The sequence below is a fragment of the Perca flavescens genome, chromosome 12, assembly GCF_004354835.1.
Source record: "Perca flavescens isolate YP-PL-M2 chromosome 12, PFLA_1.0, whole genome shotgun sequence".
Lineage (NCBI taxonomy): Eukaryota > Metazoa > Chordata > Actinopteri > Perciformes > Percidae > Perca > Perca flavescens.
Genome location: NC_041342.1, coordinates 29,025,844 through 29,080,649, shown reverse-complemented (window position 1 = coordinate 29,080,649; position 54,806 = coordinate 29,025,844). Strand labels below are relative to the sequence as shown.

General features: G+C 40.9%; 3 protein-coding genes across 3 annotated transcripts in view; 1 reads left to right on the top strand and 2 right to left on the bottom strand.

Moving 5' to 3' along the window:
* LOC114565432 (dnaJ homolog subfamily B member 6) overlaps nt 1-12,206 on the bottom strand; it is a 14,978-nt gene extending 2,772 nt beyond the window's left edge. The window contains exons 1-7 of the mRNA XM_028593480.1: nt 12,025-12,206; nt 7,682-7,788; nt 6,001-6,110; nt 5,233-5,298; nt 4,501-4,611; nt 4,160-4,306; nt 3,765-3,978 (exon numbers count right to left, since the gene is read on the bottom strand). Coding sequence (XP_028449281.1) covers nt 3,765-3,978; nt 4,160-4,306; nt 4,501-4,611; nt 5,233-5,298; nt 6,001-6,110; nt 7,682-7,746 — 713 coding nt within the window. The 5' untranslated portion in view covers nt 7,747-7,788; nt 12,025-12,206. The remainder of the gene's footprint in view (nt 1-3,764; nt 3,979-4,159; nt 4,307-4,500; nt 4,612-5,232; nt 5,299-6,000; nt 6,111-7,681; nt 7,789-12,024) is intronic.
* A 1,293-nt stretch (nt 12,207-13,499) lies between these two features.
* exoc3 (exocyst complex component 3) lies at nt 13,500-27,386 on the bottom strand. Its single transcript, XM_028594196.1, has 16 exons — nt 27,173-27,386; nt 25,935-26,140; nt 25,053-25,272; nt 24,704-24,876; nt 23,772-23,984; nt 22,844-23,022; nt 22,442-22,558; nt 21,903-22,020; nt 21,353-21,478; nt 20,212-20,312; nt 19,780-19,890; nt 18,201-18,342; nt 16,083-16,205; nt 15,137-15,298; nt 14,753-14,874; nt 13,500-13,912 (listed from the first exon to the last, which is right to left on the bottom strand). The coding sequence occupies exons 2-16, from the start codon at nt 26,076-26,078 to the stop codon at nt 13,708-13,710; spliced, it is 2,256 nt and encodes a 751-aa protein (XP_028449997.1). The 5' UTR covers nt 26,079-26,140; nt 27,173-27,386; the 3' UTR covers nt 13,500-13,707.
* Nucleotides 27,387-29,574: 2,188 nt separating this feature from the next.
* gad3 (glutamate decarboxylase 3) lies at nt 29,575-54,501 on the top strand. The gene is made up of 16 exons (XM_028592566.1): nt 29,575-29,791; nt 30,731-30,838; nt 31,344-31,450; nt 36,177-36,312; nt 38,287-38,377; nt 40,609-40,721; nt 44,121-44,236; nt 45,020-45,099; nt 45,455-45,509; nt 46,782-46,898; nt 48,906-48,970; nt 50,122-50,200; nt 52,669-52,818; nt 53,012-53,119; nt 53,791-53,880; nt 54,055-54,501. Exons 1-16 carry the CDS (start codon nt 29,770-29,772, stop codon nt 54,226-54,228), a joined length of 1,611 nt encoding a protein of 536 aa, XP_028448367.1. The 5' UTR covers nt 29,575-29,769; the 3' UTR covers nt 54,229-54,501.
* The last annotated feature ends 305 nt before the right edge of the window (nt 54,502-54,806 follow it).

Genomic DNA, 54,806 nt, shown 5'->3' with positions numbered 1-54,806 from the left:
CTATGCACTTCTTTTATCACTCATAAACACGGACGGTGTAACAGAGGGGCTGAAGTCGACCTATGCTTAATTACAGAAAATTTGCTACAGATGTTTGTTTTAGGGATTGCATGATTCTGATATTAGACAATTAGACCCGTCTTAAGGCCCATTTAGACCAGAGAAAAAGATTGGCCGCAGCGTTGTGCGGTGGTGGGAGTCTCACTTAAAATGATGAACAACACACAGCACAGCAACAGAATCGGGTATGGCTGCAGCCTGGAACCCAGGCGTGAGACGGGAGGTCTCCAGGCTGCAGCCATACACTCTTACAGCAACACAATCCCTTTTTTTCCTTTTGAGTCTGACCTTCTCAGTGCCACGTTTCCCTTTTCTTTTCTGGCTTTCCATCATTAGACACACACAGACACACAGACACGAATGAAAGTCAGAAACAAATCACACAAAGTGCAGATTGCTGAAATATAAAAAGAAATATGTGGCTTTGCCACACTTAGTAGTATTTCGATTATTTACTGTAATAAACATATGTAAACATGTGGATTGCACTTTTTAAACACGGTCTTTGAACTTTACTAGACAGTTAAATAAGTAAAAAAATAAAAAAACCCACACACACACACACACACACACACACACACACACACACACACACACACACACACACACACACACACACACACACACACACACACACACACACACACACACACACACACACACACACACACACACACACACACACACACACACACACACACACACACGTTACTAGTAGCATTCTGGTGGTCTTGCCGTGGGATTAACTGTACTAATAAAACGTCATTTACCAGTCTGGTTGTTACCCCTCCCCGCGGCAGTCTCCTCCGCTCCTTATCTTTATAACGGAGCTAACCCCTAATCAGAGCTAATCGTTGTTTGAATGACAGAAATCAGCTCAAGGTACGCCGTAGCGTTAGCGTGCTAAGTTGATGCTTTCTCTGCGGAGTGCAGACTGATTTGCTCTCGCGAGTCACGTGACCAAATCGCAGCCTTTACGATTAGGAAATCGCGTTTTAAGATGTCGCGAGATTATCGCAAATGCAATTAAAATTGTTCAGCCCTAGTTGAGACGGATTCAACTTTTGGAGAAACTCCACCTAATGTCAACGCTGCGGTTGCCAGTCATGTCACCAGCAATCAGACTTGTCAGTCCGTTTAGAGGCGGTGTGAGAGTCCCGTACAGGAAACAGGAAACCTCACTGCCTCTATCGCTGCCACAAGAACATTTTAAAACACAAGCACTGAACTGCCCAGGAGTTTGTGTTACAGCTGACTGTTTCATTTTGCTTTTTGCGACAAAAATAGAAGCTCTGCGTATCTGCTCCGAAAGGCTGCGGATCGCTGGTCCACAGTCAGTGGAAATACACACGTTGACTTGGAAAGCTAATGACTCTGCCGCTGTTTCGCAGTTGGTGGAAATTGGGGGTTACAGTAAGTTGAGGTGTACTGAGCTCTCTCAGCCAGCATGCGACATGGGAAAAATGCCTTCAACTACTGGGTGTTTCCTGGTTCATTAAACAGATTTTTAAACATTTTTAACACAGTTTTCTTTGTACACAATGGATGTCAATGCAACCTGTTGTAGGTTACATACTGTAATGTGACTGCCTTTAATTCAGACACGAGCTGCGTTGGAAGTGTTGCAAAAGTGTTACAGGTCTGACCTAGTTCAACACTACTTCACCACCACTGCTATACGTAAAAACCTGGACCAGTTATTTGTTAAAGCTCCTGCAAAATCTTTAGTCTAATGTTTGACTTTCATCTGAGCTTTGATTCCAAAAAAAAGACATTCAGTTGTTTTGCAGCTTATCCCGCTCAGGAGATTCTTAAAATCCCACAACCTAATGCTCTGAATGAGTGTAGAGACCAGCTGTTCTCACTTCCGTTTTAATCTGTGAAAGGCTGAAAAATAAAAAAGAGGTTTCACTGACTTGGATGTATCACAAAATGTTTATATAACAGTAATATATAAATATATTATTTAACAGAAGATGTACTCTAACTTACTGAGCAAAGCTGCTTTTTATTGATTTTTTTCACCTAATACATTTGTTTCCAGTTTAGTGAGTATTTCAGAAACAATGGATGGATTTTAGGTTTTCTAACGGTCAACAGAGGGCAACTGTAAATCTCTGTCTATCAGTGCAGGTCGTCTCATCTTTACTAAATTTCCCATGCATACTGCTGCAATGGGTAGAGAAAGTGCAAAAGCCTAAAAGCCACAACGCACTCCATTAGTGTTAGGGCCCTATTTTAACCGATCTAAGCCCACGGCGTGAAGCGCCTGGCACAGGTGCGTTTAGTGCGTGTACGAATCCCCTTTTGCTAGTTTAACGGTGGAAAAAAAAGGGTCTGTGCGCCAGGCGCATGGTTTAAAAGGGTTGTACTTAATGTCTTCATTAATCATAGGTGTGATATGGGCGTAACATGCAATAAACCAATCAGTGTCATCTCCCATTCCCTTTAAAAGCCAGGTGCGTTTGGACCTTGGCACATTGCTATTATGATGGAGGATTTGCTGAGCAGGAAGGAGAGATTTTCAAGAGAAGAAACTGATCTGCCTCGTGTGTGAAGTTAAAGCGCGCGAGCAGATCATAATACTGTTTTACATTGTAATATTTTTAATCTTTTGCATGTTTGTGTGCTGCTGCCCGTCCCTGTGTGTGTAACAAGCATAGTGTGCGCGCTGTGCACGAGCCTAGGCGCATTTCACTAATTTGTTGTTAAAATAACCATGAAATGTTGCCTCAAAATAGCAATACGCCAAGAATGCACCTGAACACGCCTCCCTGTAAGACCAGCACGCCCATGGGCGCAGGTACATTTGTTATTTAAACGACGCGGGTGCTGGACGGGAAATTGACAACTGCGTCGGTCTTAAACTAGCAAAGACACTTGCGTCGGGCTTTCCACTGCGCCGGGTGCAAGACAGGGCCCTTAGTGTCTAAAGGCAGATACCAGTTGCTGGGATAATCCAAGTTAGTCAGTATGTAGTCTGGTGCAACGGAAGTACCTGGATGTTAGGCTTTGCCCCGGCTTTGTTACCGTTCTCAAAATGCCTTCACTACGGGAAACAACCACAACCTCCGGGCGCAAAGCTACACGCAAGTTTTGAAGAAGATTTTGGATCGTACAACATGGCAGGCCTGCTTGCTTCTTTCAGTGAATGATTGTAAAGATTTACAAAGAATACGTTTACAGCATTTACTATCTAACAGTAACGTGCCAGCGTGTTTGCCCACCGGTTCTGGAGCTGGGCAGGATAAAGACACCGATGAAACAATTACTGCTGGTCAGTTCTCAATCCTTAAGGAACCAGAAACATTCGCTGGCAGCGATAGATGGAGAGCCAGCATTTCGGAACACTAACTGGGACGTTTTAGGGCCGATTAGTGGGATTGCTGTGGATGAAGTATGCACGGCGATACATTTAACCATGTATCCAGCTAATTTATATAGTTCGCGTTACTGTGTTGTGTGAAAAGTTAGCTTAATTTAATATTGGATGTGGCTTTTGCTTTTTTTCAGTTCACAAATGTTCCACCAAGACAAGTTCCTTCCCGAGACCATTTAGCAGAGCCACCGTCGCTGCGTCCGGAGCTTGGCGCCGCCCGAGACGATTGTGATTGGTTTAAAGAAATAAAAACAACCCAGAGCATTTTTTTTCCTTCTATCCCAGAATGTATGTGTGGTGTAGCCGGTCAGCAGTCAGTATGTACCTTTTAGTGGTGATCTTCCTGCCGTTGATGATCTTGGTGGAGGTGGACACAGAGCGGAAGTTGCCCATGCCTCCTCCACCGCCACCTCCTCCTCCCCCGAAGGAGGTGGAGGAAAAAGAGGTGAAGCCTCCACCTCCCAGACTGCCCATGGTTGTCATGTGACCCATGTGACCCATATGACCCATGGGGCTCATAGAGCCAAAAGAACCAAAGCCTGTGATAAACAGGACAGAGAGGGGGAGGGAGAGAGGGGGGGGGAGAGAGAGAGAGAGAGAGAGAGAGAGAGAGAGAGAGAGAGAGAGAGAGAGAGAGAGAGAGACTCATTTAAACTGGTGACAGTGGTTTGCAACCACTGTGTGACGTTTTGTTTGTGTATTCATTGCTGCATGTCTTACCTGGGTCAAAAGGTGAGAAGCCAGCGCCAAAGGGAGGAAAACCGACAAAGCCCCCGAAAAACGGGCTGGCTGTCCGGCTGCGATTTGCTCGACTATGGTGCCGCCGGCCACTGCCGAAAAATGGATCATCACTAAATGGATCTGCACCTGAGAGAACAGGACAGAAAACGAGCGGAATGGGAGTGGAAAAGTATATTAAAACTGGTGCAGGAGATGAGAAAGACTAGGACTATGATACAGACTATGACATTTTTCAAATCTGCATTTGGTAAAAACTCAACTAAAGCAGCGGCAGACCTAACGACGTACCGACTTCTTCACGCTGAACTAGCGCGACTTACCAAAAAAGTCTGCAAATGGGTCTCTGCCTCCGAAGAATTCCCTGAAGACGTCGTCTGGGTTGCGGAATGTGAATGGTTCGTGGAAATGATCTCCGTTGTGGAAATGGCCTCCTGAAATGTCAGTGAAAACTGTCAAAACCAAACAGTACAATTCCAGCCATCTCCATCTGTTCCATTCAACATCAAACTGTGCTTCTGTTGAATTACCCAGCAGCCAACTCTGCTGTGACTGACACACACTGTCTCCACTGATGGGTCATTGGAACCACACCGTCATTGGACGTTTTTAGAATGCATCTCAAGCTGTATTACTAATCACTATAATCATATTTAAAAGCCCACATTAAACAACAATTAGCTTCAGTTTGCTAATTTGAACCCTCCGGTTGCCAAACAAATCCCCACAAACTGAGTAAGTGCCATTTTACAAACAGGTTATTGTCTGAATTAAGAGCCGTATTTATTTTGCGTGGTAACCATCAACAAAACATGGCTAAGCTGTAGTGAAGTGGATAGGAGTCATAATTTAGATTCATACTTGAAAAAACACACACACACACACAAACACACAAACACACACACACACACACACACACACACACACACACACACACACACACACACACACACACACACACACACACACACACACACACACACACACACACACACACACACACACACACACACACACACACACACACGTTAAAGTTTTGAGCTTATCTTTCTTACCCCTTCCTCCGTTGCTCCCTGTCAGTCCCTCTTTGCCATAGCGATCATATGTGCTCCTCTTGTTGGCTGGAAGAGGAAAGTGAAAAATCTCAAAAAAGTAGAATCACAACAGCACCAGGACCGAAAGGAGGAACTCGTCTACACCCCTCAGACCCTGTCTTGTCGGTATTCCAAATCCAAATTTATTTACAAAGCACATTAAAAAAAACAACAACCAAAAGTGCTGTACAATCAGAGAGAACACATACATAGAAAGAACACAGGGAACACAATTGATAACAACAAACCGTTTAACAGCAAAATGACAAGATTATAGAAAGGATAAAAAACTATTCTAGTGTGTTAAAAACCTAAGAATAAGCATATTTTTTATTTGAAAACAGGTGGTGTAGGGGCCAGCCCAATAATAATAATAATAATAATAATAATAATAATAATAATAATAATAACTTATTTATATAGCTCCTTTCAAGGAGACTTGACAGAATTACTGTGGCTAAGCTAAGGGAGGTTGTAGGCCGTGGTGAACAGGTGGTGTTTTAGGGATGTAGTATTTCGGATATCTGCAGGGAGGTGTGCTCCAGAGGGATGGGGCTGCAACACTAAAGTCTCCAAAGGTACAGAGCCTGGTGTCTCATATGAAGGGGCAACTCATTTGAGAGTTTTGGGGGGCTACTGCTATATACTTCACTCCATTAACTACCGTGCAGTGCTTCACTGGTTCCTGGTGTTTGTGTGCTGACTTGTACAGAGAGTTGGGACACAAACCATCTGACAGGACTTCATACGCCTCCGACAGCTCCTTGAACTTCTTCTCAGCCTCCTCCTTGTTCTCCGGGTTTTTATCAGGGTGCCACCTCAAGGCCAGCTTTCTGTAGCTACACGAGGACAGAAGGAAGAGGACGGCTGCTCAATAATGCTGTGGTTATTAGGGCTGAACGATTAATCGTTTTCAAAAACTAGGTTTGAAAACATGCGATTAGCTTAATTGTGGAGACCGCGATTAATCAAATGTGAATTATTGAGCTGAATGTTTGGTGTAACATTTGGTATTCCGCTCTTCATTATCATATTTACTGTTTTTTCATAAGATAAATGTTGGAATAATGTTACATATCACAGATTGTTTCCAGAAATGTCCTATTTTCAGTGGATCTTTCATATATTTTGTATTCCTTTATTTAACATGATGTTAGAAGGTGTAATATGTTATTTTAACTTTAGCTTTTGTGATAAAGGTTCTGTTTGAATGTTCCATGCGTATTAAAAGAAAAACACTTATTTCTGGCAATTCATATCTATGTTCTCATCGCTGCATAAGAACATTGAGCAGTTTTGATTGTGTCTCATGTTATAATGCTCCATGACATGTTTTATCTGTGACACAGTGAATAATGAACTTTAGCTAAACTTTTAAGAAAGAAAAATAAATCGCAAATCGAATGGTAATCGCAATATCTGGCAGAAAAATCACAGTTCGTTCAAATGGTGCTTATGTACTTTTATTGAGGTGCCATGATACTGCTAACTACTGATAAGAACAATCAGCAGTGTTCATACTGTACATTGTTTTGGACACATAAAAAGGTGATTTACTTTCTTTACCCCCATTACAATTTTCTCACCTTCTCATTCTGAAATTATCATTACTGTTAAATGTCTGGTGTACAAACATTGTAATTCAACTATTGAATGACATTGTTGTCATTCCTTATACGTTATAATGCTAAAGATTTTAATTATTTCAAACCACATTTTAGATACTACGTTTCAGCTGTTGCTTGAAGAATTCCGGGATTTATGGGAAACAATGCAGCATGTACTCGAACGTTACAGTCTGCACCTTTATCAACATGTCCTGCTGCTGCTGCTTCACATTAAACACAGTTCAGCCGGTGAACCACTGGGTGGCTTTTGTTGTGAAGCAGCCAGAGAAAACACAATGGATTTGTTCACACAACAAGACGATGTGATTTCAGCCAGAAAGTAATCACAACAAAGACTGCGGATACATTTGCATTTCTATGTTTTGGTTTAAAAACGAATATCTTTTGCTGCCGGTTAAAACGTGTGTGCACGTGTGTGTTTTGGGGGGAGATCAGCCAGACACTGAATTTTTTTTTGGATAACCAGCTGGGATGAAGCGTGCCCCAACGCTTTTCTGCCAGAGAAAAACGCTATATGGACACATGTCCTAACTGTTTAAATCAATAACTCCTTCTGACTTTACTAATGTGTACCTTCCCTTCACGCTCTACTGTAAAAAAAAAAAAAAAAAAAAGTTGTTGATAAAGCTCCATAGAAAGGTAACCAGCATATAGTGAGTCATTCATTAGCTGTAGAGCTGCCAGCCAGGACAACAGGATAATAGCATCGCTGTGCGGACGTCTGCTCAAGTGTTTCAGGACATCGCAGCTTGAATATAACATTTTAAACTTAATCAACTCACGCTTTCTTTATTTCATCTGCAGACGAATCTCTCCGTACTCCTAAAACCTGGTAGTAGTCCACCATGATGAGTGGATGAAGGGAGAAACTTCAGCTAACGGGATGAACCTGAAAGAAGAAAAAAAGAGCTGTCAGCCAAACGCCAACATGATGCCGATGTGACGGTCTTCACTATGAGCCACTCTGGTTAGTCAGTCCTGGATTTAACAGCAGAACAACATCAAACTGGGTCAAATCAGATGGGACCATATGTCGTTCACAATTTCACAGTGTGTGTGACCAGTGATCGAAATTAACTTTTTTGTCCACCAGCCAAATGGCTAGTTAATGTTCAAAACTCTCTCTGTATTTCTCAGCATGACTGTGTTCAGAAGATTGTGGCGTCAGGTGAGTTTCCCGCACAGAAGCTCGAGTGAAGATAATGACCTCTTCTGAAGAGTCTGTCATGTTTTTTAAATCCTCTGTGTCCTCCTTGGTTACTAGCAACTGCGTGGAGGGAGGGAGGGAGGGAAGGGGGGGCTGTATCACGTGGACGTGCCGACAGTTTTGTCATCATTACTTAGAATTCCTCATTGGGGGGGCGACAGAAACTACGCACTATAGCTTTAACACTCGTGGGCCGACTACTCGATTAGTTGATTCATTGACAGATCTGTAAAAACTGGGTTTCTTCACAAACAGTCATGCAAAAGCACCACTTTAAAACTTGTTTTTACGACAGACGGGCTGATAAGTTCCTTCGATATAAGTCAGGGGAGGAGTACAGACAATGCAATTAATAGCATCACCCACCTAACTCTTAAGCACCTGGAGGATCTAAGGCCTATGCACGCCTTTTGTTCATTGATTTTAGTTCTGCTTTTAATACATTACGGCCTCATCTGCTCTTACAGAAAATGACTCAGATGAATGTTAATCCTTCTATTATTAAATGGTTTTATTCTTTTTTAACAGATAGAACCCAAAATGTTAGGATTAACGACTCGCTTTCTGAATCAAAATGCATCAGTACGGGTGCACCTCAGGGTTGTGTAAGTTCACCGGTCCTGTTCACCCTTTATACTAAACGACTGCACTAATAGTCTCCCGGGCAACCTGTTTTTTAAAATTTTCTGACGACACTGCCATTCTTGGTCTGCTTCACCAGAACTCAGATCCATCACTGTACTTTACTGAGGTTAACAAATTTGTTCTGTAGTGTGACAAGAACCATCTCACCATTAACATTAAAAAAACTGAGGAGATGGTGTTTGACCCTTGGTCGGTGGGGGATCATACCTAGAGATGGTCCGATACCATTTTTTGCTTCCCGATACTGATTCCAATACCTGAACTTGCGTATCTGCCGATACCGAGTACCGATCCGATAAACATAAATAAACTACTTTACGTAGATTTTCTTTAGGGCTTTATTACGTGGTATCGGATCGGTGCATAAACTCCAGTACTTCCCGATACCGATACCAGCGTTTTAGGCAGTATCGGAGCCGATACCAATCTCTAATCATACCCCTTTGTCCATTCATAGGGAGGATATCAAACAGGTCACTTCTTATAGGTATTTGGGCATCCACCTGGATAACCTTTTAAGCTGGAGTGACCACGTAGATTATGTATGTTCCCGTTTACAGCAAAGACTGTATTTCTTACGCAGACTAAGGGTGTTTGGAGTCAGCCAGAACATCATGTTTTTATTTTATCAGGCAGTGATAGAGAGCGTTATCAGGTATGGGATGACAACGTGGTTCGGCAATCTCTCCATACAGTCCAAATCAAAGTTGCAGTGCTTGGTTGGTACAGACTGCTATGAAGGTGATGGGGAGGACTGATAAGCTTTCCCTTCAGTCCATCTATGAGCAGTCTGTACTTATGCAGGCGCGGAGAGTATTGTTGGACCCGTCCCACATCCTTCAGACAGAATACGAGCTCTTGCCTTCTGGCAGAATGTACAGAATCCCTAAAACTAAATTGAACCGTTTAAATACTCCTTCGTGCCAGTCTCCATCAAAATGTTAAATAGATTTGTACTATTTGTTATAGATAAGCCTGAGAAGTGTGCAATGACTCGGTGCTCTGCATTTTATTTTATTATTTCTGTGTGTATGTAGCCTATGTGTACATTTTTTTTTTAAACATGTATTTATTGTCTGTAATGTAGCTACTACTATGTAGGGCTGCCACCTCTTAGTTGATTAGTCGACTAATCGGTCGTTTTGGTCTTAGTCGACTAAGATTTCTTTAGTCGAATAGTCATTTTTTATGCTTATTCATGCTTAATTACTCATTTCCAAGAAACTTCTGAGCATATTTATGGTAAACACAAGATTTAAAGTGGTGCTTTTGCAGGATTAATTGTGGAGAAACTCAGTTTTACAGATGGTTAATTAACTACATTTATATTGTGCTTTTCTAGTCTTAACCACCTCTCAAAGCACACAGCTCTGTCAATTAAATCAACTAATCGATTAGTCGACAAAATCCAATAAGTGTTAGTCGACTTAGAATTTCTTAAGTCGAAGACAGCCCTAATACTATGCACTACGCACTCTTGAGTCCATGACAAATTTCCCCTAGGGGACAATAAAGTATATTCTATTCTATTAATTCAGCATGAAAAAGGATTTAAAAAATGACAAATTGACTAAAGAAATCGTAGTCGACTAAGACCAAAACCACCGATTGGTTGACTAATCAACTAAGAGGGGGCCGCCCTAGTGTAATACATTATAACTTGGACTTTTGTTAATATTAATAAGTGATACTGGCTTCAAACATAAAGTGCAACCAGCCCTACAGTGTATAATTATGCACGTGTGAAGTAAAGGAACAGTTTTGTCTCTTGGCCTGTATTTTTTTTCATAGCTAAACAGTGTCTACTTGTGTCCCCTTATCACAGGTTGCCTATGTCTGTGAACTTTGTGAACAGTTCAACCAAAGACTGACACTCTCTTCTAAGATAGATTAGTTTGAATGTGCATGTGCATGGTTGTGTGTTTAACAAAGGGTCCTTTGTAGCTACTGGTATATCACAGAGCCTTTGGTACACTGAGTCATTCTGAACTGGTCTAAAGCAGCAGCGGAAAGGAAGGAGGTTACACTCCTACGAAAATAGACAATGAGGACAATCAAGAACCAAATTAGGCATTCTGATGACTTAGCTAGTCAAAATCCTAACATCCTATGGGATTCTTTGTAGATACGTGCTATTTTTATTAGTAACTATTACTTTATTATTATTATTATTATTATTATTATTATTATTATTATTATTATAAATAATAAGGAGCATTTAAGCATTGAAGTTTAAAGTATTTTAGAGCCAATACATCCAATACTGCACATGAATAGTGATTTCAATAAGTCTACTTCAGTCTGCAATCAATAACGGAGACAATGAGGCAAGAAACTGTGTGAAAATTAAGGAAATGACTGTCACAGTTAAAAACAATACAACATAATCATATGACAAATAGTTTTCAGTCCTAAATCATAGGAAAATAGATTTTACACGATAATGTGAATCATTTCGAACATTGGCAGCAGAGTGATGCCACAAGGCTATTGCTTACACCAATCACATGCATTTTCTTCTGGAAAATTCTTCTCCAATAACCTTCATTCTCCATATTACGGATGATCCATATTGATATTGATACTAATCCATACAGGGTGTCCTTTGTTTGATATGTTAATGCATGCACCAACAACCATGGCAAATTCCTTGTAAGTGATACTTACTTTGCAATAAATCATTTTCTGGTTTTGATTATTTACCAACAACTGATATATAACCATGTTACCAATAACCATGTTAGGGCTGCCGGGCATGACCCTCAATACTTATGAATAACAACTGAACTATGTATGTTTCCTGATTCATCACTACACGATATAACTTTCAGGTCAAACACAGCGTTAGCTAAGACATGTAACGTTCAGACTTAAGACTTAAGTAAACGACTTTAACGCCAACCGTGTACACCTCGAGACCATAGCGTTAATTTACATCCCGGTATTTATCGCTATGTGGAAAACCCGGTTCAGCTTTATGAGCGACGCTAGCTTGTTTATCTATCTTTGACCATGAATGCCTCCTGTAACTTGGCAAACATTAATACAAATGAACGAGTGAGGAACGGCAGCGTTAACGGGGAAAGATATATTATGTGAGAAACCCCAAATGAAGAAATTTTTTTTTTCCCTGAAACAAATTGTTTTGTTTATGGCGGTAGCCGCTGTTAGCTGCTCGCCTAACGTAAGCTGGTTACAGCGTTACCTTAGCTTTGCTGAGCAGTGAACGCCAGTAGCCACATTAACGTCAGTTGTGCTGTCAAATACTCTTACCCAATTCAAGTCCAGCCGTCCGTGGTCCCAGCAGATATGTGGGACAGATAGACACTCTGTTATTAAGGTCGTGTCAGAAGCTAAACAGGTTTATTCATGTTCAGCAGCCTGCAGGTTCTCAGGTTAGCATTAGACGCAACGTCCTGTTTCTGACTTCGTCTTCTTCTTCTTTGACGTTGAACGGCAGCTTGCATCCTTTAGTGTTGCATTACTGCCACCTGCTGGAGGTAGTTAATTCCTACACTGCCCGGTTTGCCGATTTTTTTCCTTTCCCTGTGATGTCAAAATAATTTTTTTAAACTCTCATTAACTTACCTATTTATTTATTTTTAACTTACCTATATGAACAGGAAACCAAATGAATGTGACGCCAGTCCCTTATTGTATTTGAAATGAAGTGCTACTATTTCAAATAGTACATCTTGACGATCACTGGACTCACCTGACACAAGACTACAGAGCACTAACGTTACAGACTGGAACTCGGTAGAACTTGGTTGAATACATTTTTGAGCCATCAATATGGTTACATCCCAACCGTTTTATACACAATTGAAGTTCGTTTGAAAATCTCAACTCTATGGCTAAGAACCCAAACTGCAGAACCTTTATTATCTGTAATTGTATCTTTTCATCAGTCAGTAAAAAAAGAAAAAGAAAAAAAAAGCATAGTTTATTCAATTAACCTCTCTCACTAAATCTTCACTTTAATTTCTTGCCATAATTTTATTCACCATCTTCTTGTTTATTGAAGGTACAGCATGCGTATTACAGTACATATTTTATGACATATCTGCATAGCACATTCTTCTCCTATCTGCATATTCTTGTTGAAATGACCGCAAACTGATTTTACGACAGTTAGTCGTGTCGATTTAATAAAAATAATACAATGATTAAAATTCTCATATGTACAATATTGTGCTGTTCTGATACACTTGACGCGTTGTTTAGAACCAACTTCGATAGCGATGTTTTCATGGTTACGATTTTCAGGACTAAACTACAAGTACAGAATTGTGTTTTTGTTAATTAAATGTTTAAAAAAAGTATGTAATGATCTATCTAAGCTGAACAGGAGAGCATCTAGTGATATTTTTGAGCCTTCATCTCAGCTAGGAATATTAGCTAAGTAAAGTTTTTAGTTCAATTTCATTAACTAAAGACCTTCAACCTTCCAACATTACATAGCATTACTTCATTATGTATTTCTTTATTCATTATCTGTTTGACCTATTTCCTGTATAGTAACATACTTCCTGTTGTACTCCATTGACTTCATGGTATTTTCTCATTTGAAATCAGGACCCTATAATATAAGGGCCTGTTTAGAGTTCTTCTGTAATGTTTCCTCCTGGCTTTTTTGTCTTTTGGTTCACTAACTTAGTGTGTGTGAGTATCTTGTGAAAGAAGGAAGAGGAGGAAGAAAAGAAAAAGCATCCTGTAATCTTCAACCTCTAATTAGTAGTCATACCACACTTTCTCACAACTAAGATTTTATTATTTTGTTGAAGCAGACATGATCAGGGTGACAATTAAAACAACAAAATAAGGGTAGGGACAGAGAATCACGGCAAGCTCCGTTAAACAATTCAAAATAACAGTGTGTGGAAAAAAAGAAGTTTGCTTATGTTATCGTGTCTGAAGGTGCTGAAAGTGGAAATAGTGTTAGGGTTATTGGCATTATTTGAGCAGCTTTGCAGTTGCCATGGAGGTCATGGTAGTCATGGTCGTCATGGTCATGGTGGGCACGGTGATGTCTTTGAAGATGGGCTGTGTGACACCAGCGTAGGACACTTTGTTCTCGCTGAGAGTCCCTATGATCATCTGGCGCATTTCCCTGCTGGCATCGCCACGCACTGCCAGTAACGCCTGGATGTGTTCCTCCCTACGGAGAGCAGGAGGGACCAAAAACCTTAGTGTTAATGTTTAAAGGTACAGTAGGTAAGCCTTATAAAACTAACTTTCTGTCATATTTGACATAACTGACCCTATGTTCCAGTAGAACTACATGAAGCAGGTCATTAAAAAAAAAAATCCAGCTCCTCTGGCACCACCTACAGCCTGTCACTGCTCATGCACATTCATTCTCCCTTGTGGGGGGAGGGGCTTAGGAGACCGTTTTGGGCTTTAGCAGAAAGGGAGGAGGGACTGAGAAGTTGTCGATGTTCAAATTTTTTGGCTAAGTCCTGGATCTTCGCAATCCTACCTACAGCACCTTTAAAGGACTATACTATGTATCAATCTACTGTAGATAGTAGCGTTGGAGATATCAGCTGTAGAGATGTCCGCCTTCTCTCCAATATAATGCTATATAAGCTCAGCCGCAGAGGAAAGCATTGATGTTCACATCTCGCGCTGTCACAATGAGCATGAGCCTTTCGTCCATTAGTATCTTTCATCCTGCGCGGTGATATGGTTGGTTGGGGTGTAGTTCGGTAGAAAGAAAATAGTTCCTACATGAAACCGCACACAATCAGGTCTGTGGATTATCTTGAGTAACTGGGCCAGATGATCACATCCTACACAAATATGCTTAAATGCTATACTTTTTTTTCCTGCTGATCAATGTTAATAAAAACCTTTATTATAACATGATTCAATGTTAAATGTTGAAAAAAGGTGCATGCACTGTAAGCTTGATGTGTTGAATATTGTCCTGTGTGTGTGTGTGTGTGCGCACGCCATACTCCAGGTCTGGCAATTCAAGACTAGTGACTGTGTATACCTAATGTCAGGGTATTTGGACACCAGAGTGGTGACCTCCAGGAACAGCAGCGTGGGGTCAGTCAGCTTGAAGACCTCAGCGATGGCGGCGATGGCACCACAAAGCCGGTCTGTGTCTTCACCCTGCACCCAACAATCCACCAAAGTTAGGCGTGACCCTCTAACCTTTAAGGGCCTTCCTGTCATTACCACACCAACTGTTGCATCATGTCTACACTGGCAAGTGTGCACACTGGATCTATTCAGACACACGGTGTGGCAGAAAGTGTTTTGACAGCATTGCTATTGTTCAACGGATTTGCGGTTAATTGTTAGTTACAACTGTAATGCTTGGCTGAAAGTGAATAATGTTGCATTATTGTGAAACCATTATATGTGAACTCACGGCAGCCAGTTTCCTGAAGAGGAACTTGAACTGATCAGCCTCTTTGATCATCCTCTCCGCTCCCTCTCTCCTCTCATCAGCGTTTTTAAAGGTGATCCTCTTCTGCATCACTGCTTTAATGTACTCCACCACCACCCTGCGTAGGGCTTCACTCGTCATCTCCTGCACACACCACAGCCAAAATATTATAAAATCATATTCAAAATCTCTATTCAAAAGAGAGGGGGGGGGGGAAACAGACCCAGATTGTTTCTTTCCGTCTCAACGAGCAAACTGCCCCACTCTTTTGGTTCTGTATTTTTAACAGTGATATAGTTTAGATTTTAAAAGATCCAATACAGAAGTGACAGAAGGGCAGGACTCAGAGAAAAAGTCTGTTATTTCAGCACCATGGACAGCGCCATGGATTTATCAATGCACAGCACAGCTAAGCCCCGATCAGACAGAGCTTTCAGTTTTGCAGTAGCGTCTTTTTTTATTTTTTATTTCTCCTAGGCAATGACCAAATCACCATCCTTACCTTAACTGTTATTTTGCTGGTAGATGCATAAAGCGGAAAAATGCAAGGCAGCGAGCAAAATGCTTAGAGAAAAGAAGAAGAAAAAAAAATGGTCCCCTATTTTGGACAGCCCTAATATATGACACATTTATTTATTATTTTTTAAAGATTTTTCCGCCTTTAATTTGACAGTACAGCTAGGTGAGAAAGGGGAGAGAGAGAGAGAGAGAGAGAGAGAGAGAGAGAGAGAGAGGGATGACATGCAGGAAATCGTCACAGGTCAGATTTGAACCCTGGACCACTGTGTCGAGGCATAAACCTCCAAGGATATGTGCGCCTGCTTTACCCACTGGGCCAACCTGGCCACAACACATTTCTATATATGAATTATTTATGACTTTTTTGAAGATACCCTGCTAAGAGAAAAGTGTTCTGCTCCCATCCTACCTGATTGAAGGGTTTCTTGATCTTGTTGAAGTCATTGAAGTAGTCCTCCACTGTCACACAGATGGTGTCCACAGCATGAGAGCCCGTCAGCCACTTCCTCGTCAGCAGCTCATTCAGGTGATGCTGCTCAATGCAATGTCAAAATCAAAAGCAATTAAATGCATTGGAGCATTTTGTAAATCAGTTGAACTTCCTTAATTTTTTTTTTTTTTTCTTTATTCTGTCAATTAAAATGAAAAGCAAATGGCACTTGATCTGTCGGAAGTCCATTTAAGACTCAGTTACCTAGTGATATGATGTAATATTTTATTTATGTGTCATGCCACTAAGTGGCCCATCCCACACCTAGTACTTATATGCTGACATACTGCAATAGTGCAGTGAGAAGCAGTGGAAAATTTTTGTACTTTTGAGAAAATGTGTTTTTGTTGCCACAAAAAATTTGCCAAATTTCACATTAATTGACACACTTGCAAGTATTTTATACAAAATACCAATTACCGTATAGGTCCGAATATAAGACGACCCTGATTATATGACCAAACCCCCCCCCCCCTTGTTTTTTCAAGATTCATTTCTGGAAAAATACTTATACTACTAAAAGCCAAATACTGTTTTCATAAAGTAAATAATTTTATTTGAAAATAATTCTAATAAAAACACAATGAATAAAATAAGGTAGGCTGTTGTTTTTAAACATCTTTTAAATACATTTTTCAATATCTTTTTAGATGAAAGTTAACGGTAAATATTTCCAAGGCCTTCAGCTGAATGACTGCTCTGGTAATGGGCATCCCATCACATCACATCACGTAATCACACACTCTCCTGTCAATCTCTTGGAGGACCACGGTAAGATTTTCTCCGGGTGTTTGCATGTTTAGACGGTGTAACATCTCCATGACAACGCCTCGTTGTACTTTTGTTCTACTTTCGTTCTACTTTTGACTTCCAGGCTTTTTGTACCTGGATATAATCATTTGTTTTGTCTATGTATGAATGTGGATGGCGTTAGTGATAGTGAGATGCTTGCTCCAGTTACACTTCTAGTGATGAATCGGCCAAAACATGTTTTATTTCTCTGAGTCACGGCTTTGTTCTAACGCCGCTGGGCTTTCTCTCCCTTCAGTCTCTCTCTCTCTCTCTATCTATCTCTCTCCACCATATATTGTTACCGTGCTTTCCGGCGCTCGTTGAGGCTCCGTCTAAAACTCATCTTTTTCCACCAGCTGTTTGTAACATTCATAATCCATGGATTATGGATTATTTTATTTTATTTATCTATAGTGTAAAGCTGATTTCTATTGGCTGTTGAAACAGGTGACGTCTCCTTACGTTGTGTGACTTGAACAGCTGAAAGTCTAGACCCCAGTTATAAGACGACGCCACTTGTCTTATATTCGGACCAATACGGTACTTAAAATAAAAGAACAAATTCTTTGCTACAAATTAGGGATGCTAATGATTTTTTTTCCTAACATCTAGTGCAATATTTGCGATAGAAAGTAAACTAGCAGTTAAGAAAGAGATTGTTTAGCCTATTTTTCTTTTACTATTCAACAATACATTTTATATTATATTTTTTTTTTCTCATAATGTTGTTTTTAACAGTTTAACTGATAAAACTCTTCTTGCTGGTTAAACGGTTAATTATTCAAATCCCTACTAAAAATACAACGAACACCCTTTAAAGGTGCTCTAAGCGATGTTGGGTGACGTTACTTCTTGTTGACGTTCAAAGTATTGTCAAACAAAACAAGGCTAGCTCTCCCCTCCCTCCTCCTCATCCCGTCCCCTCCCTTACGTGCAATAACCCCCCAAACCACACCCCAAAATCCTTCTTGTCGGTTAATGGCTGGAACGCTGGAAGACCGTTTGTAATGTTTGGTGGGGCAGGTTGGCGCAGTTTGTTTTTGTTGGCGTTCGTGGAGCCTGGGCTGTCTACAGTAACCGCGTTTTTTTACAGTGTGTTCAGAGGACCGACAGCTCGTGGATAGTCAGGAGATGTTTGCTGTATGTGAGATAAAAAATGTTGTAGCCTAAAAAACACATGACATCGCTTAGAGCACCTTTAAACATCCAATAAATATGGATCAGTCCAATAAGAGCTCTTCTTACCTCAAGGTCTAAAAAGACTTCATCCAATAGGAACTGGCATCCCACCTTGGCCACCTCATTGAGCGTCCTCTCTATGGCGGCATCACTGTCAGTGGGCTCGGAGGACTGCGAGTACTTCCTCTTCAGACTGTTAATGGACTCTCTGAGGAACACATGGGATAACATTACAATGTGGAACCCCAAAGAGCTCAATATCAAATATAAAAAGACATTAAGAGATAATCACATTAATAATATATATATATATATATATATATATATATATATATATATATATATATATATATATATATAGTCCCCGGCTGCTGTCGCCTGCTCTCGTCTACTTTACAGGCGAGGCGCAGTTCATCTCCAACGAGCCGAGAGTTCAGTCGCCGGCAGGGCAGTCGGGACTCACCCGGAAATGGCGAGTGGAATGAGTGTGACTAGAGTCTCTCAAAATCTGACGAAAATCTTCTAAACTGACCTTTGTTGAGCTGAAATGAAGACAGATTCAGCAACTGCACGGCCTATTTCTCGCTTAAAATGTTTTCAGAAACATGTTTCAGTGAACTATCTTAGTACAATATGAGATCGTATTCTGAACTCAATATCCGGAGAAAACAAACCCATGTGACGCGTTCGTCCAATCAGCTGCTGGTTTTCATTACTTGGGCAACAATACAGAGTAGCGCCGCCTGCTGTTATGTAGACCTATTACGTTTCTCAGCTGCCACATGAATTAAACAAACACATTTGCTTTAATTTAAATATTAAAAAATTAACGCAAAAATTAACGCGTTAATTTTGACAGCCCTAATATATATATATATATATATATATATATATATATATATATATATATATATATATATATATGCTTATAACTTTATGCTCAGAGTGCAACTTGTTGCCCTCTAACTACTACTACGCCCTGCTACACCATGCAACGCCCTGCAGTGCCCTGCTACGCCATGAACTACTATTTTTAGTCATGGTTCCATTATCTTTATTGTGACTATTATTACCACTGTTCATCACACCCCCAACCGGCACCGTCAGATACCACCTACCAAGAGCCTGGGTCTGTCCGAGGTTTCTCCCTAAAAGGAGTTTTTCCTCGCGACTGTCGCACTAAATGCTTGCTCTTGGGGGAATTACTGGAATTGTTGGGTCTTTGTAAATTATAGTGTGTGTTCTAGACCTACTCTATCTGTAAAATGTCTTGAGGTAACACTTGTTATGATTTGATACTATAAACAAAATTCAATTTAATTAACTCTGTGGTTGGCAGGCTATTCTAACTCTCCATTCCCATCATTTCCATGTTTTTGAGCGTCCCCGTCGCTCACCAGCTACATTGACTGTACTTAGCAGTCTGTTGTGCTAATGGATTCCTCCTATTGCTCCATTCAAATGCAGTGGTAAGCTCTCATCTGGATTTCCTAGCTTAGCTTAAAGACAAGCAGCTAACTTGGAGCCTACAGTTGGACAGCCTAAGTCCCCTGTCTGCCAAACAACTTGACATTACCACATTATGACCAAAATTATATTTTACTTAAAGTGTAAACACTAGTTTGTCTATAAAATGTAATCTTACTTGAATGTCTGGCAGTTGTTAATGATGGCTATCATGTACTGTACATAACACTGAGGCATCTGTCTGTCTCTCATGTGCTCCTCTTTGTAGGTCACCGCCTCCTCTCTGTACCTACACAAAAGAACACACACATCGGTTAGAATCACACAGTAATTGTTACCATTATTGCAGTAGTCTGTTCTCCTGATCAGAGTTTGCATAGATCCAATATTAAAAGGGTAACAGGAAACAGAACAGAGAACACATGAGTTCTGACGTCGAACATTATAAGAGCACACAATCGTGGAAAGTTAAAAATTACCCAGGTTTTAATTCTATGTTGTTTCAAACATTTTTCATTAGACCTTCAATTCAGAAAGAATCTGACATAATTCTTCATTCAGACCTTTATCACATCAGAAAGAAAGTCAAACAGTATGAAAAAGAAATTACCTGATAAGGAAGGTGTTCATCTGTTTCAGGCAGAGCTTCAGAACTTGCTCTTTGAAATCGTTGTCAATCTGCGCAGCGACTTGCAGATTCTGCTCAAACATCTGATGAAGGGTGAAGAAACATTCAAATCAGGACGAGAGAGAATGAGCGAGATGAGATGTTTTCATTACAAGCACCAGGAATCAAATATACAGTGGCTTCCAGAAGGTTTCATCACCCTTCACCCTTTCCAATAAATAATAAGTCACAATGGCTAAAAAACAATGGCTGAACACTTTTAGGAAAAGTCTCTGAATGCCATTGAGTGTCCCTCCTGAACCTGCATTTCTAGCCCACTGAGAATCGGTTGATTCATTGTGTAAATCTCGTAATTCCCTAAAGTGACAGAGTGTGTGTGTTAGAGTTGGGATACCCGACCTGAGCCGGATTCAGACAGATATTTAGAAATGATGTTCGGGTCGGGCTGAGTCACATCAGCGTGATAAGGCATTTGTTGTAAAATGGTGCTGCGGCTCCTTTAAGAGAGCTCAGTGCAAGTGTGTGTGTGTGTGTGTGTGTGTGTGTGTATGTGTGGGGAAAGTGGGCAGAAGAGAGATAGGAAGAGGAAGCAGACGTGTTAATGCAACCAGAGCAGAGTTGGTGGAGTAAGTTTAAGTTCCGTACACAGTGTGTGCAGTCTCAGACTGAAAGCCAAGTTCAGTCATTGTCTCACCAGAAACGGGATTTTAACCCCGACGTTATTCATTTTATAGCGTCGGCCCTGGAGGTAACGAGTCTCCCCTTCTGACCACGGTGGAAACGAAGCAATCAGGAAAGGTTAACACATTGAACATTTGAAATTAAACAGCTTATAACGTGCGCTTGTTGCCCCGTGTGCGCTGATGCGCTCATCTGTTGACATTTCACGAATGCCTTCCTATAGTTGCGTAATAAAAGCGGGCTTTCCACACAAACAAACATAGATGTCTCATTAGTATGAGAAAAAAACAAGATTTTAACTGTGTCGGGCCCGGGTCGGGCTCAGTCATAAATATCTTAATGCCTGTCGGGCTCGGGTCGGGTTCGGTTACTGCTCTGTCGGACGTGGGCCGGGCTCGGACAGAAAAATGTGGCCCGATCACCACTTGTGTGGGTGTGTCACCTGAAAGACAATGGCGGGCAGTGTGGTCTGGTAGTACCCGTCTTGGTCAGCCTCAGGCTCCGTTTCTTTCTGCCAGTCCTTCTTGTCCGTTTCCAGGGCCTTCCTCAGCCAGCCTGTTATATTAGACTGAAGACATGGACAGTCAAACAGAGAGTCTGGATCCACACTTAACAAAAGAGATGCTTTGTAACATTGTTTTTGTGCCACTTTAAACTGGTTAACATTTTTTAATTATGACACATTGGCATTTTTATGAAGTGTATGTGTATTTGACACTTGCAAAGGTGACACACAGGGAGGTAGCACAAAAAGAACAAAAGATCAAGACATAGGTTGTTTTTTTTGTAATTAAGTTACTGTGATTAGATGTGATTAGAAGGAGCAGGTCTATTTGCAGTGCAGCACTCACAATGTGATTATGTGTGGATTCAAACAGCAGACCCAAATGAAATGAAGGCAGGCATAATGTGTATAAAGACTACTGTACAGACTAAAGACCTGAATGGGACATCCATTAGCATTCCTGTTTGTGTGTGTGGTGCCTGCCTACTGTAAAAGTCTTGACATATTTGCTGAGCAGGTCGTCCACCACATCTTGAGGCAGCAGAGGCTCCAGCTGGTTGATGTCACACTCTGAAAACAGCTCTGGGTGGCCCATCATCTCCGCACTGAAATGCATACATAGATTATATAACGAAAACTCTGTTCCATCTGCAGGTGCCTCATGAATTCTTTGAGCCTGTGATAACACCATTTCCTTGCAGGTAGACATAATAAATAGTTGTCTGTGGTTTTGTTTTGTGTATGAGGTGTTTGGCTCTAGTTGGACAGTGTACGGCTTACAATGTTGTGTTGTGGCTGCTGTGTGTGTCTTTTATTTGTTCTTTGTTTTGTGCAAAAAATGTTGCATCTAAACAAACTTTTGCAAGCACACAAACAGCCGTTTGTGGTTTAGACTGTAGATGCACCAGGTAATCAAACTAATAACAGCATCTTAAAGGGGCTGAATTACAAAAAACTGTACACATTCTGCACTGCTGCGTTCAGACACAGCTTGTCAAAGTGTGCATTTGTGTGTGTGTGTGTTACCTCTTATATGTATTGAGGACCCAGGTTAGCAGGGATACGATCTCATTAGCCTCTAAATCCTCAGAGGCCAGTTCTTTGACACGAGAGGACACAGCATTGTGGTAGAGGCCGAAAAACCTGAAACACATAAGCAAACATTTACCTGAATGTGTTAAATTAATAGCGAAATAAAAGCACAACTGAATACTTTGACTTGAAGCTTTTCATCAGTTGAGAGCGTAACAGTTCACTAAATTCATGGGTCAATTTATTACATTGTTCTGGCGACACAATTGTGAGAATGGGGCTTTTGAGTGCTTGGAGGTGTAAGGACAGTTAGGCGGCCAGGCAAACAAAGTATTTCTATTCTGAATCTTCTTCTGTGCTGACAGACCAACAGATTCATTTTGCGTCTGTCATCACCTGTTGAAAGTGTTGTAGTGCTGGGGGAAGCACTGCACCATGAGGTTCTTGACAACGATGAGGTCATCTAGAACATATTTTCTGGTTATTTCTAAAAGACGAACCAGCCACATTTTATCAGCCTCTTTTGTCATTGCCTGGGTGCCCTCAATGCGGGTGCCGACTGTACCCTCCAACACCTGCAACAGAAACGGATCAAAGTCATCGTTTAGGGACTGAGTCTGTACAGTTGGTCAGAAAACTACCTCTTCCGGAGGTAAAAAAAAAAAACTAAAATGTCTACACCACGTCTATTCTGCAAGCAAATCAAAACTAATTTCACAGTGAATCCTATAATGTTCCATACTTTCACAATATTTAGATACATTTCAGCATCTAAGTGTTAACACCAAAACACAGTCCACAAAGAACAGTGAGACCAAGGCCTCTCATTCAGGATGGTAAACATTACTTTGAACCAGCAACCTCCATATGGTCTCCATATTTGGGTATAGATCATTTTTAGAATAGAGCTGACTGCTGGGTAAAATGGTTGAAAGGAGAAAGGGAAAGAGAAAAAAAGAACAGAAAAACAAAAATACTTGCAAAAACAATCGGATTGCAGCAGCCATTTGGGCGGGAGGAGAAGTCTGTGTGGGATAGCGGGAATAATCGGAAGAAGATGCAGATGAAAACGGGAGGTGAAGAACAAAAAGAGTTAGAAAGGCTGGTAAAGAAAAGAATAGGAAAAGAAAAAGGGAAGAAGAGTTGGATAAGGATGAAGAATCAATAAAGAAGAGGAGGAAGAAGAGTAGGATGAAAAAAAACAAGGGTACTCAAACTAGGGGCAAGATAGTACACAACCATGGGGCAACCCCAAAGAGTACAAAGAGATAATCAACTGTAATCTAATTGTAATATTCTTTATGACGTTCATCGTTTCTCTTACCTGAAACATCTTGTCCTTCCACCGTTTGGGTCGTCCAGGCGGGATGAACCCGGTCTGCTTCTTACGGTCGACCATGCGTCGATCGATCTTCTCCTCCCGCTCAATGATGCGAACCGATGACACCAACATAGTAGGGTCACGGCGAACTGTCAACATGGACCTCTGCAGTATCATCCATAGCTGCTTGGCCAGTTCATCTGACAACCCCTGAACCTGGTGGGGAAACGCAAGGAGATAAAAAAACCGACCTAAAGCTTTGACTTATGTGGTTACATAGTCACTAAAAGTGTGTAAGGCCCTGTTTACACGAATACGCTCGCGGGTTAAAACGACAAAATATTTTATCAGATGTGACTTTCGTTTGGACGGAGACAGCGTTTTTGGGGCTTAAAACGCAAAAAAAAAGGACTGGAAATCTTAAAAACACTCCACCGGCGCGTTCCCGTCTAAAGGGTAAAAATGCCCTGTGCGAGTGTGTGTGTGCCGTGTGTGCGCTGCATGTGTGTGCCGCGTGTGTGCATTGTTTGGAGCAATAACTTCACCTCCTCGTCTGTCCAGACAAAATTGTCAGCTTTTGTTGTTCCCTTCACCATGTTTTGGTTTTGCGCTACTAGGGAGAGAAGTAGAAGGAAGGTTCTACGCAGGCGTGCGGACTTGGTGGTGTCACCAGCCAGCCAGATCAGCCTAGTATTTAAAATTCTAAAAAACTGACTAGATATTTCAATATTTTATATTTATATTTGTGTTTTTACAGCTCTGGTAGCAGACCAGTTTTCTCTCTTGGACAACACCCCGAGCTTAGATATCAGAATCAGTGAGTGTGGAGAGAATAGGGTCAGTTTGGTGCATCCCTAATGATGATGACATGTATGATGTTCGGATCTTTCACAGTGTTGTTACAACACTCAAAAACTCTTATCACTTAAACTTACATCTTCAAAGTAAATGGAGATGAGGTTCATGTCGCTTGTGTTCTTGCTGTCCATACGGTACTGCTCGTACATGAGGTCATCCCGTGAACACTCCAGCTCCATCAGCTTCCTGTGGGCCTGCAGCAGCTCTCCCTGCTCTATCAGCTGCTGCGTGTCTGCCACAATCTCTGGTACTGTACACACAGCAAAGTGACAAAGACACACAGAGTACTTAGAGCAAGATAAAACAGGAGAGAAGTTCTCAAACCGGTCTAAAAACACCCAGGTTGTTTCTTTAGTGACAGTATACGGTCTGCGATGGGAACACACAATCGTTGACATCTTTTAGGTCGGGCTGAACTAAGCTTACCAGAGAAAATGTTTTTAAGGTTTTCCACAGCTGAGGCCAGCTGACTGTGTTGAACTACAGCATCCTTGACATCCTTCAGGTTCTCTATGGTGTTGATGCTCTGCCTCCAGTCTTTACTCACATCAGCCAGTGAGCCCTGGATGTCCTTGACATCCAGCAGAGCACTGTGCAGCTGGGTCAGTCCGGTGCGAACGCCATCCAGCTGGGACTGGATGGCTGCCTGAGGACATCAGGGGCAATCAAGAGACAGATATTTCTGTTAGTTACAAAAGTAAGTATTATTATGCTTTGTGTCAATTAATTATAATGTGGTATGTGATGAATTGTGCTTCCATACTGAGTATGTGTCACACCATGTACAGTACAACAGCATACTGTATGCTTGGTCACTATTAAATACATTTCAGCATTATTACTCAGCTGTTATCAAGTAAAAATAATAAAAAGAAGTATGCACCAGAGGCTGACATGATTTTCGGAATCTAGTGGTTCCCATCTGCTGGGATAACTATTGTGTAAACTGTGACATCAAATCAGAAATGGACCAGATTACAAAAAAACTAAATTAGTTAAACATATGCCTGTTGTTACAAATTGGAGCCAAACAAGTGAGGGGAGCCCCAATATAAACATTATTTCAAAATGTAATTTGTTTTAGTAATTACTGATGATTTATCAAGACAAAAAACACCAATTTTCCCTATACATTTTACTGATTATCTCTGCATTTTAAGTGAACTTGTGATTTTTCCCTTTTTTTTTTTTTTTTTTTCACTGACAAAAAAACAGCTGTTGCTGAAAAGAACAGTGAATGAATAGCTAAATGTGTAAAATTAAGGAGTGTATACTGAACTACAGTGCACGGTCTTGTTAACACAGCACCTTCAGCCTGGCTTCCACAGAGGCCTTTTTGCGAGCCTCTCTTCTTCTGTACTGCTCCACTTTGTCCAGCTGGTCCGATCGCTGCAGCATCCCTGCCACACGCTGCACTGCCGTGGCAACCGCCTCCCGACTCGTCTCCTCCATAGTGTTGCTCAGTAGTATATAGTACCAGTCGTATCCAAAGGCTTCATGTAAACACTCTTGAGCTGAAAGATACGGACAACATCCATCACATACTGCTAGTGATTGGTGTAAGAGATTACAGTATAACTCTTTTAAGATTTCTGGTATTTTCTCGAATTCTGACTGTCACCCCAATATATAAAAAAATGTTATCTGGCTAAATGTTTTTTAAAGCAAATACAAAATATTCAGTATGAGTTCCAGTGTTTCGCTATAACATTGCCACTGTATACAGTAAAAAGGTCAACGACTGGTTGTTATCTACAGAGACAATGTGGCACACAATCCATATTGGGGCTCTTTAAAGACCCATTCTATAACAAAAAAGTACATTCAGGTCAATAGTTCGTTTTTAAATTTAGCATATCAGTGGTTTAAAGTGTTGTGAGCCAACGAACAGTTTTGCTGTTGAGCAAATGGATGTATAAGGGCATTGTAATGTATGAAAAGACTCAGGTTAATAAACGAATATATAAATAGCAATATTTCTCAGGTGGAACACATCTCTAAAGTGTGTAAAAACTGTTGCTGAAGATAAAGAGGATTTCTAACATGACTTCCTGTCATAACAGATACACATGACACTCCTTTCTCCACGGTTAACATGGGACACGAACGTGTGACCGAGACCATAAAAAGACAGCTGTGGCACCGCCTTTCTTAAAATTCCATAGAGCTCTTTGGTTGGCAAACATTATTAAATGGCGTAACGTTGCACTATGTAAAGTGAGGTTAACTTTAGCATCGAGTAACTTTAGTATTTGGTGAAAATTAAATGACAGCTAGCTAAACTAGCGGTTAACTTGCTAACGTTAGCGTAGTTTTATTTGGACAGCTTGTACACAGCAGCTAGCTAACGTTACGCGAACTATTCACTAGGCCATGTTATGTCAAGTAAAAACATTAGCTAACCCTTCTAATTAACATGATAAAATGTTCAGCTCAATAAATGTAGCTAATAGCACAAGCTAAGCTAACAAGGGACGGGAAAAGGCTAGCACCATCTCAGCGCCTGTAAAACAAGCTCTCTATATGAACCCAATAAACAGTATTACCTCAGGCACCTAGGGACTACACATAGGGAGGATGAAATGCATTTCTACGATTATTACTTTGATATTTCTGACAAGCTAGCTAAGTTATGTTGTTGTGTTCCCCTTCCTCATTAGAGCTCCGCCCAGCACCAGCACCACCCGCTTCTGCTTTTTCTTCTTTGAGGTTTTACGGCAGTTGGCCTACACGTTGTTGCATTACTGCCACATTCAGGTTATGGATGATCACTACTAGCTAGTGCATCAATGCATAAGAACCCGTAAGGACATGTTTCTTAAGTGTGTAGCTAAATCTACTGTGACCACTTTACATAATGCTGGGTAGTTATAAAAATGTATCGTATTTTATAAGCTGATCTTGTTTACAATTTTTGTTTAGAAAGAATTAAACTGTGAAATAGACGCAGTGGGGTAAAAACTACAATATTATATTTTCCTCTGAAATGTAGTGGAGTAGTCTATCAAGTAAAACATAGGGCTGTGCAATCTATCAATATTATATCGATATCGTGATATGAGACTAGATATCGTCTTACATTTTGGATATTGTAATATGACATAAGTGTTGTCTTTTCCTGGTTTTAAACTTACCAGATTGTTGTAGCTGTTCTATTATTTGCCTTTTCCCCACTGAGACATTATCTCCACATTACTGATGATTATTTATCTAAAATCTAAGTGTGAAGATATTTTGTTTAAGCACCAATTGTCAACCCAAGAATATCGATATCAAGGTATTTGGTCAAGAATATTGTGACATCTGATTTTCTCCCTATCGCCCAGCCCTAGTAAAACATTGAAATAATAAAGGGATCAAAGCAATTGGAAAGTGTAGCCTACTTACTGTAGTTACAGCACCTGAGTAGCCTTCAGTAGCCTCTTTATTTATTTTGTATTTTTTTTTTTTTACAGCTACTCAGTGCTACTTTTATCTAAAGTGGCACAGCACTTTTGAGTTAAGGCCAACCAGCAAATGTTGATGAAAGAGATGCCTTGACTGAGTATTGGGCAAACGCTCTGTCAGTACCTTATATACTGTCTATGGTCAGTACCCAGGGACCCATTGTCTCGTCATCTGTCCATGCTACAGGATGCTGTCAAAAACCAGCTCATCTTATTGACTTAATTAATCCCCTCATTGTGATCTTGACTATTTAGTTCCATTGGTTTCCTCTGAAGCTGATGAAAGACAGATGCACAGATATAATTTACAGCCTAACATGACATGCCTTTTTCTCCTTCTGTTGCAACTCATAAGTCTTGTTTTTGACTTGCCTTAAAGGGGAACTAAGCAGTTTCTTTTTAGCTTAATTTACCTTAATTTACTGAGGCTAAGGCAGCTAAATCACTGTTTATTGCTTAGCTATACAGTATTTAATCTATAGCTTTAACTGATCAGAAAATCACTGATGCCCCATGTTATTTTACATTTGGCTTTTAGTCAAAACGAGTCATAATACAGTGCCCCCCCACACACACACACACACACACACACACACCACCCTGGGGGCCACTGTATTGGGTTTACGTGATTAAAGAAGGTTTGTGACATGTGGATGGAACAGTGGTGTTTTCATTATACTGTAGAATTCCTCATGGGGGCAACAAAAACTACGCACTATAGCTTTAAATTAACATTATAGACCTATTGGTCCTGACAATTTTTACATGCAATTCCTTTTGTGAACGCTAGGTGTCATTATCACAATATGTGTAGATCTTTTTCACACTTTCAAATCCAAAAAGGCTTTACCAGTCACAGCCAAAATTGTGTGGAGTATTTATTGAAAAGAAAAAGTCGCAAATATAGGCCTATGCATGACATTTTTTTTATTATGAGCTTCAACTTTTTGAGTGGCAAGTAGCGGCAACACTGCTAACTGTCCAACAATGATCTTGTTTCCCAACTGCCCACATTTCTGTGAAAATGGGGAAATGGGTAACTGTGCTCACATCACTGATCACAGACTTTCAAGAGTTGGCTGCCATTAAGAAGATGAACCTGTTGCCAAACCCTTTCTCTGTTGATGTGGGAGCAGGGATGTGCAGTTGGAGCTTATTGAAATACATTGTGATGCTACTCTCTGTAGTCTCCACCAGCAACTCCTGCTATCAGAGTTCTACAGGGAGGGATATCTCAAAGCCTAGCCAAATAAAACCAAATGATGTTGAAAGAAAAGTGAGAATTTTGCATTTTTTAGTTTGGGCGGGCATACCCTGAACACTGTGATTAAATGAAGAAAAACTCATAGCCCTACATGGCACGATGTCACATAACAAAAGCATCATGCAGGTGTTCCTTGCTTTGAGCGACAGCCAAACAGCAGCAGGCTGCAGACCACACCTCCCTTCACCTGCTGCTCTTTAAATGCAGCAGACTGGCACCACACTGTCTGTGTGCCTCCTGTTGAATGAATTCCTATCACAGACTTCTAAGCAACCCTCAGGCGGACCGGTTTATCTACACAGAGTATTTCTCACAGGACTCAATGAAATGTGATTTTGGGGATATCTCGACTGTTTTAAAAGAATAGTAACAGTGGGACTGAACTAAATTGCTTGCAAACATCTTTGAAGAACAATTTGTAATTTGTATTGATATGGATTTCTTACAGCTGCAAGGTAAGAGTAGTTTGATGACACTCTATATAATGCAAAGTAAAGTGGTAATGTGAATGAATTAGACATTTTTATATATATATATAAATATATATATATATATGCAGTGATGTATTTGCCTATATGATTTGAATGCAGAGAATATGAATGCATACAGCCACACTATCTGAAATGAATACATCACTATGTGAGAGGTACATGTCAGGACATGTCTTTTTATGAAGTAGGATTTCAGTCCTTTCCTTGCACATAGGAAAGTTTCCCAAGATTATGGCAAATATGATGAAATAATTGTTACACACAGTAAGTCACAGTTTATACCTAAAATAATACCTTAAAAGGCGACAATTTTGAGTTGGTTGGTGCTGGGGCAGACTGCAAGAACTCTGACCAACTTTTTCTTATAAATCTGTTTTTCCCAGATCACAGGAACTTAATTTATCATTTAAATAAGAAGCTTTTCTAGCCAAAAGCCTAGCTCTCTTATTCACTTTCCCAGGATCTTTAATGGCTCCCTCCACCCAGATAGCAAACACCTTAGATAACTAAGAGAGTCTGAGCAGACGTGCCACAAACAGCTGGTGACATGATGTCAGTCAAATAGATATAGAACTGCAATCTGTAACTTTCCACACATTCAAACTAAGGCAAAGAAGGAGCTTTTATTGTGTTATATGTCACGTTATTTTACCTTATTGTTCACGGTCTTCAGTAAAACGCACTGACAATGTCAACTAGAACATTTCTCGGTTGCAGAGTAAGATGAAAAACACTATAAACACTTTAAACTGAGGTTTCTGTCACCAAAGGAATAGGAGATAGCAACAGAGTATCTAACTGTATTGAAGCATTTTACTCAGAGCAGATATGAATGTTCCCACAGACTTAACTAAGACATCGGCAGCCCATTTACTGACAAACATGTATATGTTGTGCTTTCAGAAAGCATCATTAACAAATCGGGGGGGATGGACAAACAGCAGGAGAACTCGGCAGCAGTCAGAGACAGAGGACAGACACCTGCCGACTTCAGCAGCATCTACAGCAAAGGTGAGAGCTCCGGCTGTCCAGAGTCACGCCGGGTTTGGTCCTCCTGACAGTCTGAGGGGACTGGAGGCTTCCATCATTGATGCAGGCAACATGTTCTTTGGCAGTGTTAGAGGTGAACAACATTAACATCAACTCACTTGTGCCTTTTGGAAAATTTTGAAATCTGGGTTTAAACCTGCAAACTTCTACTTGTGCTTGCTTTACACAATTTTTCTTTTGCATCCTTCATTTATTATGGAAGAGGATTAGTGTCACATGTGAAAAAAATTATTGAGTTCTGAGTTTAAAGTCAGAATTCTAACTTTTTTTTTTAAATAAATAAAGTATGTGTTTGCAAGATGTCTAATTTCCTGCCATAGTTGTATAGCTATATACACACGTTTATGCAAAGATGTGCCATATCTGCAGGTTAGGCAACTTGAAAGAGATATACGTGTGTGTGTGTGTGTGTGTGTGTGTGTGTGTGTGTGTGTGTGTGTGTGTGTGTGTGTGTGTGTGTGTATAGACCTGCTCCCAGCTTCAGGTGGTGAGGAGATTACCAGAGGATTTCTGCAGGAGCTGCTTAACATCCTGTTGAGTTATATCAGCAAGTCAAGCCAGAGGAGCTCCAAGGTACTCAATTGTTACTTGTAGGACTGCTGTGCTGAAATCCTGTAAAAAAAATGTCGTCTAGTGTCACGACATAAAGTCAATTGTTTGATTCTTTGCTCGTACAGTATCTCAACACTCTGCTCAATGATATTCAAATCTTTCGTTGAACTCATGCAATAAAGAAGTCCATTGTCCAGGCAAGACTCACGTTTAGGTTGATTTAAATGTTCAGTTTAAAAGCAAACATACATGTCATAGCTGCCTCTCTTTTGCTCTGGTGAAAAAAACATTACAAGTCTTACTTTTAGATTGATGTAAGCATGCGAAGCACGTTCGGTTGTAGAAAACTGAGACAAACAGTAAAGTACAGAATGGGTTGACGGCTATAAGTAGGCTTGACAGGTGATTAGAGCCATGGCCCTGCTCCCATATCTAAGTTATGTCTTCATTTATTTTTATTAGTAGTTTGGTTTATAACAATATCCTGTGGCTGGTGGGCTTCAAGGTGTTCAAGTTCTGAAGTTTGTCTTCAAAAGGCAGACTTGTGTGTGCTGTAGAAGATCATTCATATCAGTTAATTGTTTTTATTTATTTATTTGACAGGGACAATGCACAGCTCCTTAGCAGTACCAGTTAGCTATAAGCTAATTTTCATCTGTAGTCCCTGGGCAGGAAACAGAGGATAAGATCTCTGTCAGAGGTGAAATCTAACACTGGAGTATAAGAAAATACTAACACAACATGTTTCCATTACCAGAGGCTTTGGGCATGTGTAGTGTTGTTTCCCCTCCACTGGTGGAACTTAAAGGGATACGCCACCGTTTGTTGAAATAGTTCTTATCACGTTCTACCCTGGCTGTAGATAGGTGGGCCAACGTATTTTTTGTCTCAGTGCAAGTAATTAGGTTGTTTTTTTGTGTTTTGTTGGCTCACTTTTACTCACAACATGCTAACCGGCAACATAGGATTCCATTCACTACGCTAAGCTAACTAGCGGCGGCGCTGCCGGTGTTGCACCGGACTAAAACAATACATGCACAAAAAATGCGTTGGCCCACCTATCTACAGCTAGGGGAGACCGTGATAAGCCCTATTTCAACAAACGGTGGCGTATCCCTTTAACATTGTGAGCATGCGTGTATGAGCCACAACATATGTTGTTTATGGTCTCATTTATACTATTTATTGATTATTATATCGTGCACTTACAGTATATTGTAGGTGGTGGGCGTTTTTATGGATGGAGATGTTTGCTGTATGTGACAAAAAACTGTTGTAGCCTAAAAAATGCATCACATCACTTAGGGCACCTTTAAACGCCGTTACTCCCAACACTGTTGGTGTGCGTTTTCATGGCGGTTTCAGCGGAAGTGATAACATATTTGTTTGCTTCACCTGTTCACCTGGTTGTTTTTGGGCTTTGACAGAGAGGGGGTGAGCCTGGGGGCGAACACTTTCTGTTGACTAATGTTGTGGCTGTAAGCAGTCCAACAAAGTGCTGCCGCGAGGGACTAAACACTGAGAGATGCATAAACACACTGTGACACACTCGAGATTGTATCGCAATGATTTATTCCACCGCACTAACGCACTTATTTCGATTCACAAAGTAACTTTACATTCGGTAACTGCAGTGCTAGTTGTATTTTACGTGTGGAGGAATAAATCATTGCAACAATCTGATGATTTTGAAGAGGCTTTACTGGAAAAATGTGTAATGAATGTTTAGGCACATAATTAAATATGAGACACAGGGAATGGCAAAAAGGAAAAATGCTGCTCCCTGTGTTTTAGATACTGGACTTCCACCATCCTAACCAGCTGAAGGAGGGACTTCAGTTAGCTATAAGCTCATTTTCATCTGTAGTCCCTGGGCAGGAAACAGAGGATAAGATCTCTGTCAGAGGGGAAATCTAACACTGGAGTATAAGAAAATACTAACACAACAGTAAAGAACAACAATCAAATTTCACTTTGGTCAGTTGTGACCAGAGTTTTCAACAACAGTACTTGGCTATTAGCCAACAGGCAATAAAGTTGACCACTTGGTATCACCTTTTGCCTTCTGCTTTCATTGCCAGAGGCTTTGGGCATGTTGTTTCCCCTCCACTGGTGGAACTTAACATTGCGAGCATGGGTGTATGAGCCACGACATATGTTGTGTCAACATATGGTCTCATTTATATTATTTATTGATTATTATATCGTGCACTTATATTGTAGGTGGTGGGCAGTGTTGGTCATCTTACTTTAAAAAAGTAATTAGTTACAGTTACAAATTACTTCTCCCAAAAAGTAATTGAGTTAGTAACTCAGTTACCACATTGTAAAAGTAATTAGTTACTCAGCAAAGTAACTGTGACATTATTTTTTATGTTCTATAACGCTATTACGTTCTATAACATCTTTAACGTCAAAGATGTTTATATTAACTGATTTTATTTTATTTATTTATTTATTGAGGATCCCATTAGCTGAAAGTCTGTGCAATCAGCTAGTCTCCCTGGGGTCCATTCTAAAAAAAATTACATTACATTACAACAACAATATACACATTTCAATCATAACAAAATCGCATATACACATTTCATATCTATACATACATACACAAACACATACATACATACAATCTAATTTCCATTCATAGTAGGACTAAATGTTAATACAATATTAATATAATTACTTTAATCAAAACATATAAAAACCTACATCAACACAAAACATCTAAGATTTCTTTTAAATGACTGCTTATTACAAAGCTGACGCACTTCAATATGAATGTTATTCCAGATGACAATAGCTCTATACAGGACAGTTTTCTTCATAAAATTAGTTTTTGGATAGAGGATTGCTATATGACCAGTATTTGCCTTTCTGGTGTTATGATTATGCACAGAGTTGCAATACACTAATTGATTAAACTGAGAAATAGGCATTTTCATTGTCAATGTGTTATATATCATAGTACCTAAAGTAACTGTTATTCTTTGGTTAATAAAAACCGAAAACAAAAGAGGACCCAAGCAGCTTCCTTGTGGTAAACCACAAACTAAACTTTTGTAATTAGATAAAGAACCATTATAAAAAACCCGCTGAGTTCTATATGAAAGATAACTTTTCATTAATGTAACAGCAGAGGGAGAAAATCCGTAGCTCTTTAATTTCTCAATTAAATTCCAAGTCCAACATAACCACACCATAAATACATACCAAACATAACTGATTGAAGAATAAAAAAACTATTTACAGTATTTTAGAACATTTGGTATTTATTTGAACTCAATAGATTGCAGCCTGCCATATGTTGTGCATAGAAATAAAAACATAAAAAATAAATATTGAAAATAAAAATCAAGTGCAAAATTAAGCAGCAACAAGTGTCGTGTTAGCATGTGTTGATGTGAGGTGCTTCATAAGATTTGAGTTGCTTGAGGCAGACGTGGATAAAGTTGTTTTTCCTGGGCGTAGCGTGCATGTTACATAAACATTCTTACCTTTAATTTCAATGAGCGAGAAGTAGTGCCGGTACTTCCAGTTCGAGAACGCTACCTTTGAATTTCCCTGGCTCGTCGTCATTGTCGCTGTCTTGTGTTTAGTGGTAGTCAGAGTGTGCAGTGAGACAGCGTGAGTAGGGCATCCGCCCACCCAGCCAATCATCATTGCATTTGCAACCGGGTCATCACCCCCCCCCGCTAGTAATTAATTAGATTACTCCGTTACTGAAAAAATAACGCCGTTAGTAATGCCGTTATACTTAAAGGTGCTCTAAGTGATGTGACGCGTTTTTTAGGCTACAACATTTTTCGTCACATACAGAAAACATCTCCTCACTATCCGCTAGCTGCCTGTCCCCTGAACACACTGTAAATAAAACACGGTCTCTGTAGAAAGCTCAGGCTCCACAAACACCAACAAAAATAAACCGTGCCAACCTGCACCATCAAACATAACAAACAGTGTTCCAGCCAATAACCAACAAGAAGGAACTGGTTGTGCCATCACTGCAGCAGCGTTAGCATGTAGGCTACTTCCACAATGCGTATTCATGACTCAACCAGCTCCTTCTTGTTGGTTATTGGCTGGAACACTGTTTGTTATGTTTGGTGGTGCAGTTTGGCGCGGTTTGTTTTTGTTGGCATTTGTGGAGCCTGGGCTGTCTACAGAGAGCACGTTTTTTTTACAGTGTGTTCAGGGGACAGGCAGCTAGCGGATAGTGAGGAGATGTTTGCTGTATGTGATAAAAAAAATGTTGTAGCCTAAAAAACGCGTCACATCACTTAGGGCACCTTTAAACGCCGTTACTCCCAACACTGGTGGTGGGCGTTTTCATGGCGGGTGGAGCGGAAGTGATAACATATTTGTTTGCTTCACCTGTTCACCTGGTTGTTTTTGGGCTTTGACAGAGAGGGGGTGAGCCTGGGGGCGAACACTTTCTGTTGACTAATGTTGTGGCTGTAAGCAGTCCAACAAAGTGCTGCCGCGAGGGACTAAACACTGAGAGATGCATAAACACACTGTGACACACTCGAGATTGTATCGCAATGATTTATTCCACCGCACTAACGCACTTATTTCGATTCACAAAGTAACTTTACATTCGGTAACTGCAGTGCTAGTTGTATTTTACGTGTGGAGGAATAAATCATTGCAACAATCTGATGATTTTGAAGAGGCTTTACTGGAAAAATGTGTAATGAATGTTTCACAGGGAATGGCAAAATGAAAAATGCTGCTCCCTGTGTTTTAGATACTGGACTTCCACCATCCTCACCAGCTGAAGGAGGGACTGGAGGGCTTCAGTCTGGACCTGCCGGACCAACCGGAAACTCTGGAGCAGATACTTGTGGACTGTAGAGACACACTCAAATATGGCGTCAACACAGGTGTGTGTGTGTGTGTGTGCGTGCGTGCGTGCGTGCGTGCGTGCGTGCGTGTGTGTGTGTGTGTGTGTGTGTGTGTGTGTGTGCGTGTGCGTGTGCGTGTGCGTGTGTGTGTGTGTGTGTATGACACAGAAGAGCCTTAACCCAGGATCGGACAGTTGATTCTGTAAAGTGAAATTAATAGTTTAATTTACAACTGCAGGCTTCAAATGGTTTTTCAAAAGCCCTGGATCGTTTAGGTCAACTTTACGGTCTATCAGAGGCTGAAGCGCGCTCCGTTTTAAAGCTAGAGTGAAGATATTGGCGATATAAGATATTAAACTAGACACCCTAAGGAATCCAGTAGTGCCAACCTAGCTTGTATCCCATTTCTAGGGATTACTAGGGAAGGTGGCTAAATAACACTCCAAAGGTAGGCTAACATTGTATTCATTTGTGATGATGTAAGTCCCCATATAGCCATTTCATTGTAGTGTGAGATGTGACGTCAGTGTACAAAATGACCTGTTGTAACCTCTTGGACAGAGATCTTCAACAGTTACTGCAGGGGGGGCCACCAAATTATTGTTTGAAAGTTTCCAAGAAAATTACTGGTAAATAAATACTCACCTAAAGGATTATTAGGAACACCATACTAATACTGTGTTTGACCCTATCCCATCAATATGGGTCAACATTTCTAAAGAATTCTTCCAGCACCTTGTTGAATCAATGCCACGAAGAATTAAGGCAGTTCTGAAGGCAAAAGGGATCCCCCACACCATTACACCACCAGTACCAGCCTGCCCAGTGGTAACAAGGCATGATGGATCCATGTTCTCATTCTGTTTACGCCAAATTCTGACTCTACCATCTGAATGTCTCAACAGAAATCAAGAGTCATCAGACCAGGCAACATTTTACCAGTCTTCAACTGTCCAATTTTGGTGGGCTCATGCAAATTGTAGCCTCATTTTCCTATTTTTAGTGGAGATGAGTGGTACCCGGTGGGGTCTTCTGCAGGTGTAGCCCATCCACCTCAAGGTTGTGCTTGTTGTGGCTTCACAAATGCTTTACTGCATACCTCGGTTGTAACGAGAGGTTATTTGAGTAAATTGATCTTCTATCAGCTTGAATCACTCGGCCCATTCTCCTCTGACCTCTAGCATCAACAAGGCATTTTGGCCCCCCAGGACTGCAGCATACTGGATGTTTTTCCTTTTTCAGACCATTCTTTGTAAACCCTAGAAATGGTTATGCGTGAAAACTCCAGTAACTGAGCAGACTGGGAAATACTCAGACCAGCCCGTCTGGCACCAACAACCATGCCACACTCAAAGTTGCTTAGATCACCTTTTGTTCCCATTCTGACATTCAGTTTGGAGTTCAGGAGATTTTCTAGACCTGGACGACACCCCTAAATGCATTGAAGCAGCTGCAATGTGATTGGTTGATTAGATAATCGTATTAACGAGAAATCTTACAGGTGTTCCTAATAATCTTCAAGGTGAGTGTATCTATCAGCCTGTATGTGAAAAAAACCCATTGCTGATAAGCGTACTGGCCTATAGGTAAGGTAGTCACTAAGATAGCCATCCATGAATATTAACATGATTTATAAAATCATGGCAACAATTATTTTAATAGCTTAGTATTCTATGAAACAACGGTATGTATAAAGGCTTTAGGCCGCCCTATGTGTTATTGTAGGCTCAGTTTAATGTGAAACTTAATTTTTATACAATTTAATAAAACGTTTGGCAATCCTCGATATTCTGTCCAATAAACAAGCAACCGCTTCGACCACGTGACATTTGTTTACAATGTTTGGTGCCTTTTGACGCAGGGCAGCATGAACGCTAACCGAAGCAAATAAAAAATGCAACAACGTTGCAACTCCACCACCGAATTGTTGCAGCCGCACCCCTCGTACACCCCCACTATCTCTTCTAACTAATTACATGCTTGGCCTATGACCTCTGACTTTTGTTTTTCCAGGCCATCCACGTTTCTTCAACCAGCTGTCTTCAGGTCTGGATGTGATTGGTATGGCAGGAGAGTGGTTAACCTCCACAGCCAACACTAACATGTAAGATCTCATCATCAGTGGTGTAAAGTAATGAAGTAGTCTACTGAAGTACTGTACTTAAGGACAATTTAGAGGTACATATTCTTAACTTGAGTATTTCCATTTTATGTTTACTTCTTCTACAACCACAACACATGTCTGTGGTTGAGTCATTCAAGTCGAGATAGCATTTTTTTGCTCAAGTTAAAACATGTTCAAGTTGAACAGATGAGTCCTTTACCTTAGTTCGCGCCGCCTGAGGCACTGTAGATCTACATCTTTCACCATCTTTCCACTGACTTTGCATGCCTTTGTGGCGAGGTGGGATGGTGGGAGCGCCTTTTGGGCCCGCTCAACGCCCAGACCCGGTGGAATTTCAACCCAAGAATAGAATTTGACTAGCTCAATAAGTTAAACCACCAGAATACAGAAAGCACACAAGTTCGACTTATGCATGAACCCAGAGACATAGTTCCGTTAAAGACAATTATTTTATTTATACAATTACTTTAAAAAAAAAAGTATAAAATGCCAATTCAACGATGTCCCGTTACAGGAGTCGAGTTTGTGACAGGGAGACACTGCAAAAGACAATGCACGATGTAATGCCAATCCTAACACAAAAGAGGCGTATAGAGACCCGAAGTCACGTCCCTTCCGGTGGACCTCATGGGACCTTAACTCAGAAAAAATATGAACGGGGAGAAGCAAATAATTTTTTGATCCCGTTTGAATTGAGCCATGGATTACAAATATGATGTTCGTCAATTTAAAAGATCATTTTTCAACCAAAGAAAGTCTCAGTTAGCCGTAGGTTTGTCATATGACCACTTAGTTTTGTGTGAAACCGCTCAGTGAACTACATCTTCCGTCTCACACAACCTACCTCACCTAGCTTGATGCTCGGCTTGCTCGCTAGCTAGCTAGCTTAGCTCTGTTAAACAACACATGTAACATTATCTTAACTGATGGGTTTTATCCAGTCAAGTGTTTTCAGCAGGTAAGCAAAAGAACAAGCGAGATCCTCTGCTCACTAGAGTAACGTTACATCCCTGGTACCACACACACAGACATCGTAGCTTCAGCGAGACGTCATCCATGAAGTTTGTAGTCTTTCTAATTGCGTATTTTTAACTTAATCACTTCTAATTACGTCTTATACTTCAACAGTTCAACAATAAACTGAGACTTTCTTCGGGTGGAAAAATAATGTTTTAAATTGACGAACATCATCCATGGCTCAATTCAAACGGGATCAAAAAATAATTATTATCTCTCCATTGACTCTCATTCATATTATTTCCGAATTAAGGTCCCATGGACCGGAAGTAGAACGGCGTGACTTTGGCTCTCTATACGCAACAAACAAATTAGCCATACTGCATTACCTGTCGATTTTCTGGGGACCCAGAGCGGAAATGTGGCTCCGGCAACAAAGAGTAGAGTGTCAAGAGGACAAACCCCCTGCCTATAGAACATGCAGCTACTTCCTGATTGTTCAAAGAGTGAGTGTGATTGAAAGCATATAGCGACCAATCAACCTGCTACATCTTCATGCCAACTAAAAATAGCTTTGCCTAGTATAAAAGTGCAGGTTTAAACCTGCCACTGTGTGCACCTTAGCACTGGTGCACTCTTGACACTGCCTTACTATATAGGGGATGCTCTTGAACAAACTAATCCTCGGCTGTTGAACAGTTTGAGAGTGTTTTTTCCAATAGAAATTCATTTCTTTAACCCTTGTGGTCTCCTCAAATGTACTACCCTCTGGACACCTTTGTGGCAAAAATGTACATGCACAAAAAACACATACAGCAGAAGACATGAAAGGGGAGAGAGAGGTGGAATGACATGCAGCAAAGGGCCACAGGTCGGAGTTGAACCCTTGCTCACTGCGTCGAGGAGTAAACCTCTATACATGGGCGCCCGCTCTACCAACTGAACTATCTGGGCACTCCATCAATATTTTTTTCTGCTTTTTTTTTTCCTCCACATAAAGCTCTTAAACAAATAACAAACAAACTTGTTCAAAACTACCACACATTCAATCATTTTCAGGATTTTAACCCTTTAAATGCCAGTTTAATATTTGAATTATTTCATTATATAATTACACAAAAATGTACAAAAATGCCCGAGGGGGGAGTAAGGGTTAATGACATTTATGCGGTTCAGAAAGATAAACATGAGATGTTTGCTAGAAGCCAGTTATAATGTAAATGATTTGTCTTTACGATACATTTCTTTACCAGGTTTACATATGAAGTGTCTCCTGTTTTCATCCTCATGGAAGAGTTTCTGCTGAGGAAGATGCAAAGCATTGTGGGATGGTCTGATGATGAGGGAGACGGATTCTTCTGTCCAGGTAATACATGCAAGAAAGTTACGGCAGAAATGGGTGGATGGATGAACAGTTAATTGGATAAAAACGGTCAAAAGTGATACTGTACGTCTCTAGACACAAAAGGTCACCTTTATTTTGCTTAAAATATCAAGAAAAAGTTCAATTTAAAGAAGTTTAAAGTGGCTATACGCAACTTTCAGTTTGTTGATTCTAGCGGACGCTTTGGACAAAAGCGGTAGTGTTTTTACTACACCTGCTGTCGTAAAGGTCTTTTCTTTACGGTACTGTATTGCCCACTGTATTATTGAGTTGGCGTTACCGACCAGGAGGTCATATGTTTTGCTCAGACAGAAAATAATTCTTTTAGGCTACAATAAGAGAATACGTTATAGATGCATTGTTGCATTTCAAGGGTTGCATACGGTAACTTAGCCTACTTTGGATGTATCGTGAGCTAAACTGGTTATCATTGTCACTGTGTCACAAGCCAAGCATTAAGAGTTTGTTGTATCAACCAACGTAATAATAACTTAAAATGATATAGCGCATTTCACGAAACCCAAGGACGCGCTACACAAGTAACATCATAGGGGGACAAGGGAAAAGAAAATAGTAGGCAAACGCAAACACAGACTAAAAGGAATAAACACTGAATGTGCTGAATGTAAGGGGGATGTAATTTCATGTAGTTAACTGACGTACAACCACATCGTGCACTGTAACGTAATTTTATGAATGAACATATTACATTAACCTGACTCCGCCAGATGGATTGCTTCGCATTTGCTCGGCATATCCATCTGGGAACTTTCCGTTGGAGAACTTTTGGGAAGGGGCGGAAATACTGGTTAGTTGATTGGATGAACCATCTGTTTATCACCTATGTTGGTGATAGACGGGCCAAATCAACCAATCAGATCCACGAAGCGTATGAAAATACAACCACAAGCCCGCCCCTGCTGCTGCAGGCAAAGCAAAGCTCGTTAGCTCAGCATGCAAGCAACATGTCGGTAAAGGAGATTTGCCGTTTGTGTAACGAGAATTTAGGAATAAAAGACACCATTTCAGGTTCCCGGACCATATTCCAAAAGAAGGATCCAAGAGAAAAAAAGCATTAGCGAGCGGCTAACAGAATTAGGGCTACCGCTGTCTGAAAATACTGGTTAGCTGATTGGATAAACCATCTGTCTATCACCACCTAACCCACCTCAAAACCAACGCTGATTGGCCCAGTCGTTTGGCTAACGGCTCCAAATTTTCTCTGCCTCAAGATGCCAGACTGATCTGCGAGTGGAAAACTGGAGCTCGCCAGATCAGGACGGTCTCACGAGGCTAATATACCTGAGGGCCGATTCGGTATGCGTTTTGAATCATTTACAATCCCGTAATTGTCTCCATCTGTTAAAGCCCGACCGAGATTGACTCGGGTTTCGCCAGTCGTCTTTCACTTAGCCTTTTAGCTTTTAGTTGTTCTTCATTTAATTTCCTTCTTTTCTGTAATGGTCCTGCCCCGGTATCAGCCATAACTACAGCAGATAACTTCTACAATAAAATTAAAATACAATTAGGCCTATATAACAATACTGCTACCTTTTAGCTGGCTGCATAGGCTTTTCCAGTGTTCAGGTGGAATTTGTGACCCATCAGGTGTGTGACTGTAGCGCCGTCTACCTGCTGTAAATCATTTTGTGACTTTGCGGGAAAAATCCTACCCGGGCAGAGGCATTAATAAAAACTATATAAAAATAGCGTTCTTTTCACTGTTAGTCTTGTTTGCAGTTACAGGTCATTTATGATCATCAGATAAAAAATGAAAAAGTAACATATAGTCACTTCAACTACATACAATAACCATTATTCTCAGTGTGTAAACTGAGGTGTGCAAAGTCTCATAGTACAGCTGTGGAGGTATTTTATTGAATTTCATTGCATGCTCAGATATGTGCTGCGCTAGCAGTTCTCGGTCCCCTCTTCTTTACCATCTACATGCTCCCCCTTAGTCAGATCATGCGCCACACGGCCGGGTTTAGTTTTCACGGCTATGCAGACGACACCCAGCTTCCCCTACAATCCCTTGTCAATTGCCTGCACAACATAAAAGCATTGATGTCATCCAACCTATTCAATTTAAACAGCAAGAAAAAACAGGGTTCATTATTGTGTCTTCCAATGCAATGCGTCAGAAGGTTGGAGATCTTTTCCTCGATGTTGACGGCTGCCCATCCCCGGAAGTCGTGGCCGTCATTCTGGACTCCCCCCTCTCATTTCTGTCACACATCAAATCCATCATTAAATCTACTTCCTACTATCTCAAAAACAACTCTGGATTACTACAATGGAGAACTGGAGACAGGCTCCAGCATGTACAGAACTCAGCTGGCTGGGTTCTCCCCCGCACCAGCACATCACCCACACCCTAGTCCCGTATAGCCAGACCTTCCTCCACATTCCAGGATGGGAGAATAATGTGCTCTGGTTTACTGCCGTTTCTTTAAAGCTAAAGTGCGTATAGTTTCTGTCTCCCCCATGAGGAATTCTAAGTAATGACAAGAAAACCGTCAGCGCGTCCACCTCAATTGGCAATGGCTTGAATGTAACAGATGCCATTAATATCAACAAGTTACGCACTACATTCTCCCTTAGCTTAGCCACAGTAATTTTATAAAGTGTCCTTGGGTTTCATGAAAGGCGCTATATAAATAAAAGTAATTATTATTATTATTATTATTCAAAATCCTCATCCTCATCCTCACTTCATGCACTCGCCCCCCAGTTCTTATCAGACCTCCTCCTCCCCTACACCCTGTCCTGGAACCCTCTGGTCCTCGGACACGGGTCTGCTCACCACCCCCGACAACAACCGGCATACTTTTGGGGACAGAGCCTTGAGTGTGGCAGCCCCCAACCTCTGGAACTCTCTCCCAGCAGAAATCAGTAATGCTTCGTGCATGGAATATTTAAAAATAAACTCCTCAAAATCCACCTGTTCACCACAGCCTATGGACTCGGTTAAATCCTGTTATTCTCGGATAACATTGCCACCAGTAATCCATATATTCATATCTTCTTTTCTTTTGTTTGTGTGTTACTTGTTCTGTCTTCATGTAAAGTGTCATCAGGTCCCTTAAAAGGTGCTATAAAAATTGTTAAGAGTGCACTCTCTAGTTATCTGCAACTAAAAAAGAAATTGTTACATTCATTCACACAATATTACATACATACATCTTCCAAAACTGTACAGTATCAATATCAGAATCAGAAATACTTTTATTTTATAGTGTAAACTTATATATACGTATGCTTATATATTTAGGAAATAGTATGGAACTGAGACACGACAACAGACACATGAACAGAGGCAAAGCACAAATAAAGAGGGTTGCATACTTGTCAATAAACTCTGCATTCTGTTTTCTGAAGGAGGGACAATATCCAATCTGTACAGCATCCTGGTGGCCAGATATCACTTCTACCCAGAGGTGAAGACCAGAGGAATGGGACTTCTGCCTCAGCTGGCCCTCTTCACTTCGGAACATGTAATCACACCTCAGACACTAACTACTGCACTATTTGGGGCTTAAGGAGCCATGGTCATATGCAACCTCCCACTGATGTTCTGTGGAGCAATATTAACCCAGATTTATACTAAGTTTGAGTTAATGTTTCTTTTTTTGTAAAGGATTTTAGCATTGCCATAGGCAGGCCTTTTAGTTGCAATCATGAAAATCTGTTCATGTAAACAACAATGACCCTTAACGTAGGTTGATTATTAAAAATAATAAATATTTTTTTATTCATTCATGCTATTTCTTCTGTGTAATGGGAGCACAAAGGAACTTAATTAATTTCATCACATATGTGAATTATTGTCTAGAGTCCATTCCTTTTTTTTCAGTAGCATAGCCACAAGGGTATTTCATTCCTTGATGCTGTGAATCTGATACACTGAAGGCTATACTGTAGATAACCAACTGATGGAAACAATCGCCTACATTTCAGCAGCTAGCATACTGAATGATTTCAGGACATAGATTACAACAAACATGTCATTCAGTTAGGCCTTCAGAGAGCTCATAGCACCGAGCTATTATCTCTAAATAAAAGACGGTCATAGCAGGGCATCACCTTTTTGAACACACACACTTCAATCTCTGGTGATATATAAGTAGAGCTCTCGCACTTATGTGTACCTGGGAACTTCTTCTTGGAACCAAACAATGCAGCCACTGCTGTCAGCTGGATGAAAGGTGTAGTACATGTTTGGATGTTCTTTGAATTGAGACAAATGGAGATGAAAGGCTGTATTTCCACCCATTCAGAGTCACTATTCAGTGAAGAAATCTGCAGCTGTGCTGGGGATGGGCAGTGACAATGTGGTCATGGTGAAATGTGATGAAAGGTGGGTACACTCACAAGTACACAAGTGTTTGTTAATAGTCAATGTGATTTACGACAAAAGAAATGTTTGCTCACCTGTGAATGTCTATTTTATGGGAAAATGTGAGCTAGTGGGCTAGTAAACATCCTGTACATTGGGCTGCATGTTTACTGCATAGTAAACTATTTTATCATTCAAATGCATTGTAATGTTTTTTATGTGTAAATATAGAGAATTCTTCCTTTTAGAGTACCTGTAGAGAGCAGGCTGGTGTCAGGGCTTGGTCAAGTCACTATGGCTTATGTACACTGCATGAATTTAAGGACCACAGTCAGTTGCTGTTTACTGAACCTTTGTCTACTTCTGGTCATTTAAGAGGGAAAATGATTCCAGCTGAACTGGAGGCTTGCATTGTTACAGCTGAAGAAAAGGTATGTTTCAGTATATGTACAGTTTATATGAGAAAATACTAAATTTGTTCAAAATGTCCCTTATCTCACAGTACATACTTTCAAATTCTGGTTTGTCGGCAAAACCTCATCTCTAAATGCACGATGCATGATGCAGTCACAATTAGTCTATATCCCCGACGTTCCACTTCCAGGACTGCTCCGGTGCCGCCAGAAATTCTCTTTTCGGCTGGACAACCTTTCTTTGTGTTGTACGTTCGTAATTCTTAACTCTGGTGGATTTACGAGGACTATGGTTAACTGCTCCTCAGATTTCTGCAGGGTAAATCCAGACAGCTAGATAGACTATCTGTCTGAGTTTTCTGTTGCACGACTAAAACAACTTTTAAACGTACACACGTTCCACCAAAACAAGTTCCTTCCCGAAGGCTATTTTGCAGAGGCACCGTGGCTCTGTACGATACTTAGCACTACCCAAGACGATTGGGATTGGTTTAAAGAAATGCCAATAAACCAGAGCCCGTTTTTACCAAGAGCCTGGGTCTGTCCGAGGTTTCTTCCCAAGAGGGAGTTTTTCCTCGCAGCTGTCGCACTGCTTGCTCTTGAGGGAATTACTGTAATTGCTGGAATTGTTGGGGCTTTGTAAATTATAGAGTGTGGTCTAGACCTACTTTATCTGTAAAGTGTCTCGAGATAACTCTTGTTATGATTTGATACTATAAATGAAATTGAATTGAATTGAATTGAAAAAGGTACATATTTATGATGAGGCCAACCTTAGTTCAATCAGGAGAGACTTCGTTGCAGATATGCAAATATTTATTATAGATGAGCATGATATGAACATGGATACATGAATTGTGCATAGTCTTTGGGGATTAAACTCCATCATAGTAAATATTTAAAGGGTCAGAGAAACAGGCATATACCCCCCCGATGGAGCCTAGACACTGGTAATGGCGGAGAGGGAACCAGGAGGTCGAACGGAAGACCCGTCCGCCAGAAGGGACTCCGGTTGCAATGGTTGAAGAAGCCCGGAGGTGGAAGGGGAGGAGGAGGGTTGCACCTTTGCCTGAGAAGACAGCTGATAGCAAGAGAGTGACATTTAAAGCAACATGTCATTCTGTGATTGGATCATGATTTCGAAGCCAACTCTGATTGGCCTACCGAAGAGTGCACGCCTCCTACAAGCTGAACAGAATTAGGGAGAAATAGTGGTGATTGCAGTCGTCATAGAAGTCTTGAATTTAGAAGTCAATTTGCACTGTGCTTCATTTCTCTCTTTCTCTCCAGGGTTTGGTTCCGTTCTATGTGAATGTGACAGCAGGCACCACCGTGTACGGAGCCTTCGATCCTCTCAATGCCATTGCTGACATCTGCCATAAACACACACTGTGGATGCATGTTGATGTAAGTTGATCTCTTGGAGGATTCAGATCATGTTGAGTGAATTTTACTCAGTCTAAATCCTACTAATGGAACAGGTAATACAAGTATAAATACTGCTACACTCCAGTCCAACATAATCATACTAAGTATTTTTGTAAAGGTTTTTTAGTTACGTTTTTTCATTCTAAAGGTATAGTTACTGAAGTCAGTTAAGGTAGTGCACTGATTGAGGTGTCCGCAAGGGCGTAACTTTGGGTTCAACATTGGGGGCGTTGAGCTCTCCGACTATCTAGGGAGATCCTGGGAAATGTATGTATGTATTGAAAAAAGCACAAAAACATAAAAAACAAATTGAAAAAAATACCGATACAAGAGACAAAAACGTCAAAAGGCGACAAATGTCGGAAAAAGCGCCAAAACCTTCCAGAAAAAACTCAACAAAAACATTGAAAAGAGCAGCAAAAATGTCGGGAAAAAAAGCAATGAAAACCTTAAAAAGAAACAAAACCTTCAGAAAAAGCCCAGTTTTGATTATGATGTATGCCTATGGGTGTCCAGTTGCTGCAGCCACCACTGCTGACACCCATGTTCAGTCATGGCTTTCGGCTTGGCCCCAATAAACACAATTGGCCCATTGGGTGGTGGGTGGAACCCAGTGTGGGATCATGTCTACAGTCTGCTGTGAAGAAAAAAAAAAAAAAGATAAGTACATAGCTTCAACAAAATAAGGCTACACCAAGGCCCTGATTAAAAGACAATCATTTATAATGTCTTCCTATATCATAATCAAATAATCAATCATGTAATGACTCTCTAAATATAATGGCGTGTATCTGTTCTTGACTTCAGTTAGAGAGGCAGAAATCTGTTTGTGTAGGTTGAGAGAGAGAGAGAGAGAGAGAGAGAGAGAGAGAGAGAGAGAGAGAGAGAGAGAGAGAGAGGGTCAAGGGGGTCAAACAGCCAGCCCAGGAAAACAGGAATGAAGAAGTTTCCTGGGGGAAGGGTATAACAGGTTAGGCCAACATCTTCAAACTGAGTGAGAGTTCACAAGGTAATCATGGAGATGAAGAAACCTTGGACCGGGGATGCACTCAGAGGCGTGGACACGCCTATGCGCCAATACAAAAGGCCCACCAATAGGAAGAGACAACACCCCTGTGGGGGATGAGAACTTTCTGTTAGACCAAAGAATGGGGCCATTCTACAGAGCTCCAGGGTGAAGTAGGATGGCCCACATCAATGTGTGTCATATAGATATTTTGCTTTAGGCTTTAAAGGACAATTGTGGCGCAAAATGAACCTAGGGGTTAATAAAATATGTGTACCGAGTCAACCGTTCTCTGGGATATGTTTTCATGCTAATCAAATGTGTGTCTAGCTTTAAACAAGCTAGCGCAAACAGCTGATTAGCTTATAATGCTAGTCTTCGGGGCAGAGGGTAAAGTAAAAAGAAAGCTATTTCTATACCACTAACAAGGCTCAAAATAGCACCACACTTCCACGGTAGCATAATGAGGGTCCCTACATGTAAACTGAAGCATTGAGAACTTTGTGAGAGTACAGACAGTTTATTATGAAGATAGTTTATAAAGACAGTACCTTCACGTATACAAGCCACCGCCAAGTCCCGCCCTACGAAGCAGCCCGATTGGTTGGGGTTAGTCATTGGCCTCGGGTAGTTAAAGCTGTTGTGCGTATTTTCTCCCGCCCCCATGAAGAATTCTAAGTAATGACAACAAAACTGTCGGCTTGTCCACCTGAAACAAGCCTACCGTGACCACGCACCGCCCAAAAAGTCAAAAAGTTACGCAGTAAAGCTTTAAGGTTATGATAGCCGACTGGTCAGGGGATAGGACCTGAACAAATCGGGTTCCTGTACCTTACGTAAGCATGGATGCCTGGCCAAATGTAGCATGTGAATGTCTAGAAGTTGCGTGGGTTCCATAACAAACACCTGATTGGATCATGTAACCAGTGTCAGGACTTGAATTGGTATGTTTTATGAGAATTTGACTCCTTTCTCTCCAGGCAGCGTGGGGGGGAGGCCTGCTGATGTCAGACAGGCACAGGATGAAACTGCAGGGCATTGAACGGTAAGTCCATCAACACACAACCTAACCACTTCACCTGGCGTGTCTTTGTTTTCTCTCGGCATTCCTGTGGGACACCACTACAAAGAATCTATCAGCCTAACTCTTTGTGAATTCAGCTTGGAAAAATAAAACAAAGCATGATGACAACTGACACTATTTGCCAACATCAACTGGTTTGTCCAACTGAATAGAAATCCCTCTGTTATGTAACCCACACCAGCCACCTGACCTGGTTTCTTTTCTGTAAGTCCTGTTATTTTCCACAACATCCATCTTATTGCAGCTCATCACAAACTACGTGAGTTACTGTGTGTGTCATTTTGCATAGGCTACTTCTGGGTGCTGGTGTGTCATCTTTTATTATATGAGAGACAAACAAAAAACTCCCTTATTTAAGACCCTGGCCAGATGCTGTTTTTGCATTGTTAGCACCAGGGTCTAAGGTTGCCAATATCAGTCAGTCAGTCAGTCAGTGTGGCATTGTTAAAGGAACACGCCGACTTATTGGGAATTTAGCTTATTCACCGTAACCCCCAGAGTTAGACAAGTCCATACATACCCTTCTCATCTCCGTGCGTGCTGTAACGCTGTCTGACGGTTCCAGCATTAGCTTAGCCCAGCACAGATCCTGCATGTAACTGGTTCCAACTAGCCTAATGCTTCGAATTGTGACAAAAGTGACAAAATAACGCCAACATGTTCCTATTTACATGTTGTGATTTGTAGAGTCACAGCGTGTACAAAAAACAACGTAACATGAGACACAGCCATCTCCTAACAGTAAACAAACCGGGAACTATATTCTCAGACAGCCTTGCTGCGAGCATATCACTCCAGTTTACAGTTAGAAGAAGGCTGTGTCTCATGTTACGTTGTTTTTTGTACACGCTGTGACTCTATAAATCACAACATGTAAATAGGAACATGTTGGCGTTATCTGTCACTTATTGGGAGCAGTAGGATTACTGGAACCATTCACCTGCATCTCCTGTGCTGGCCTGATGCTGCTGGAGCCGTCAGACAGCATTACAGCACGCACGGAGATGAGAAGGGTATGTATCGACTTGTCTAACTCTGGGGGTTACGGTGAATAAGCTAAATTCCCAATAAGTCGGCGTGTTCCTTTGAATCTTAAATGATTTTTTTTCCAGAGCCTGGTCTGTAACATGGAATCCTCACAAGATGATGGGCGTCCCTCTGCAGTGCTCTGTCATACTGGTCAAGAAGAGAGTAAGACATTATACTCCACTCTTTCATTTAAGTGTACATCACACAAATAACAACAACATAGCGGCGGGTGCATGCGACCATAGTTTGCCACGCCAAAATTACTTTATTAAATTGTGCTTAACTTTGACTGTTTAATGAGTGTCACTTTAAAGCTTTAGTGCGTAACTTTTTGATATTAATGAACGTCCGTTACATTCAAGCCGTTACGAAATGAATTTCTACAAAGCTAATTAAGACTATCCGCTCCACACAACTCTCTCTGGATTTCTCAGTATGACTATGTTCAGAAGATTATGGCGTCCGGTGACATCCCCACACAGAAGCTGGAGTGAAGATAATTACCTCTTCTGAAGAGTCCATCATGTTTTTTTGAATCCTCCGTGTCCTCCTTGGCTACTAGCAAATGTGTGGAGAAGGGTAAATGCTAGATCAGATCTGCTAGATGTGTCAATGTAGTTAGGTTTAGGCATGAGGAGTGGGGATTGGTTAGGGTTAGGGTAAGAATAACAGGGTAAGCCAATCAGAGGCAAAATAAAGGAAACAAATAAGGCGGGCCATGAGCCAAGTCCTGTGACATTGAAAATAAATCAATAAATGTTTATAAATCAGAATAAAATATAAAGTAAACCACTTTCACATCTGTTAGCACCCATTCTGTTTGTAACAATTCATAAGTAGTTGCATTGTCCTGTAAACAGTTTCATTTAAAATGTCCTTTCCGTATTTGTCAGACTTTAAATAAAAGGATAGGATAACATAAGGAACATTTTGTTTTTATTTTAACAACCTAGGTGTAACAGTCACATGGTCTTGTGGGAGTCTACTAAGGGAGCCCGTACCCAGCTAAAAAGCAGTTGTTTTGAGGTCGTAGCAATTGTAAACATTAAAGGTTTTTACCTAAAAAAGTCATCCTGCCTGTCTTGGACTCTGCAGAGCCACTTCTGGGTTCAGCCAGCTGGTCATCCTGGAAACTAAAAGTGTGAACCTCAAAGGTGTAAATGAGCTGAAATGGTTAGCAGCAGCAGGTCAGACATGGAAAGAGTGTTTCCAATTATAGAATCTGAACCTCCCTGAATTTCTCACCGTTCTTCTATTCCGCAGCCCATCACTCCATAGATATCCTGAAGCACAGTAGTTTGAGAAAGTTCTCCCCTGAAAAACAAAGTAATTATGACCAGTGTTGGTCATCTTACTTTAAAAAAGTAATTAGTTACAGTTACAAATTATTTCTCCCAAAAAGTAATTGAGCTAGTAACTCAGTTAACCACATTGTAAAAGTAATTAGTTACTCAGCAAAGTAACTGTGACGTTATTTTTTATGTTCTATAACGATATTACGTTCTATAACATCTTTAACGTCAAAGATGTTGCTGACCCGAAAAATCGAGCGTTGCTTGTTTTAACAGAGTGGCTTCGTCTCCTTCGCTGGAGCTCACGCTAGCTGCATTTGGGCTTGGGGTTGGGATAGCAGCAGCAACAAGTGTCATGTCTTTTTTCCTGGGCATAGCGTGCATGTTACATAAACATTCTTGCCTTTAAATTCAATGAGCGAGAAGTAGTGCCGGTACTTCCAGTTCGAGAACGCTACCTTTGAACGTAGGGTTAGGGTTAGGGTTCATGTGTCATGACAGTGTCATGTGTTCATGACAGTGTCATGTCACTCTTATGTTGATACCTTCAAGTAAAGTGTTACTGATTGTTCTGTAAAGTACTTGTAGAGACAAAAAAATCTGTGAGTTGGGCAGCAAAATGCGGCCAGAACGCAGCACAGATGAGTGGAGAATCGAAGTTAAAGTGACCATATTATGCTCATTTTCAGGTTCATACTTGTAATTTGAGATTGTATCAGAATAGGTTTACATGGTTTAATTTAAAAAAAAAATATATATATATATATATATATATTTTTGTTGTACTGCACATTGCTGCAGCTCTTATTTTGACCCTATATCAGGTCTCTGTTTTAGCTACAGAGTGAGACATCTCTACTTCTGTAACATCTTTGTTGGCAGTCGCACACGCGCAGTAGCTAGGTAACGATCACATTAGCTAGCTAGCTGTTTCTGCAACTTCGGCCTGTACAAGGCAGGATTAGCCGGGAGACTTCTTCTAAACGAGGGCGCACTTCCAACTTCTGCATGGAATACCTGCAGAACAGGGACATGGAAGTAGTGCTATACAATTTATGCTAGTGCTAGCATGCTAACAGTTAGCCCCCTAGCCCCCTTGTTTCGGGTAGTGACGTAGAAAGCCCTGCAGATTTTGAACAGCTCACCCGGAGACTGAAGGCAGGTTACATTCAGAAACCCCTATCTTTTTTTTCAAAGTTTGTATGCATGTGGAAGCACCAGAGACACAAAATAACACCCCGAATCCCAGAAAAAGTGATTTTTTCATAATATGGTCACTTTAAGGTTATCCATGCAGTTGTATCTTGTATTAATGTTCCATGTCTCTCATCTCCACAGGGTCTCTTGCAGGAGTGTAATGAGTTGGGGGCTGAGTACCTTTTCCAGACGGACAAACCCTACGATGTGAGCTACGATACTGGAGATAAGAGCATCCAGTGTGGCCGGCATGTCGATGTCTTTAAACTTTGGCTCATGTGGAAGGCAAAGGTATTCATGTACTATACAGTACAGTGAGCATTGATCGATATTGAGAAATGCAGTTTGGTGTGTACGCGTATATACTAGGTGACATTACTTTTTTACGTTACTGGGTGCTGCTTGGTTTAATTCATTCTTACCTGTGTGAGAAGATGTCTGTATGCTTACTTACCCTGTGTGTCTCTGTCACTCACCCTCCCAGGGCTCAGAGGGCTTTGGATCTCAGGTCAACAGATGCTTAGAGAATGCTGAGTATCTTTATGACCAACTGCAGAGGAGGACAGACTTTGAACTGGTCTTCAAAAACAAAGTAAGGCTGGTCTTCACAGGGTACAAAATATATATAATAATGTATCTGTTTGATCACAGTGTCCAAATAATTGTATTCCAATCGTGACATCTGGACATCTGATTTTAAACTAGGATAAATCTGATGTCTAGGTTACATACAGTAACTGTAGGTTACATTGTAATCGTTGTTCTCTGAGTGAAGAGACTATGTCTCCACCTTGAGGTTGCTGAAGGATAACCAGAGTGATCACGCTCACCAGTTATTACATACCTGTGCGTGCCAGTACTATGGTGTGTCTTAAATAATTATTCACGTCATCTGTCAGGTTGGGTCTTTCCCCGTACATATAGAATATGTGGCTGGGTGGAGAGAGAGTCTCGATACGATAACCATTGTTTCAACAGCTTTTCAATGACAATGTTTAATTGTTATTTGTATCCTATATAACGCTTCTTTACCTTCTCAACCTACTTTAGCCTGATTGTAAACTACTGCAGATGTCAGACAACCAAAATAGATGCATTTGCACCTGCAAAGGTGCATTTAGACCTCTTGCACTAACCATGTACAAAATATTTATTATATTATTGTTGTTGTTTTGGATTAGTTTATAGTGTTAGTGTTTGCTTATCCATCTAAATCCTCATTCACTTCTTACTGGGCATATTTGTCCTCCACCTGTCACACAGCCGGAGCACAGTAACGTGTGTTTCTGGTACATCCCTCCCAGTCTGAGAGGCCTGCCACCTGGACCTGACAGAGACACAAGACTCCATCAGGTCAGTACACAACATCAGTTTTCCTCTGGACTCATTCAGTGATGAAATCCCACCGCTGCTGCATTTTATATTGAATGTTGACAATGGATAAAAAGAGTTTTTAAGGAGCCTGACAGAACCAAGTAAAGAGGTCCATACTCTTAATGGTGATCTTTACTCTTTATGTCGTTGCAGGTGGCTCCTCGGATCAAAAGCAGGATGATGGAGAAGGGCTCGGTTTTGATTGGCTATCAGCCTTTGGGAGCCAAAGTCAATTTCTTCAGGTGTGTGTTCTCCAATCCTGCCACACAGCAAGAGGACATTGACTTCCTGTTGGACGAGATCACCCGGCTGGGTGATGACCTATGACATCTGATATGATTATTTGGTCTCAGTCCAGTTCATATCATTAGAGGAAATGAGTACATCCGACTTTGAGACCATTGTTTTGCTGTGGCATAAGCCTACATTGTATCCAGCCTGGGTACATGGGGAAATCTAGGTGCACAGGCTTTTGACAATTACTGTACTCCTAGCTATGCTCTACAGCCTTTGCTGAACATTACCACTTTTGATAGTTTTACAGCATTAAACATTAAAAGCAACTCTTACTGGGCAGCTTCTAGCTCACCCAGTAAGAGTGTTCGCCCCATGTTGGCTGAGTCCTGCAGCAGCGCAGGGTTCAAATCTGACCTGCTGCCCTCTGCTGTGTGTCATCCCCCATCTCTCTCCCCCTTTCATGTCTATCCACTTTTGGAAATAAAGGGAAAAGCCCCCCCATACTATCATATCCCAAGAAAATTGTCCCTTCTTAACATTGATGTAACTATGCTGACCCTTTTCTATCAAGCCTTTATTAAATCTGTGTTGTCTTTTTCCCTTATGTCTTGGTTCGGGAGCCTCTAATAAAACTGAAACTAAAACTAGCAAACACACCCTAGAAGCTA

Bases quoted from the DNA above. Each gene is read 5' to 3' on its own strand.
- exoc3 (XM_028594196.1), bottom strand. From the start codon at position 26,078: ATGGAGGAGACGAGTCGGGAGGCGGTTGCCACGGCAGTGCAGCGTGTG. The intron at 21,479-21,902 runs GTAGGCAGGCAC...CCATGTCTTCAG, and splicing joins AATATGTCAAGACTTTTACA to TCTAATATAACAGGCTGGCT. The intron at 20,313-21,352 runs GTGACACACCCA...ACCCTTCATCAG, and splicing joins TGCCCGCCATTGTCTTTCAG to ATGTTTGAGCAGAATCTGCA.
- gad3 (XM_028592566.1), top strand. From the start codon at position 29,770: ATGGATTTCTTACAGCTGCAAG. The intron at 38,378-40,608 runs GTAAGATCTCAT...TTTCTTTACCAG, and splicing joins TCCACAGCCAACACTAACAT to GTTTACATATGAAGTGTCTC. The intron at 53,120-53,790 runs GTAAGGCTGGTC...CCTGTCACACAG, and splicing joins AACTGGTCTTCAAAAACAAA to CCGGAGCACAGTAACGTGTG.